Source organism: Thermothelomyces thermophilus, chromosome 4, assembly GCF_000226095.1.
Source record: "Thermothelomyces thermophilus ATCC 42464 chromosome 4, complete sequence".
Taxonomy (NCBI): Eukaryota; Fungi; Ascomycota; class Sordariomycetes; order Sordariales; family Chaetomiaceae; genus Thermothelomyces; species Thermothelomyces thermophilus.
Genome location: NC_016475.1, coordinates 572,172 through 642,819, shown reverse-complemented (window position 1 = coordinate 642,819; position 70,648 = coordinate 572,172). Strand labels below are relative to the sequence as shown.

Genomic DNA, 70,648 nt, shown 5'->3' with positions numbered 1-70,648 from the left:
TGGCCGTGCTCGCTTACGCGTTCTGAGAAATTAGCTTTATGTCGCCGGTTGAACTGGATTTTGGTTAATCAGATCTGATAGCCGGATTCGAAGTTTCATGAGTTGTGAACCAGAACGCAGAGAGTCCAAGTCGTCACCATGAACGGATTGGCAGAGTTAGTGATACTGGCCACCAGAAAGAGCCTGCTCTCACAATTCTTGATTCGCGAGGCCACCAGTGACCGGTGGAGCGTTGGTTCGAGCTGGTGTATACCTCTGATCACCTGGCACTCTCTGATATCCTTCGGCACAATCGTATTACCCCTATCCCTTAGTTGAGGAACCCATCTGTTTCTTGGAACCTTCTATTAGGAAACCTGTCCATCGATGTCTCACATGCAAGCCGCCCCGTCAATGCCAATGACTTTGCCGTTGACCCACTCGCCGTCCTGGGACGCCAGGAAGCAAACGACGCGGGCGATATCGATGGGCAAGCCGACACGATGAAGAGGAGACCACCCGGCAGCGTACTGGAGCGTTCAGTTAGTACTGACTCGGTAGCATCAGAGAAGAATCATTGATGTTTTGTCATACTTCATCGACACCCTCATCATCGAGCTTGTCGCCATTGGGGATGTACTCGCGGCAGACGGCGTGGTACATGTCGGTCTTGATGCCGCCAGGCGCGACCGCATTGACGGTGATCTTCTTGTCGCCAAAGTCTGGAGAATCGTCAGTCTCAGAGTGAGGAGAGCATCAGGTCCTTCATCAACGATGCCCGACTCACCAATGGCCATGCACCGCACAAACGTTTCGATGGCGCCCTTGCTAGCCGAGTAGACGGCGTGCCGGGGTACGCCTTTGGCCTGGCCGGTGATGGAACCCATGAGGATCAGGCGGCCGCCGACCTCGAGGTGCTTGTACGCCTCGCGGGCGACGAAGAACTGGCCGCGCGTGTTGACGTTGAAGACGCGGTCAAACTCCTCGGGAGTGACATCCTTGACGTGGCCAAAAGAGACGACGCCACTGTTGGAGCACACGATGTGCAGCTTGCCAAACTTCTTGACGGCCTCGTCAAACAAACGCACAATCTCGTTGACATGGGTCACGTTTGCCTTGATGCGGGCGGCGTCGGATCCATTCTTCTTGATGAGATTGACCACCTCCTGGGCAGCCGAATCGCTGTTGGCGTAGTTAACGATGACCTTGGCCCCGCGGCGTCCGAGTTCAAGGGCCATCTCTCTGCCGATGCCACGACCTACATTTCCATAAACGGCAACTGTCAGTCGTATTTTTCAGAGCGAAAGTGCTCAAAAGCCACTGGGATGCTATTCCGCCAATTGGATCATCGGAACCAATATGAATGGAGGTTGTGTGAGTGGGGAAGAAGTTTTGGAAGGGGAGTGTGGCTGCTGGCCGGACATGAGTTGGGGTAAACGGCCGACGAGTCCGATATGTTGAATCCCTCGTCGTTTTTCGTTGCATGCAGTGAACCAATGGCCCGCGACACCAATGAACAAGAGAAAAGGACCCGGGTTAATGGACTGACCAGCGCCGGTCACGAGAGCGACCTTGCCCTCTAACGAAGCCGATGCCAATCCGAGCGGACCCGGGATTTGGTCATATTTGCTGCTCGCTGAAGTCTTCGAAGTAACGCCAGGCATGATGACTGCTGCTGTGACTCTCTTTGTGAAGCTCTTGTTGGTTACTGGAGGGTTGGGAAGGATTGTGTCTGAAGAGGGACTAGAAGACGGTTGGCAATGCCTGTTTTGATATTGAGCCCCTTTTGTATCTGGGTTCTGGCGAGATGGGATAAAACAAGACACGAGGCGGCGGAAGATGTCAGAGAGCCTCATCTGGCAGGATACGAGGAAAGAACATGCTAGAGCGTTTCGGAACCAGCTTGTTGCCTGACGTGAAAAGCGGGTTACGATGGCACATGCTTCATCTTATACGTCTAGGCAAGACAGCCGGCGGACTCGCACTGCGTTGCTTAATAGTCAAGTGCCAGGGCTATGGTGCTCCTTTGGGCATGAGTTCCGCTAGTCGGACGACGTTGGAGGAAGGCCGACCTGGGAGGTGCGGACAGCAACGGACTGGGCGCAGGAAGGCGCGCGTGCGGACATGCTGGTGAAACAGAAGGAGCCGGAAGGAGTGTCGAGTCAAAGCACAAGGCGCAACTGCAGTACCTGAGCTGCAGTGCTTGGCTGAGAGCTTTTGCAGCTGAAAAGCTTTCCGGCAGCAGCTGGATGAGAAGGAGGAAAGCATTACCTGCGCACACGTTTCAAATATCAGGTGGGGTTTTGGAAGAAGTTCTTTCAAATTTCTCGGGTGGTCTTCATTCCATCTGGTTCTCATACTAATAATCGATGATCCTGACAGGAGCTCGAGTTCGATAGGCCGCTTGCCGAGGATTGTCGTAATACTCGCAGCACTTCAGGATTATCAATCTACCTAAGGTGAGGCGGAATAGCAGCACCCCATCAGGCTGTGGATGCAGCTAAGCGGCCGTTCAAGAAGAATATAGCGTAGGAACTTTACCATGGTTCTTGCGCCCTGTTCCCCTTTCCTCAAGTAGTTCAATATGCCAGACAAAAGCAAACTTCGCGAAGCGTGTGATCCTGTTTGCACAATCTCTGTTTTCCGAGGTGTGACACCCCTTGCAGTTGATGCAGCTCCATGCAGGTTGAACAGTGCTTCAGATTATTGTTGAAGGCTGCACCGAGACCCGAGGCTCGGGCTGACCTTGTGCCTGAAGGGAAAGTGGAGGTAGGAGGTTACGCAGCCTAGGGCAAAGCCTTCTTCTAATTCTCTTCCTCGCAGCTCTCTGCTAGCTACCTTCTACGAACATGTGGACACAGCTGAGAATCACAGCATGTCAAGGGGGCCTCAAGCTCAAGAGGGCAATAGCGGTCAATTCGGCGACACCTCTGGTCCAAGGTTAGTCAGTTTCACCTTCCAAATGCCAAATGACCTCCGACCTTCGTTGGACAGGCGAAAGATGCCATTCAAGAGGCGGAAAATAAACCCAAGTGTCCGCTTGGAGATTTCAGACCGCGTGGGAACGTGATACATAGTCCTGGATCGTCAGGTCCCAGAACACCCCCCCTCACCCAAAAAAAAAAAAAAAAAAAAAGTAAAGAACCAGGTGCCTAATTATCCACACGCAGCCTTGGAGCCTCGGCGCCACTTAGGGTCCGCTCCGAAACGGACCTCCGGCCGCCTTTTTACAAAAGACAGGGGATACCGTTGTATGTACTCTATCGTATGTACATACAAGCAGTTTATCGCTAGGGCGTTGAACTGCGATAAGGCTAGGTCGCCAAGAAAGACTGGACTGCACAGTTCAGACCATTAAGACGCCGCATTCGCAGGCAATGGCCGCGACTTGACCCTTGCCGATGTCGTAGTCGTCTCCTTGTAAGCCCCAGGTGGTTTCCGCTCCCTTTCTTGAACATGCCCAGACAGGGGGAGAGGAAAGGAGGTCCGCATGGTTAACGTCTGGTCCAGATACGGGGGCACAGCGATGCTGTCTCGCGACCCGAGAGATCTGCAACTCGTCAGCGACAGCGTCGATTTTCTGAAACGCCAACTCGAAGCCGGCAACGTCATCTATGGCGTCAACATCGGGTTCGGCGGCAGCGCGGACACCAGAACGCAGCACCTTGAGCAGCTCCAGAGCGCAGCCATTCAGCATTTGAACGTTGGTATCCTGCTCAAAGCCGACAAGACGGACGCGGAGGAGGCAGACCGGAGCCAGGACAATGGCCTGCTGCGGAGCCATACGCTCCCGACCCCCATCGTCAGTGCAACTCGCTTATGCGGGGCAATTCGGGCGTGCGGATCAGCGTCATAGAGTCCGTCATGAAGCTTCTGGCCCTCGACGTAATCCCCGTGGTGCCTCTACGCGGCAGCATCTCTGCGTCGGGAGACCTATCCACCCTTTCATATATCGCCGGCGCAATTGAGGGTAATTAATCCCGACATCTTTGTGAGGGTAGGTAGCAGCAGCAGCAGCAGCAGCGAAGACGGAAAGACGAGGATCCTGTCGGCAAGGGAGACGCTCAAGCTGGCCAAGCTCGAACCGTTGCGCCTCCAGGCCAAGGACGGGCTCGGCATCATCAACGGAACCGCCCCGCTTCTTACGGCCATGGGAACCGAAGCCCTGGGAGGGACGGCCAACAACTACCACCCCTTCATCTCCTCGGTCCGCCCGCACCCGGGCCAGGCCGAGGTGGCGGCGTGCGCGCACCCGGTCAGCGCGCACGTGCTGCCGGCCGAGATGGCCAACCAGAGCGTCAACTCGATGGCCCTCGTCGCCGCCCGCTGCGCCCTCGACGCCGCCTACGCCTACGTCCTCTGCCAGGCCCTCGGCCTGCGCTGTCTGCGCCTCGAGTTCGGTGCCCGCGTGGGCGCCGTCGTCAGGGACGTCGTGGAGCGCTGTTTCTTCGACGGCGGTGGCGAGAGCCGGGGGAGCCAAGATGAAGAGGGAAAGAAGGTGAAGGAGGACAAGGAGGCGATCGTGGAGGGGGTGAAAACGGCGGTGCTCGGGCGGTGGGACCGGCTGGCGCACCTGGACCGCGCGGACAGGTGCCGGACGGCCGTGGACGAGTCGCTCGGTGCGGTGCTGGGGGCGTCTGATCGCCGAGTGCGGCGCTTCGTCGGTGGAGGGGCTGCGCGAGTACCAGGCCCGGATGGCCGCGGCGCTGGGGGAGTGCTACGCGCGACGTGCGGGACGAGTTTGCGCGCCGCCGGACCACGGCCGACTAATTACATCAGCCTGGCGTCCAGGGTCGTGTACGACTTCATGCGCAAGGACCTGAGGATCCCGCTCAACCGGGGCGTCGAGGACCGCCCTCCGCTGCTGCTGCGCAAGGCCGAGGAGGCCAAGAAGCGAGGCTCCGACAGGTGCGCACCGAATGGCTCGGGAGCGGACGGAGAGGATGTTATTACCTCCTCCATCGAACAGGAGCTATTAGCGGTCCGGGATGGGACGATTGGGACAATGGCGGGGGAGATTTACGAGGCGTTGCGTAGGGGCGAACTTCACGATAGGATCATGAAGTTCGGGAAGGAGTCGGGCATCTAGGGGATTTAATTGGTAATTATTATTAATTAATTGATTATGCCTGGAATCACGAGGGGAGTAATTATTCAAACATTGTCATGATGGAATGAGCCACTATTAATTATTTATCCCCGCGAGATGAGCAATATAATCCCACGATGGGCAGACTACCTAATTATGATATGGCGACGTTCGCAGCTCAACAGAGGCGCCAGCACTGCCCCGGAGGGAACCTGTAATTAGGCATTCTGCCGGAAACGTCATGTGTACCTAGCCATCCTCCGTGTTTTCAGCGAGGGATGCCCTTTTTCTGCACATCCTGCCAGTTGGCGGGCCGTTATGTCGGAGCTGACCGTCCTTCTCTCACAATGACGATGAAGTACTGCTTTCCCCGCGTGGACCTGCCGCATCGACTATTATGCCGTAACTACCAACCAGTCGTCGTCCGTCTCAACTTCTATTCCCGCGCAAAACTCGTCGTCCACCGCTGCATGAATCCACCCCTCGACGCTGCTCCCCTCTTGCGGCTCGGTGCCCACGCTTTCAGAGTTAGGAACCATGACTGAATCTCCACACGTCAGCCCCGGGTGAATAACCCCTTGCGTAAAAGCCGACTCACCAAAACCGCCGTCATTGCTGGCCTTGGCTTCCAAAGCTAACATGACGTCTTCCTTGGAGGCACGATACTGCTCGGAAAGACGGCTCAGCTCCCCGGTGACACGTTCGGCGAGCTCCTTTCTCTCGGCAACATCCTGTTCAAGGACCCTCTTCCTCCGTTGAACAAGGTCTGTGACGGGAAAGGAGGGAGGGAAAGAAAAGAATAAAAACAAGCACGTCAGCAACTCTCCGGACTCTGCCATGTCTAGGCTATAGCACGGAATGCCGCGCCCAGTTGAACACTTACTCCTGGCCGCCGTAGCCACGAGGCGGTAAAAGTCGACCTCGAGCACGTCCATCCGCGTCACGGTGTACTTCGGCTCGCCGGCGGCCTCCTCCCGGGCCGTTATGACTCGGCGGGCGCGGTTGCCCCTCGCTTCGGCGTCGGCCATAATCTGCTCCGGTTTGAACTTTTGGACTGCGTGCTCGGCTGCCTCCGCCGCTATGGCGGCACAGTCGCGCTGGAGTTCATACCTCCCTCGCGACTCCAGGCTCGGGAACTTGTGGGCTGGAAACGCTCCGGGGTCAGTGTCACAGCCGCCCACCCAAACATCGAAGAGAAGAAGGGGAAAAAAAGAAAGAAAGAAAAGCGCGCCGAAGCAATGACGAGAGAAAAGGACTGGGATTAATTACTTACCATGATGGGCGAAATCAATGATAGGGTCGGCTACGTGGACGGGTGAGCGGGGAGAGAAGAAGTTGATTGAGTTACCGAGTTGTATTATTACGTACCCATTTTCCAAACATTGGCTGACTGTCAAGGAACGGGGGAAATGTCGGACGAATCAGCGGGAACGTAGTCACTCTGGTGCCCAGTGTGCTGTGTCGAAGCTCAGGGGAAGACCGGTTTCTGTGGTGGAAGAGGAAAATAAAAGGCCGTGCGGTCCAGCCGACCGTCAGGGAGCTGCTTTTGTTTCGACAGCGATGCATCATCGACCGCTGGACGCATCTTAAGGGCAGTGTTAGCAACTCGCTTCCCATCCGAGTTTGGGCCTCGGCTAGGACGTCGGAACTGCAGAAGATGTGGAGGAGGGGCGCAAGAATGATGATGTACGCGTATCTGAAGACTCGAGTCGCCCAAGTGTGCGCAGGTAATGTAGGTCGGTATCAATAAGGTAATCAGGTAATTAATATGTATGCACAAGTACGCGTGATTGTGTATTGTGTTCATTTAGATTTCATAGCCCACTTTAACCTAATGAGGACAGCGAGAGAAAGGTCCGAGGACTCTGAGCTGCGATCCTTTGGGAGCTGTGGCTGGATTTCCAACTCGTCTGATTGATTGCACTTCCAGCAACTCAACCAATCTCACCAGCGGATTTGGGAAGGGAATATATTAATTATTGCCTGCGGCACCACCACCACAGCAGCAGCGCCACCACAGCAGCAACAAACGCCACACATAATAGGAGCACTAATAACTTCTAGCCCTTGAAGCCCCTATGCCTAGCTCTTCCAGAGCCTCTGCTTGCATTTGTCTACCTAGCAAGAAAATCGGTCAATAGGGGATCACTTCTCTACCGAGCTCGTACTATAAATGCTACTGCTACAGCTTGGTGGCTGCAATCGCTACAGCTCAGAAGGCTACAATAATACGATACCATAGTGGTATTCGTGCCATATTGCGCACCGCAGAAAGCTTTCGACCAAATACCTTAAACTGACTCGGACTTCATTGACATCCTTCTTACATGACCAAGGACCGCCGCAACTTTTAGGAGGTATCTCCCTTCTCCCCAGGAAGTGGATCTCTTGTATCTTCCGACTCCTCGGTAAACCACTCATCCTGCAGAAGCTGCTCCGCCGTGGGCCTGTCGCGTGGATCCAGCTTCATGATCTTGCGTATGAACACGTTGTCCGCCGGCGGAATTTCCCTCTTGGTTACCAGGTGAAAGGGCTTTTCGGGTGGGCCCTGGCTGTTGAGGTGGTTCACAAATATCATGGTCTCTTCGTCGTTGAAGTCCTCGTACGATCGTGGAAAGGGGCCGAAGAACTTGTACATGCGCTTGAGCACAGTGAGTTCGTACAAGTCGTCTTCGGGACGGACCTTGTCGATGGCGGGGTTGAAGAGATGGTACTGTCAACATTGTCAGTTCAGCCATCTGTTTCCGAGACGTGTTGTGAGCAGTATGCCGGTCTCGGTTCTGGGGAACCTTTCAAGAAATTGAGTGATTCTGGGAACGTTGCTTACGTTGCCGCCATAGAGGAGACTCAGGATCTGGATGCACTGGTTAGAAAGACCTTGGGACACGAATCACACAGTGTACCGCCTTACAGCATTGCCAAATGACCATATATCTGTGGCGGTTCCCCATGGAATTTGGAATGTGGCCTCTGGGCTTCGAGTGAAGCCTGCGCCGATGAGGTGGCCCTTGGCGAACTCGGAGTCCTGGGACACCACGCCGCCACAATCACCTAATTGTATCTCGCTGAATCGCTGGTTTTTGCCGTAGTTGACAAAGATATTGTCCAGCTTGATATCTACATCCGAGTGTCAGGTTCAAGATATCTGCTTTGGTAGGCGATGCCCCCCGAAGGGAGTTTCACCAGAGAACACACGCACCTGTATGGACCATTCCGTCTTCGTGCAATACCTTAAGAGCCTGGAGAACGCATTTGGCAACCTGTTTGATTTCAGGGCGCGATAACCTCTTGCGATTGGACTCAGTCAGGAGGTCGGTATCTAAGTGCTTAAGGACAATTGAAGGCGGGTCTGAGGGCTCGACAATCTCGTCCAGGAGCGGACGAAGAAACGGGGTTCTGCCCTGGTAACGTTTGAGGATATCTGCCTCATTTTGTAGACGCCAGTGGCCCTTGATGCTTTTGACGATGCACTTCTTGCCGTCGTGATTCCTGGAAAGCCTCTTAGTCCGTATCGCCCTATCGAATCCCTGAAAGACTCACGTTGCGAGAAACACCGCGCCTTGGTCGGCAGCCCTGTGAAGCTCCTTTACGATTGAATAAGTCGAAAGGCGGCCTTTAAGGCGCTGTCCGATGCTGAGTAAGGACGTCATCGGTGGTTCACCAGGCAGTGCGGTTTGCTCAGTGTTTTCGTTGCCCGGAGGTATCATGGTTGTGCTCGTTGATCGAACCGCGTCACTGCACTGCACACTGGCAACTGACGGGTCTTTCACACCCTGGCTGGTGGCACGTGCGATGCAGCCTGGACTGGGGGAAACTGAGCCTCAAGCGAACGAAAGCAGTGCTCAGCTCACAAAGCCAAGATCGAAATCGACCATTTTACAAGCGAGCTGCTCTGATTTTAACTACCCGGTGGTTAGTGCTGACTCGGTAAGCAAATTGTTTCTCAGCTGAAGGCTTCCTTCGTGCAATTGGCCCAGGTTGTCTGACATACACCCTTCTTGTCCAGTGAAGCAGATCACACTAGCGAGTCCGATTCTCGCTCGCACATCACCGCCGTATGCCTTGACGACAAGGGGGAACATATCAAGACTGTGCACTTGGTAACGCAGAAGAAGTGATGTCTTTTCATTGGGGAGAATGGGGATCATCATGGGCTAGCATGTGGACGTAAAGAGGGATCAATGGATTTGGCTTAGGCAATGTATCTTTGGGATAACTAGTTGAGTGAGTTTAGGATTATATACTATAGTAGTGGTCATTTGCAAATGAATCCTGACCTACAATCAGGCAAGTATTGCCATAATCCTGGCTTTCCCTCTGCTCTTCCATCTGCGAAAGGTCTTCGACTAGTCCGACATACGCTGTGCTCCTTCAGAGCCAAGCTCGAGCCAGGGACCACCGTATGCTACTTGCCCCCGGGTAGCTTTGTTGCAAGATTAAAAGGAGAGCCGATCAGGCTAAGTACACTGCTATCAGATGCTAACTATTGGCTGAGGTGATTGGAGTCCCATCCAGTTTCAGCCCGTACAAGAATGCATGAACTTCGACGCCGAACCCCTGCTGGCAAAAGGGTATCATTTCTATCCCTCAGATCCTAAATACCTGAAATCCCATTCTTACTTATCCTCATCCGGACTCTCAGCATATGGACTCTTTCTCCTAAGCTTTAGCCCCAACTTCCAGAACACCAGGGGCGCGGGTGCCAGCAAAGCAGCGATGCAGCCGAGCAGGGTCAGCGTCCAATGCACTCCAATGCCGCTGTACATGGGCCTCGATGCCATGACCACTCCCCCCGCCACCATATACCGAACGCAGGTGATGCTCGACAGGGCCACGGCAGAGTGTTCGCCGTAGCTGTCGATGATGTACTCATAGCTGCTGACGTAGATGGCGAGCACGGCAATGCCAAAGAGGAAGCACGCCGCGAGACTGCACCAGATGGAGACGCTGCTGTAGTCTCCCCACCCGAGCCAGAACAGCGAGAGCGGCAAGAGCGGGCCGGCCACAATGCCCGACCAGAGGCGGAACTCGGGTTCCACGGGGGCGCCCTTAACATACTCCGTCTTCCTCCGCGACCAACTGTTAAGCCCCGGCGCTAAGAGGGTGTATGCGGTGGTCCCTGCCGCAATCGCCGCGAAGCATGAGCCGGTCATTCCGGTCGAGAGGCCGTAAGTGTCCTTGAAGATGTAGTCGAAGCCCGAGAGGAAGGTGAACAGGAGGATGTAAACCAGGATAAGATAGATGCCCAATACAGCAACAACGGGCTCGGTGAAGAAAAACCTGGCCGGCATTGTGGCCTGTTTCTTCAACCGTTCCTTGAAGGTGCTTGATTCCGCATGCTGCGATACGTAGCGGTCGTCACCGGTGGCCCGGCGAAGACCAGCAGCTTTCCAGTCGAGCAAGATGGGGAGGTACGTCTCGGGGAGAAAGAGGAGAGCCAGAATAAATGCAGGCGCCGAAATAATGAGCGTGGTCCATTCGGTCCAGCGCCATCCCAGACCGCGACTCTCGACTATCCAGCCACCTGCGACCGGCGCAATCATTGGGGCTGCAGACCAGTCAGCGCCAGGAGCAAAACTGAAATAATGCTTGTATTAAAGGACCTGCTTACCGGCCACATTCGCCCACGCAATAATCGGAAACACAAACGCCCTCTTGACCGGCCGGAACTGGTCTTTCACGCTCGAACCGTTGATCGCCAGCGTGGGGCTGGCAGAGAGGCCCATGAGGAATCGCCATGCGATCCGGCCGCCAAATGTCGGCGCCATGGCCGCCCCGAGAACAAAGAACAGGAAACAAAACGTCGAGACGAGATAGGTCGGGTTCCGGCCGACTGACTCCGACACAGGCCCGGCGAATAGCGAACCGATCCCGATGCCGAACAGGTACATGGCTATGGTCAGGTTCTCGGCCACCTTGCTGTGGCCCTGCTCCTGGCTCGCAGCGCTGTTGGCCATGGACTCTGCGGCGCCGGCCCATGCCTGGACGAAGATGAGATAGGCCAGGATGGCGATGTTCTTGGACCGGTCGAGCAGGGGCCAGTTACGCGGGTCGATGGGGTCATCGTCGCCGGTTGTCTTGACCCAGATCTTGTTGTCTTGACTATTAAATTGGCCAGGTTTCTCGGCATCGCCATCCGTCGCTTGCCCGGAGCTTGTTCGGCCGCCTTTCTCGGTCTGGCTGTCGTTGCGCTGAGACTCCGCTTGTCGTCGGAGCCGGCGTTGCTGAATGACCGACCACATGGCGAAGAACGAATATTAATACCTTAGGTATGGAAACAAGAGATTAAAAGGAACGAATGAATGAATGCACCATGCAATGTGCAGCTTAAAATCCATGATCCATCTCTTCCTTTTTTCACTTACACTATTGGGCCTTGGCAACTCGTGATAGAGAACCGGTTTTAGCAGGAGGTCGCGTGTCCTCCTAGCTTGCGGTGACGTAATGTGACATCGCAGCTGCTAACCCGCCGCTTATGACTTGGACTGTTCGCCTCATGTTCAGTCGCGCGGTTGGAACTTGAGACCAAAGGAGGCAACCAATAGCCGCTCTGGCCGGCAAGGGGGGTGTAATGGTCCAAGGATAGACTAGGATTCCAGGTGTTTACGAGGACGGTACTGCGTTTACGATGATCCTGCAAAGTCGCCTTATGGGGCTGTGAACTATGACCGTACTTCGTTAGACTTCGGTTCGCATGTCTATAAACTAAGTATGCATGTTCTGCAGGAAATGGCTTCCCAAAAATCGATATAGAGATCCATGGCACATATTTCCGTCGAGCCTCGAAGTGAACAGCTTACTGTGCTAAGTTGATGCGCTCTTCCCAAGTCGTCTTTCGCAAAGGAAACCGGGGGACTACAAAGCAAGAGCGGGGTTAGGGTTGAGCGCGTGTTTCTCAGAACCCCCGAAGCCTGCCCTGCGCGGAGAATTGGCCACCAGCGAATCACTGCTCACACAGCAGGTAGTGTAAGGCGCCTGGTAAGGCAGGGCCGCGTTTTTGCGCCAACAAATGCACGTGTTTCATGATCGGCCGGTGCCATGGCTGCCCCTCCCCCTCATATTATTATTCACTTGCGAAATTCCAGCCCGATTACCTTTTCATTCGAGTCGATTCTTTCCCCCCAACAAACATTCTGCATCTCCCTACCCAGCAAAGCGGTTCAAGAAATTTGTCCCTTCTTTTTTTTTTTTTTTAAACTTCACACAACATGGTACGTATCGGATCCACCCGCTCTCATGCGTGAGATAAGACCGCCTTGTAGCCCACCGGACTCGCTTCCCTGCTCCGAGCCTCAGGCAATGCCTTAACGACTGAAATTGATATTCGTGATCTTCGCCACCTTTTTACTGAGCAATCGATGGCTGACAACACGGCGGTTTCAGGGCGCCCACACACTCCAACCGGACCAAATTGCCCAGTACAAGCAAGTCTTTGAGATCTTTGTACGTCCTTAGTGCTGGCCCCCTAAAGCACGATTGAACCACTGCACCACGCGACCACAAGTTGCCCCCCCCCGCATGCACAAATAAAGATGGATATTGAAGCTTTGGACAAGCGACTGACCCCGCCTCTCTGGTAACTGTGTCTCCCAACTGTGCAGGACAAGGATGGCACAGGTGAGAATCAACCCCCCCCAACTTCCCCTTCTCACGTCGGCCTCGGGTATGTTTTCTCCGTTGGCGTCGCCGTACTGACTGACACGTCCGGGGCGCGGGCAACCAGGCGACATCACCGCCGATGAGCTCGGCCAGGTCATGCGCGAGCTGGGCCTGAACCCCAGCGAGGCCGAGCTGCGGGACCTCGTCAGCGAGGTCGACATCAACAACGACGGCGTCATCTCTTTCGACGGTAGGTATCGTCAGTCATTGATTGCCCGCCCTTTTCAGGTCCGCTTCGAGGAGATGAAGGACGGAGACAGAACAACCCAAGCAGGAAAACTAATTAAACAACTGGTTTGGAAAAACAGAGTTCCTCACCCTCATGTCTCAGACGGTCAAGGAGGTGGACACGGAGCAGGAGCTCCTCAACGCCTTCAAGGTCTTTGACAAGGACGGCAGCGGCACCATTTCGAGCGACGAGCTGCGCAACGTGCTCAAGTCCCTGGGCGAGAACCTGACCGACCAGGAGCTCGACGAGATGATCAAGCTCGCCGACCGCAACGGCGACGGCACCATCGACTGTGCGTTACGCGCTCCCTTTAATTGCCACCCCCCACGCTTCTCTTTTCTTCTTTTTTTTTATGATGCTTGGCCGACTGACATTTGTTTGCGTCTGTTATTTTATAATTTGATTAATTAGATCACGAATTCGCCAGCATTATGAAATAAATTGTCAGGCGAAGGATGGGCGAGACGAGTCTGTTTGGCCACGGGATGTTCTTGCACAGCGAGGGCAGCGTTTGGCTCTGCGTTTCTGATCGGGCCTTATCTTGTCGTTCGCCATCTTGTTTTGCTTATGGCTTGACGATTCCCCGATACTCTCGGTGGTAGCTGAGGTTGCAAATCATCCCCCCAATATCCGCAGTCCGGGACGGCCTTGTTCAGGCTGCTGTCACCTTTGGAAATTACAGAGACATGGATTTCCCCTTTTCGATTAGATTGTAGTGATGCGTCTGAGTCATCCAGATCATGTTGCTAAAAAAACATCTTACTGTCTAGAGTGTCTGCAAAGCGGTTGGCGAATCAGAGGAGGAACATGTACATAGAAGGCAGGGGGGAGGGGAGCTTAGGGCGAGGAGTAATTAAGCCGACAACAGCGTGTGGAGAGCAAGGACCAGTACCAATGTTGGATCCTATCCATTGCCAAAGCAATCGCCGCCATTTGGGGCTGGAAAGTTCGGATTAATATCGTCATAACCGACAATACCCTTGTTCGCAAAGGACTATTTATTATGACCATTGTATTTCTTTCTCCCATCACCTGTTCCGCCTGCAAGGTCATGCACAAACTATTAAGACACCAACGACAAGACCGTCCACCAGTCCTCCTCATTGTCCCTCCGAATCTCGAGCGGGTTCTTCTGGTCCTTGGCCAGGGCAAACAAGCTGTTACCCTTGAAGTAAACCAGGGCGCCCTTCTTCCCCTCCGGCCCGGTGATCCTGTACATGGGGCCCTCGGCATGCAGCTGGCTCCGGTCCGGCATGAACTGCAGATCATGCTCCTGACACCAGGCCTCCATAACGTCCCTGAAGCTGATCTCCTCGGGCTTGCGGCCCAACACCGCCGGCTGCTGCTGCTGCTGCTGCTGCTCCGGCGCGGGCTCCGCCCTCCCGCCGGAGTCCCTATCCCTCCGCGTCGTCTTGAGGGCGGGGCCCTTCTCGGGCGGGCGCAGGTCGGCGCGGACGCGGTCGCCGAGGTCGAGGGCCCGCTCGATCATGGCCGAGCCCTTCTCGAACTCGGCCACGATGGAGGGGAGGGCCTTGATGTCGTCCGGGAAGACCTCGTCCTGCCACCACTGGAACCAGGCGCCGATCTCGTTGTAGTCGGCCTCCTCGAGCAGCAGCCACTGGTACAGCGCGGCGTGCCAGGCCGGGAACACCTCGGCCACCAGCACCTCGCCCAGCATGCTCGGCCGCACCACGTCCGGCGACCACTCGAGGATCCGGTCGAGCACCTCCATGTAGGGCGCCTGGTCCTGGGGCTCGACGCGGAAGTGCGTGCGCAGGGACCGCGCCATGCCCGGCAGCAGGTGGTTCATGACGAGCGGCCGCCACATGTCCTTTGTTGTTGTTGTTGATGATGCTGACGGCGTGGCCGTGGAGTCGCGCCCGCCGGCGTCGGCCGGGCGGAGCACGTCCTTCCACTGCTTTAGGCCCGGGATCACGCCGCGCCGGAAGTCCCACGAGTCGATCAGCTGGCGGAACTTGCGGCGCACGTCGGCGACCAGGCCGGTGGAGCTCCTCGGATCGAGGTGGGAGGGCGGGAGATAGGGCAGCCAGGGGAAGATCCAGCGGTGGGGGAGGTTGTTGGTGTGCTTCTTGGGCTGCCACTTCTGCAGCGCGTCTTCGAGCTTGCGGATGATATCCCGCAAGAGCTGGGCGCGCACGAAAGGCGGAAGCAGGGGAGACCAGGCGTCAAGGACCGCGGTGAGCTGGTCCGGGTCGCGGACGTTCCACTCGCGCACGGTGGCCGAGAGGGTGCGGAGCCACTGCTCGTACATCATGGTCTCGTAGGGAGTGGCGGTGGGTTTGCGGTACGTCTTCTTGGTCTCGTTGTCGAGGCCCAACAAGCCGCGGATGGAGTTGAGGCCGTCGACAAAGGGGGGTTTTGGCTCCTCCAGAGGGTCCCATAGCTGGCGGTATTGGTTGAAGAGGGGGTGGATTGCTGCAACGGCAAGCGAGCTGAGTTCCGATTTGATCTGAGGAAGTATAGAGTCGGAAAGGGAGTTGCTCGCTTCCGCCAGACCGGCGATGACCTGGCTCAATCGGTGACAGATATCGGCTTTGGGTTCCGCCTCGCCGCTCTCGGCCGGTCTGGAGGCCGCCTCGGATGCTGCTGTGACGGATCTGTTGCCCTGCAAGCTCGCCGAGAGCTCTTCTAGCTCCTGCTGCTCTTGCTTTAGCTGCAAGTCGAGGTAGGCTTTCCGTTCCTGCAGACCCTGCCACTCCTCCACGATTGCCAGGAAGTCGTTCTGAGCACGCCTGACGAGTTTTCGGTTCTCTGCGGCCTCGACGGACTCGGCGGGAGCGGCACCGCCCGTCGGAGTCATCAACCCAGACGAAGAGGTGAGCAACTTCTTCCCGGGTCCGGTCATGTCGAGGATCGGCGTGAAGGCCTCTGGTATTTTGAGGCCCGGAGCGGCCTTCTTGATCTCGTCCAGGGTCATGTATTTTGGCTTTGGGCGCTTCGGGGTGCTGGTACCGCTTCCCGGTCTGCTGCCAATCCCACCTGCCACAGCCTTCTTCTTCCGGGCGGCCTTCTTCTTCTCCTCTTCTTCCGAGTCTATCACCTCCTCTCCACGGAGACGGGCCTGTCGCTTCTCCTCCTGCCTTTCCTGTTCGGTCTTCTCCTTGACCGCACCCAAACCGACCTTCTGAGGCCGGAGATTGGCTTCGATGATGACGTTCCGCCCTTGGCCCTCTTTTCCGAGACCCTGGCCCTCCACGTATCCCATCTTGGCCAGCATGCGTGCGCCAAAGGAGTTGGCATTGATCTTCGTCTTTCCCCCTTTTGTCTTGCTAAAGGCGCTCGGCAACACGGGGCGAGGCGTGGCCGGTTCTTCGTCTTTGACGAGAAGCGTGGGCCCCCGCGCTGACGTTGGCGTAAACCCATTGCCAAGGGGGTTGGCGCTATCGACCTTGGATTTGACGAACGGCTTTGGAGGTGCAGTCGGCCGCTTGTTGAACATTGCCTGCTGTGTTGGGGGGGTCCATCCCAAGCCTTGTCCTGCGGCGGCGGCGGCGGCAGAGGGACCCTTGAACCCCAAGCCCACGCCTGCCATCGCTTCGTCCTCGTCCTCGTCCTCATCCTCTTCACCCGCTGCTGCGGAAGCTGGTACGGCGCCCGGATTGGCGTCGTCGTATTCGTCGTCCACCTTTTGGTCATTTGCCTCGTCCTCCTCCTCCTCATCATCATCATCATTATCGTCATCGTCATCATCGAGCTCAACGTCATAGTCTTCATCAGCCTTCGCCGATGAGACGAAGCTGACGGCCTTGTCCCGCAAACGCTTGTGCTTCCATCTCCCTCCCGGGCCCTCGTCCTCGCTTTCGGATCCGAATATCCCCAGTGCTGCGCGCTCCTTGGCGTCGCCTCCGGTGCGGCGTCGCTTGCGCGGGTTCAAATCGGCGAACTCGCTGTCGTGCGGATTGCGCGAGGGCATCAAGTACTCGTCTTCCTCGTCGCCGTCGGATTCGGAGGACGAGTAGTCCTCAACGCTCGCCTTTTTGAGGCGAGCGGGGTCGAATTGCAACTCATCGAGACGCGCCATGGCGGGGTCGGCGGTGCGTGAGTGGCCCCGGGCTGATGGTGAGGAGTTGGTTTGGTCGGAACAAAAACGCTGATTTGCGACGGGCACCTTGAAGGGAAGCTGCCGTTTGGTGGCGTCGCCCGCAACCACTGCAGCACTGTTTCCAATGCTTACCTTATCTTATCATTGGGGGTGGGGCTGCTGGGAATATCCTTAGCGCCTCGCGCTGTGGGGCACGTTTGGAAGGGAATATTAATCCGCGGAATTACTCCGTACAACAGCAGTGTTTTGAGAACCGGATTGCCGAACGCAGTGATGAGCTTCCGGGAGCGTTGAAAGCAGTTTGAAGTAGGTGGCTATACGAAGGAAAAGAGTGCCTTGTTGAACTATCTACAAAGGAGACAAAACGACTGATATTTATAGACAAAGGAACTGGCCAAAGCGTTAAACAGCCTTATACAGCTGTGGCATATATATGGCTAATACTCTCAGAAGCTCTATAGCTTCTGACACACCCCCTAGTTAAAGGCGATAGTCGTTTAACTACACTTTATAGTAATACTATTCTTGGTGTTATATCTTTTGTTACTCTTACCTTGATAGCTCTTTTAGGGGCCTGCCTTCTGTATTTAGAAGTCTAAAAGAGTCGAGTATAGTAGAGCGATTCCTTTGAAGCTATAGATTAAATATAGCTATTATAACTATAGTAGTAATAGTATTACTAGTTTTAATTATAGTAATAATAGGATGATACCTCCTATGCTTGAATTAATAGATGACTTATTAGGTATACCTATTATAAATACTATAACTACTAGTAGGTCGACTCTTACTCTTGTAATACCTCGAAAGTATAAGTGTATTAAAGCTTCTATATTGTAAGTGTTCTAGTTATATTAAGATTGTTCGAGCTAACTAAATATAGTAATATTAAAGCTAGCAAGCTTTGTAAGGTACCCTATAGAATGTATATATAGTCGGCTTTAATAGGACGTTCTTTTAGTAAATGTCGTGATCATTCTAGCGCTAGCTCTTACTATTACTATTATACCTATAGTTCCTATAAGTATAAGGATATATATACTAATTACCTATATATCTAATAGCTCTTACGATGCTTATATTAACTATAATAGTAGTCCTACTTCTTATATTAGGTTAGTAAAGAATTTAATAAAGGCTTTACTAGATAGAGCTAAGGCTTTTATAAGTCCCTAGATTCTAAACCTCTACCCCTAATATATAGGCAAATCGCTAATAGTTACGTATAGGATCTTAAAAAGTTACGTATAGTTCTTCGGAATGACCTTAAACGTATTAGTGTAGACGATACAGAGGATTATAAGCTTGATAAGGCTAAACTCGCGCGTTTTACGAAGATCGCCTACTCCATATATAATATCTTCTACTAGTTAGGCAAGATTAAAGAGGCTTATAATGCTCGCGTTAGCGCGTCTGATGACGTATTAGGTGCTATATCGTCACCTGGCTAGGATAAAGGCAAGGGTAAGGCTATTAATCCTAGCAATGGCTAATAGCAATAGATAAGGAGTATTAGGTAGTATTTTATTTGGCGAATTTGACTAATTTTCTACCCCCTAGTTATATAAGCCTGTAATTAATATCTTAAAGATTAAGGAGAGCCCTCTAACGCTCGAAAGCTTATTAGCTAAGTCATTTAATAAGCCTATTTACTAGTATCTAACTAGTTAGTAGATATATAGCTTTAAACGTTCCTTTTACTACTTCCTAGTATAACTATATATTATAGATATCTATATGCCGTAAGTAAGTATTTATATGTTCGTTCTTAGCTATTACTAGTTTTATTATTTGCTAATTATCGTAGTAGATATTCTAGGGTTCCCTAAGCTTAAGATTGATATCCGTAAATAGCCTTTTAAGTGCTATAGCCTCTCTTGCTGTAAGGGAGAGCGTCAAAAGTTCTACTTTAGTGCTTGATGTTATAATAGTATCCTAGCGTGACGCCTTCTACGTAATAGGACCTCCAAATAGGAAGAAGATATATCCCTATAATAAATACTATATATCTAGATCATCTACGTACAAAGCGTCCCTAGCGATTATAAGCGTCGGACTTCCTAGCGCTTGCTTACCTCTATACTAGATTGATAGGTAAGAGCTCCTAAATAGATATCTTACTACTTGCCGTACCTCTGACAAGTAGTCTAGTCTTAGGTTAGTTAGGTATCAAGAGAGTACTAAATAGGTATATATAACATCTAGATAGAGTATAACTATATAGTATAGGATTAATCTAATAAGCTTCTAATACTCTTTAATCTATATACTAGTAGTGCTCCCTTTGAACTTCTTAAGTTCTTTATAGCTTAAGGGAGTTAGCTTATACATACTAGGTATATCTAGCTTATATCTTCTTGCTACCTTTCCAATATATTAGTTATAGACTAACTATATCTTATATATAGGTTAGTCTCGAATCACTCTAATACTAAGGAACTAACTAATATTACCTTGCTTATAGACATCATATCGAGCTTTGATTCCTTTTATTACGTGCTTAGCTACTATAATATTACTTTTATAGAAGAAGACTAAGAAGTCGTTAATATGGAGGATTAGGATAATATATTTATTATAGCTTAGGAAGAGGCACTTCTCTTCGCTCGATAGTTCTATACCTAGTTCTAATAGCATTTTATAGAACTCCTTATACTATAAGAGTAATAAGTCTCTCAAGCTATATAGAGCTCTTTGTAACTCTATATATTTCCCTAGCTATTTAAATCCTTCTAGTAATTTGTGGATAATAGGATCGTCTTCCGGTCGTTTAACGTTAAGGAACGCTTACACTACATCGAACTACTTAACTTCCAAGTCAAAGTATATAATAATCGCTATTATTATATAGAACGACTATACTACCAGAGTAGCTATATATATACTTTCTACTAAGCTAATATCCTATAGATCTCCTTATATATAAATCCTTACCTTGTATTTCTCTAAGAAACCGTCCTTATCAAACTTATATACGAAGACCTATTTTAACAGGATAGGTCGCGCTTTCGCCTACTTACGTAGTACAATCTTCCACATTCCCCTACTTTCCAAGTTACGTATCTCCTCGTGAGCTACGTCTTTAAACTGTTGTTCTAATAGGTGGTTATATAGGTCTCGCCAGTTAGTAGGAACGCGAGCAAGATCATTAATATACTAACGTGACTTATTTAGGGCTACTCTAGGGCGTATAGTATCCTTCTATCATATAGCGGCAGCGAACACTATATATATCGTTTTTATACCCTGGTCCTCTAGGTAAGCTTCCTATTAATTAGGTAGGTAAGTCTTATAGAACTATCGTTAGAGTTCCTTTATTATATAGATAAAGGAGTAGTAGTAATTGACCCTCTCTTTATTTTATAGCCTTTCGCTTGACCGTATAGGGTCCTTAGGTATATAAGCCCTCCTCCTACCTCTGCCTCTCCTTATAGAAGGTTATTAAATAGCTTCTCCTTTGCTTCTACCTTCTAGAGGATATATTAGCCAATCTGGACTTTGCTTAATGCTCCACTCCTATACCCTAGCTAGGTACGATATATTAGTAATACCGTCCCTAGCTTCTAGCTCTTCTATTAATATACTATATATACTAGATTCTTCTATAGAAGGTATCCTTCTACTAGATTTGGCAGCTCCCCTACTCTCCCTAGTGTCTGGTTAGCTAGCTAGCAACTAGGAAGGCCTTAATTTAAACCTTCTTACTTCCTAGTAGACATCCCCTTTTCTGGCCGGCGTAGGGCAAGTCACCAAGGGCTTAGGCATATATTTAGGGGTTAAAAGTCCTCTAAAGCTCTCTATCTATTCGGTAAGTTCGTCTATTACTTATATCTCTGCTATAAGAGTCTCTAGAACTGATTACTCGCTTATAGGCTACGTATTAGAGAGCTCCTTTACCCCTAAGTCTTGACCTTATTAGAGAGGTTAGTCTACCGCTAAACTCTCTTACAATAAAGGTAGCCAAGGCATTATAATAGAGTCTTCTACTAGTTACTAGGTCTATTATAACGCTTTCTAGAGAAAATTAGTATCCTAGGAATCTTTACTAAGATTAAATTAATTAACTTCCTAGCTTACTACTACTAGTAATAACTCTATCGGCTGCTCTTTACCTAGTGTCACGAGCTAACCATATACCGCGACCCGGTGGGGTGCAGCAGGCTAAATGAGCCACCAATCAAGAAAGGCACAAAGCGAGGCTGACATAGGATTGCTAGGGAGCGCAGGCTACCACGGGCAAACAATTGCCAAAAGGGAAAGATAGTAGAGGATAGCTAACTACCAAAGGCGATCCAAGGACAGGATAGAAGGGGACTATAAGCGATCAACAGAAGTATATATACATATAAATAGTCACTTGTCATAGTAGACTCTAGGAGTTCACTAGTAATAGCAACCTACAATCACAGTACTTATACCAGGCATTGCTAATTACTGTAAGAGACAACTCTAGTGTTGTTATAAACCCTTTGGCTTCACCAAATCCCTTAGACGACCTACCTATTTGTCCTGCTCAATCTACCTTCGTCTAAACCCTTTTAGAAGTAGTCTAAGCTAGGTTCGTCATACGTTGCTATCACTCCCTTTATTCTGTTATAGTTTAGAATGGAGGTGACTTTAACCTCGATATTGACATAGCTACTAACGTTACGGCCGAATAGCTGCTCGCTTAGCTTAGTTAACTCTAGTAGCAGATCTAGGAGTTGGACTAGAGAGATAAGGCTACTTAAGCCTAAATCAAGGAACTCGAGCACGGCGAAAAGTACTTATAGAAACTAGTCAATAAGGCCTATACTAAAATCGAGGCGCTTAAGACCGCCAAAGCGAGCCGTATTAAGATCGAACTACCTAGCAAATACGGAGGAACTAAGAAAGATCTTATAGGATTTCTAATAAACCTCCGATCTTACTTCTAGCTTAATGATAACAAGTTTCTAGATAATAAAGCTAAAGTCCTCTATATAGCTATAAGACTAGAGGGCAAGGCACTTAGATAGTTTGAGCCTATATAGATGACTATCTTACTAAGGAAGACGAAGATAACTAAGACACGTTTATATAGGCAGTCTTCCGATCTTATAACCGTTTCGAAGAAGAGCTTTGGAAGGTTTTTAGCGATAAAGACAAGAAGATTTATATATAAAAAAGACTTGCTAATCTCTAATGGACTAAGTTAGTAACCTCCTACGCTATATAGTTTAAATAGGACATGCTTAAGTCTTAGTTTAATAACAAGGCGTTAATATAACTATTTTATAATAGCTTAAAGGAAAAGGTTAAAGACAAGCTATATAAGTACGATCGGCCTAAGACCCTAGACAAATATATCGTATAGGCTATTAGAATCGATAATCGACTCTATATATAAGAGTAGTAAAAACAAGGTCAAATAAACGGAACTACGGTTAAGGCTAACAACAAGAAAAAGCGAGCGTATATTAGTACCTCGTATAGAATATACCCCAGAGCTATAGATATAGATATAGCATAGAAGCAGGACTAGAAGAAGACGACCAAAGACAAGTCTAATGTTACCTACTACAACTACAGAAAGAAAGGGCACTACAAACAAGAATGTCGAAGCCCGAAGAAAGAGTAGAAGATAGTCCCTAGAAAGGAAATTATAGCTATCGACGAAACCACTAAGGACGTTATCGAAGTAGCGGCTACGAGCTATAAAGATAGGGGTAGTAATATAGATAGTCTCGGACATGACGATAATGGTAAAGACGAACAAGCACTATACTCCAAACTAGTCACTATAGACCTAGAGATAGGTCTTACTAAATAAAATATAGTAGGAGAATATACACTACTAGTTTCGATTCTCCTAGCCTTAAGGCAGTAGGGTTTTATAGTTATATAGAGGCAGGATAGATTATAGACAACCGATATACAAGGAATCGAAAGACCTGGACCTAATGTTCTATTTCTCTAGGAACGAATCGAATAGTACCGTAATGAAGTTTTTCGGCTTAATACGGAACTATATAAACGGGATAGACGCTTGATTTGACTTACCTAGTAGAGTGATAGAATGAGGGACGAAATGAGGGAACTCTAACGTATCGTAAAAACCATTAAAGGAGAATAGCCTATGATATATAATAGGCCTAATAGCTATACCAAGTATCTTAACGGCTAGTAACTTAGTAACGATATACAGAACCTAGAATACTAGTTTATACACGTAAACCGTAGAAAAGACGAGCGTATATGGGAAAGCTATTAGAAGAAATACTCCTATATTAGTACTAGAGTACCTACAGTCTATATATAATAAGAAGGATTTAGGAAAGAATTCCAATACCTCCTAGGCAACGCTATACGACTATACCCTTAATATAAGGTATATACGCAAGTGCCCTAGTTTTAGTATATAATATATAAATGCCGATACTACTTTTATAATAAATTCGAAAACAATCACTAGCCGACCTAACAAGGAAATGAGGATGGAAGCTTACGCCCTATAGAATAGGTCTATAATGTAGGAAATAGAGCGGCCAAATTGCTCTAGAAGATCGAAGCCTACAATCTAGAAGGCATTATGATAGTTCTAAGACGAGCCTAGCCTAGGTACTACGGAACCGGACGAGACACGTAGGACTTATACTAGAGTAACGATTGCCTCTATTATACGGACGAAAAGAAATTGCGAATTCGGGAGCTTTAGACGAAGCTATAGCACGTATGATAGAAAGTAGAACGGACCTAATGGTAGGAAGCCATAAGTACTTAATAGCTTATAGAAATGAGTACAATTGATAAAGCCGCTATTAGCCGAATAACCGAAGAGGTTAGCACTAACCTAGGAAACAGGTTAGGGCCCTTTAAGGGGCCTAGAAGCCATTAACACCTATATAGCGGCGGGTAGTAGCGTAGTATAGGAGGAACTGGCGTAAGAGACCACTATATCGAGACCTCCCGGCAGAAACATAGAAAATCGCCGTAATCTTTGGGTAACGGCGGCAAGATAAGCGATTATAGATAACAGCATAGTAGAAATAGCATGAAATGCTCGTACTAGTAGATAGTAGAGCAGAGATGAACCTAATTTTACTAATACTTGTAAATTAGCTACAGATACCCTAGAGAATGAAGCAGAAGCATGGCATAGTCAAAGGGCCATTTCTAATGTAATAGGTATATAGGGAGACCGAACTAATCGATATTACTATAGTAAGGAAGACTATAGTAGTCGTATTTAGCATCGTAGACATAGGTAACAATAAAGATATAATATTAGGGTTACTATAGTATAAAGACTATGACCCGGACATTAGCTAGAAGAATAGTAGCTACCTATAACCCCGAATAGAGTTATATTTGACTAGTGAGATAGGGAGCATATAAGGATTGCGAGTAGACAATGCTTAAGGAAAGGCATATCCTATAGATCTACCGCAAGAGACGGATAGTGGCAGGCAGACCACTACAGACTCTAGAAGAGGCAGTATAACGACATCAATATTACAATAGGAGGAACGAGCTAAACCACCGATAGCTATTCTCTCTATTAACAAATGCGGAGCATTGTAATTAGAATAGTAGGTTAAGATAGGAGAAATCGCTAGTATTGCTATAGACAGAACCAAGTTTGTATACTATTAGAAAACCGAAAGACGAGACAAGACTAGGGAAATATTAAAGGAATACAAAGAATACCTAGCATTCGAACCAAAATATCTAGAAGGATTACTAGAATACGGCCTATAGGATTATAAGATTAAGCTTAAGGAAGGAGTACGACTAAAGTTCTTTAAGATTTACTATACGAACTAGATATAGAACGAAGAACTTAAGCGATATTTAGAGGAGAACCTTCGAAGAGGATATATCTACCTGTCGACATTGCTAGCAGGCTACCTAATCCTATTTATGCCTAAGAAAGACGGAAAGCTATAGTTATATATCGACTATTGGTAACTTAACGAATAGACTATAAAAAAACCGATACCTACCACCGCTAATCTTACGGCTCTAAGATTAGTTAGTAAGAGCCTAATATTTTATATATTTTGACTTGCTATCGGCCTATAACTATATATAGATTAAAGAAGGCAACGAGTAGAAAACGGCCTTTAGGACATCCTATAGCTACTACAAGTACCTTATTATGCTATTCAGACTTACGAACGCGCTAGCAACATTCTAAGCCCTGATTGATCAAGCTATCTAACCCTTTCTCGACAAATTTACGGTATATTATCTCGACGATATACTTATCTTCTCTAAGACGATAGACGAACACCGGAAGTACATAAAAGTAGTGCTAGACATGCTATATATATATAAGCTATTAGTTAACAAGGAAAAGAGTGAATTCTATATTAGGAAGATAGTCTTTTTGGGATATAAAATATCCTTAGGACAAATCCGGATAGAACCTTCAAAGGTTAAAGCTATTAAGAATTAGCCCTAACCAACGTTAGTTACGGAAGTACAAAGTTTCATCAGATTTATGAACTTCTACCAAATGTTTATTAGGAACTTTAGAGCGATTATACGACCTTTATACGAATTTACTAAGAAGAATGCTAAATTCTAATAGGAAGAGCAATACAAGCAAGCATTTATATAAATCTGTAACGCCATTACCGAAGATCTAGTACTAGTACTACCGGACCCTAAGAAGCTATTTAAGGTAGAAACGGACGCTTTAGACCATGCTATCGGAGGATAATTAGGATAATGAGACAGACAAGGAAAGCTACATCCTATAGCCTTCTTTTCAAAGAAGCTCGATAGACCACGTCTCAATTATCTAATCTATGACAAGGAACTACTTACGATTATCGAAGCTTTTAAGGAATGGCGACTATACCTTAGCGGCATAATTAAACCAGTATAAGTATATACGGATCATAAGAATTTACGATACTTTACGACAATAAAGGAGCTTAACGGATGACAAATATAATAGGCAGAATTCCTCGTGGAATTTAACTTTAAGATCTGCTATAAGAAGGGCAAAGAGAACGTACAAGCGGATATCTTAAGCTAATAAACGGATTATATAGAAGGACGAACGGAAATAATACTACTATTATTTAAGGAACGAATAGACAGAACACTATATCATAAAACATAGACACCTATAGAAGATGATCTACTTAACTCGTTCCTAGAATGTTACGTAATCTTTCGAGAAGAAAGGATTAACGAGACATAGTATTAAGTAGCACCTGGACTACTAGTACCTAATAAAGTAGAAGAAAGAGATAGGAAACTTTGGTACTAAGGCAAAGCGTATATCTATAACAAAGATTAATAGCTATGGATGATTTAAGAACTCTACGAGTCGAAACTCAGAGGATATAAAGGAGTTACGAAGACTGTCGTATAAGTCAAGAAACATTACGACTTTCTATAGTTAACGGTATAAGTTAAGGAAGTTATATAGAACTACGACATTTGCAATCGAAGCAAAACGGCACGATATAAGCTATATAGGCTACTTTAGCCACTACTAACAGCTGACAAACTATAGAGCTCGGTTATGATAGACTTTATTATAAAGCTGCTAGAATCTAAGGATACGGCTATAGGAGTGATCTATAATAGTATCCTCACTATAGTAGATTGCCTGACTAAACAGGTATACTTCTTTCCCTATGAAGAATCCTAGATAGCTAAATAGCTAGTAGACGTGATCTATTAGCAAGTTACATTAGTGTATACTTAGCCGTAAGAATGGATCACTAATAAAGATACTAAGTTTGTATTAAAGTTCTAGCAAGCGTTAATATAACGATTAGGCGTTAATAGTAAGCTATTAACGGCATATTACCTATAGACTGACAGATAAATAGAGCGACTAAACTAAGTTATCGAGCAGTATCTCCATTCTTACGTTAACTACTAGTAAAACGATTAGGTCATACTATTACCAATAGTATAACTCGCTTATAATACAATACTAACGGAAACAACTAAAGTTATACCATTCTTTATAAACTATAGATATAAAGCAGACCTTAGGCAAGGACTAGAGGTTACGGTACTAAGAGCAGCGGTTAAAGTAGAACAAATGTACATACTATACGAGAAACTCAAAAAGGAACTCGAGTTTATCAAGACCAGAATGAAAAATTACTACGACAAACATAGGCTTAAGGGACCTTGCCTAGAGAGGGGAGACAAAGTCTACCTAATCGTATAAAACTTACAAACTAAACGACTAAGCACGAAGCTAGACTTTAAGAAGGTTAGACCCTTCGTTATCGAAGAACGAATTTCGATATCTAACTATTGACTATCGTTACTATCATCTATACGACTATAGACGGATGTTTTTCATATTTCACTTCTCGAACTAGTACCGAAAAACGCCAAGGTTATTATATATATCGAAGTAGAGGACGAAGAGAAAGAATAGGATATCGAAGAAATTCTAGATTTACGTATTATTAATAGAGAACTATAGTACCTAGTCAAATAGCTTGATTTCGGACTAGAAGATAACTTATAGGAACCCGTTAAGAACCTAAATTGCCCTAAGAAACTAAAGCAATTCTACCAGCAGAATCCTAACCGGCTATAAGAACCGGCTCTAAAGCCTATTTCCTAATAGAAAAAGAGGGGAACCTACCAGAATTAAGACTAGGATCTAACCTAATCGACTCCTAATCAAGCATATCAAAAGTACCCAATGCCTAAGCCTAACCTGTAAGGGTCTGCGTCTCCGACATCGGCAGAGGAGTATCTAGTTCTTCCTCCTCTTCTAGATAAGCTACGCTACAACGAAAAACTTCGGCACCATGATCGCGCAGGGATTGCTATAAATGACGTAATCGACTTAAACGGCTTAGCGTCTAAGCAAGTAATGCCTTGGTCTTAGCAATCCCCCTTGAAACCTTCTCCTACTCTGACAAATTCGAAAGAACTAAGACAGTTAGTAACCTAAGACTATAAAGGAAAATAACGAGGAACCTATAAGCATCTATAACGATCAAACTACTATACTTCTTACCTATATAAATATAGTTTTAACACTTGTTTAAACCTTCTATTATTATATAATGCTTTTATAGCTTCGTATTCTAATAACGCTTATAAGGTATAGCAACCTTATAACCCTCTTACTTAATCTTAATAGCAATAGTATATCGTTTACATTCAAGATTATAACGATTCCTAGGAATACGATTAGCTATAGCAAAAGGAAGCTAGCGGAAGAAGGATATTACCTACTAGGGAAAAGGGGGTATTAGTGGTATTTGAAACAAGTCATAAGAAGCTTTCGGGTCGAAAGCCCTAAAGAGGGGGCATTATGTCACAAGCTAACTATATACCACGACCCGGTAGGGTATAGCAGGCTAAATAAGCTACTAATCAAGAAGGGCACGAAGCGAAGCTAATATAGGATCGCTAGGGAGTACAGGCTACTACAGGCAAACAATTGCCAAAAGGGAAAGATAGCAAAGGATAGCTAGCTACTAAAGGCGATCCAAGGATAGGATAGAAGGGGACTATAAGCGATCGACAGAAGTATATATACATGTAAATAGTCACTCGTTATAGTAGACTCTAGGAGTTCACTAGTGATAGCAACCTATAATTACAGTACTTATACCAGGCATTACTAATTACTATGAGAGATAACTCTAGTGTTGTTGTAAACCCTTTGGCTTTACCGAATCCCTCAGACGACCTGCCTGTTTGTCCCGCTCAATCTACCTTCGTCTGAACCCTTTTAGAAGCAGTCTAAGCTGGGTTTGTTATACCTAGATAGTAGAAAGTCTTCTTATCGAAGCAAACGTTATAAGTTATAATGACCTTATTAAGCTTAGGTATCTAAATATAATAGATATTAAATATATAATATCCTATAAGATACCTTGTTAGCCTATATAGTAGTATCTTAAAGTCCTTTATATATTACTTAGCTTCCCTATCTTTATAGAGGATATATACCTAGTATCTATATATAAAGGTACTATTCTAGTCTAGGTATAAGTTGCTAGTTAATGTAATTATTAAGCTAGGTTTATACTAATAAAAATACCATTCAAACTAGCTATAAAGTACTTCGTTAAGAGTCTTAAACGAGTAAGTATAGCTTAGGCTTATTATATATAAGTACGCTACCACTTATACGCTTTCTAACTAGAGCTTTATAAGGAGATTTATACTATTAAGTATCTTAATTAAATATAAGATCAGTTCTTGCCCTACTTACTCTACTAGTCTATTAGGCTTATAGGTGTTATAGGCCCGGGCTGCACCCGGGCTAGACAATGCCCGGGCTTTACCCGGGCACAGAACAGACCCACCCTGCCCCACTTACCCACGCCCCACGGGTCTACAGAGCGTTCGTTACTCGTTCGTAACTCGTCTGGTGGATACGCGGCCAAGGCCCGGTTAAGGCCTGACCTAGAGCCTAACCAGGCCCTACCTAGGTCACAACGTATACACTTAAAAGGCGCCCCTCTATATAACTCTTATATTCTTTCTCTTTTTCCTCTCTAAGGTAATCGAATGGAATATTATACGCTTATCTGTAGTTGCTATAAGGCTAGTATATTACATTTCGACTACCTTCCTTACTAGTAGTAACTCCCTAAGGGAGTTATCGATAACGTAATTATGATAGATCCGATGGCATATAGGCCCTCGGGCTTAGCGGAATTATAGGAGCTCGTCCGCTCCCTTCAAGCAGCAGTGGAACAGTAGAACACGACGATCGACACTCTCCGAGTATCCTAAACCTAACCTGTCCTGACCCCTAAGTTGGCTAGGGTGCCCCTTGAAGCTTAGCGGCCGTAGCGAAAGCGTCTCCTAACCGGACAACCTTTCGACGGTAAAAAGGAACTCTTTGTAATATGGAAGAGTACAATAGAACACGTCTTTATAGCTAACAGAGATTTTATCGGCTCTAATTACGACTAATAGGTCTTTATCTAGGGAAACCTTATACGCTAGGTATAGACTTAGGTTACGGCCTACTATAAATCTATAGGCCTAAAAGTTAGGTATAACCTAACCGAGTTCCTTTAATATCTCGAGAGTATCTTCTCTAACCTTTATAAGAAGACGGTAGCCCTATTAGAACTAGAATTCCTTCGATAGAGAGATGACAAACCATTTACCGCCTTTATTATTTGGTTTAAGGCTAAGCTATCGAAGGTAGGTAGTCTCTTTTGGAGCGATAAGCTATACCTGATTAAATTATAATAATGCCTCTCTCCGAAACTTAAATATATGGCGGTTAGACGAGGAATTCCCCGGGATAATTATATAATAGTAGTTAAGAAATACCGTAAGATTGTTATAGATCTCGAGGCTCTTTAGCTTGGTAACAAGTATTAGTAGATATAAAGGTAGCAGGCAGCACCCGAACCGTAGAGAGAGAAGGACGCGGAAGGAGATATACCGATAACTAGAATTAACTTGTCATATACTAACCTATAGAGGAAGGGACCTAACAAGGATAGGGCAGGAAAATGTAGGGGTAACGCCCTATAGGCAAAATAGGTTAGTCCGGAAGTACGTATAGCCCGATAGGTGGCCGGAGCGTACATCTAATGTAGGTAGAAGGGTTACTTTATTACTAAGTGTCACTTCGCCCTTGCTTTAAGGCCGGTATAGCAGAACTAGCTAAGAACCGACATTAATACCTTAGAGGCTAAGGATTAAAAGGAAGACGACGACCTATCTAACGAAGAAGACAGCGAGTAGGAAAAAGAGTAGCCCCCGAGCAAAGTCTCGCGAGGGGGCTAGAAGACTATAACTACCTAGAAGACGAGTTTATGGAGATTAGCAAAAGAATAGATAGACCTCCTTTTTTTATTCTAATCTTCATTAACTTTATTAGCTTTATAAACGCTTAATTAGATAATAAATATTCTAGCTATAGTATTATTAGTGAAAAAATATACTAGAAGTTTGGAATTAAGTAGATTAGTTTGCCTACTATATATACCCTTAGGATAGTGACTAGGCTATAACGGGACTAGAAGATTACTCGGATAGCCTATATTATGATGGATATTAATAGCTAAAAGAGTTAGGCTATATTTTATATAGTCCCAGGACTTATATATAATATTATACTAGGTCTTCTATAGATAAAATACTAGGAGGTTAAACTAGATACGTATATAGGTGTCCTTAAAATCAGGACGTAACTAGGATTACTTGTCTATAAGATCTCTTTATAGTCAAGATAGATAGGAATCTCCTGAATTATAGGCATAGTCTTTATAAGCATAGTTTAGAGGGTATAAAAGAAGAAGACTTCTAACACCTTCCTAGTCACTAGTATCCAGGAAATGATAACTATCCTAGAATTAAGACGCCAATTTAACAGAGAAAGCACAGGGAACGGGGGCACCTAACTAGGGCCTAGTATAGAGTTGGAGGTTACCTTACTAGACGAACTTCGCGACTTTACTAACCTCTTTAATAAGGAGAAAGCTAATAGACTTCCCCTATATTATAGCGTAGCCGATCATTATATCAAATTAAAGGAAGGCCTAGATAGAAAGATCTCCGAACTTCCTTAGGGGCCTCTCTATAATATACCATAGGATCATTTATTAGAAGTCCGAAAGCAAGTCGTTGATTTGCTAGATAAGGGATAGATCCGAGCCAGCTCCTCTTTAGCCGCTACCCCTGTCCTCTTAGTAAAGAAAGCGGACGGAGGTTAGAGGTTCTATGTTGACTATCGAGCGCTAAATAAGATTATGAAGCAAGATCGATACCCCCTCCTGCTTATTAAGGAAACGCTTTGCTTCCTAGCCGGAGCTAAGTAGTTTATAAAGTTAGATGTCCGGGCGGCCTTCTACCGTATCTAGATCGTAGAGGGCTACGAACATTTAATAGCATTCTAGACCCGGTTCGGCCTCTTCAAGTGGCTTATCTGTCCCTTTAGACTTATAGGCGTATCTATAACCTTCTAATGATATATTAATAACGCTCTCGGCCTAACGTTTAGAGACTTTGTAACGGTATACCTTAATAATATCTTAGTTTATACTTTAGGTAGTAAGAAAGATTATATAAGGTAAGTAAGGGACGTGCTCCAAAGGTTATAGAAAGTAGGACTTACATTAGATTTTAAGAAGTACGTGTTTACTATAAAAGAAGTCAAGTACCTTAGCTATATCGTAGAGGCAAGGGCCTAGGTCTGCCTAGACCCTAAAAAGCTAGCTACCATCTACGAGTAGGAGGTACTATAGAAGGTTTGGAGAGTACGAAGCTTCCTAGGGTTTGCTAATTTAGACTTTATCCTTAACTTTTCCGGGCTAATAGAACCCTTAATATGGTTAACCTATAAGAATACCCCGTTCTAGTAGGGGACTAAGACATAGAAGGCTTTTAACGCCCTTAAGATGGCCTTTATATTAGAACCTATCCTTATATAATAGGACCCTAAATAGGAGACGGTACTTAAGGTAGATTGCTCTAGGATGGCGCTAAGAGGGTGCCTATCCTAATAGGGAGAAGATAAGGTCCTATACCCTATAGCCTACTACTCTATGAAACTAACCCTAGCCAAATAGAACTATATAATCTATAATAAGGAGTTACTTACGATTATCTTATACCTAAAGGCCTAGTTAGCCGAGCTTTATAATATTATAGCTCCCTTTTAGATCTTAACTAACTATAAAAACCTCAAATACTTTTCCTAGCCTTATTTAATTAGTAAGCGGTAAGCTTGATAGGCCAAGATACTCTCCCTCTTTAACTTTAAGCTCCGTTACCGACCTAGGTCGTAAGCGTCCTACCCTAACGCCCTGTCCCATCACGAACAAGACTTTCCCGAAGACGTATAGCGTATAGTATAACTTCTCCCTACTATCCGGATAGATACGATAGATTCCTTGACGTCATCTAAAGCATCCTACCTACCAAAGGGGAGTACTAATTTTATGGACGAATAGCTAGTAGCCTTATAGGATAAGGGAGTTGTCAAGGACAAACATTATATATACCGGCTCTAGGCTATCTAAGACAGGGCCTAAAAATTTCCAAAGGAAGCAAATATAATATAGACCTAGATTATAGACTGCTCTCTTAATATATAAGGTACTCTCCAGTTCTAGGATAGACTTTAGCTCCTTATATAGGAACTACTTACTACTACTATCCTTTAACGTATCTATAACTCCCCTATGTCAGGTTACCTAGGGAGGAACGGGCTATTTAAAATGCTCTAACGGGACTACTATTAGGATTTTATATCCCTAGATATAAAGAGGTTTATAAGGAACTATTATATATGTCAAAGGGCTAAGGTTTTATATTAACTACGACAAGGACTCCTCTAGCCCCTACCTATCGCCGACCGCTTCTGGAAATAGATTTCTATCGATTTTATAGTCGATCTCCCTGCACGAGACGAGAATTTACCCCGGTACCTTATAGTGATCATCGACCAGCTATCAAAGTACGTCTAGCTCGAAGCTATATCCTCGATAGGAGCCGAGGCGTATATGCTCTGGTTCCGGGACGTATAGTGGCGGTTTTACGGATTTCTGATATGAATTATTACTAATTATGGTTTGGACTAGCTTAGCTAGTTTTAGACTACTCCCTATAAGACTATCGGGATCGAGTAACTACTATTAATAGCCTATTATCTATAGATAGATAGAGGTACGGAATGTATAAATTAAGAGGTATGGACTATTTTATAGACTATAGTTTCCTTTGCCTAATATAACTAGCCTAAATATCTACCTATATACTAGCTTACGATTAATAACTATAATTTAATAGTAACTAGGATAAGCGCGAGCTACCTCCTCTATAATTATAATATAAGCCTAATATAGTTTGCTAACCTGTTAGACGCTCCTACCTCGACCTTATAAGGAAAAGCTACTAATTTCTTATACTACCCAAGAGAAGGTATAGAATAGACCTAGGCCGCCATTGTATATATATAATAGCGTTAGTAAGAAAATGCTAATCGTTTTTAATGCCTAGCTAAAAGATTTAAAGTAAGGGATAAAGTATAGCTATCCTTATATAATATTAAGACTAACCGCCCTAGCTATAAACTTAACTAGGTTAACGCTAAGTATGAAGTGATTATAGTACTAACGCTACTAATAGTAACTCTAGATATTCCTTATAGCCTCTACCCTACCTTCCATATTAACCTTATTAAGTATACTACATCTAACCTACTACCTTTATAATATATATTAGATTTTTAACTAGACCCGGTATTAGAACTCTCCTAGAAAGGACTACCGTAAGAAGAATATAAAGTAAAAGCGATCCTCGTAGCTAGGAATACGAAGGGGAGAGGAAATTAACACGATATACTAGTAAAATGGAAAGGATATAACACCCTAACTTAGGAACCGTTAGAAAATCTAGAAAACATTAAGGCGTTCGACGCGTTCGAGCAGGAATAGAGAGACATATATCACTATAATAGACCGATTACGAATAGGAGGCAGGGGAGAGTACAAAAGCAAACGATATAAATTTTTCGTACAGGTAGGCGAACCCGGGGCGAACAAGCGGCAGGCGCGTCGCGGTCGTGTCGCAGACGCGTCGCGACTACGTTACAGACGTGCCTATAGAGATAGTCTAATTACAAAAACAAAACAAATATACTAACTAGCGCGCGACGCGCTTACTCTACGACCTCCTCTTCCTTATCCTCCCCCTTTAAAATAATGGTTATGGTGGCGAGGGTAGGGTTATTGCGGATATAGACTAGGTATACCGCGCGCTTGACGGGCGAGGAAGAGCGGTAGGCGCGGGAACGGCCGAAGTTAATTGGCATAGGTATAGGGCGCGTAGAGGCGCTCGAGTAGGCGCGGTAGGTAGGCGACGGCGTGCCTAGGACGTAAGCGACGAGGGTAGCATTAATATTGACTAAAGTTAATATATTCTCGTTCGTATATTATATCTAGTATAGTATACTATCGTTCTATACTATAGTATAGTATATAAGCTGCCTAGTAGCTTATAGGGTAGGGTTAGGGCCGGTAGTAGGCTAGACGATATTACTATAATAAGTAGGGGTATTAGGGGTGGCGATAATAGCGATTAAGGCGAAGTCGTTATTAGAACGATAAGAACTTACGGCTAGGGCAGGGGCAAAGGCGGCCTATCTAGGCAAATAGTTAGACTAGGCAGCCTCGAAGAGCGTAAAGAACTTAGGCATTAGGATAACACGACAGGCGCCCTAATTAGCAGTCTTATAGCAGGCAGGGGAGGTAAGGGCAGTGCCGGCATTATAACAACCTATAATTTTCTTAATATCTATATATAGGTAAGGGTTATTAGCCTAGATGTCACAGAAATATACATGCAGCTACCGCCTGGGCCACCGATACAAACGGGCCAATCAAGCCAAAGAATGATAGACCAATCAGGACAGGATCACACTTAGCAAGAATGATCCCAGCAGAGGATCACTAGCTCACGTCGTAAGCCAGGTAAGCTAGTACAGAGGATCACCACGACCGCTAGTGATCCCAGGATTATATATACATATAGATAGTCACTTGTTATAGTGGACTCTAGGAGTTCACCAGTGGTAATAATCACAATCACAGTACTCATACTAAGCATTACTAACTACTATAAGAGACAACTCTAGTGTTATTATAAACCCTTTAGCTTCACCAAATCCCTCAGATGACTTACGCCCTTGTCTGCTTTACCTACCTCTATCTAGACCCTTTTAGAAGAAGTCTAAGTTAGGTTCGTCATACATTATTACTACTCCCTTTGTTCTGTTATAGTTTAGAATGGAGGTGACTTTGACCTCGATACCGATATAGCTATCGACGTCATAGCCAAATAACTGCTTACCTAGCTTAGTCAACTCTAACAGCAGATCTAGGAGTTAGACCAAAGAGACAAGGCTACTCAAGCTCGAATTAAGGAACTCGAGAACGGCGAAAAGTATTTATAGAAATTGATTAACGAGGCCTACGCCAAAATCGAGACACTCGAGACCGTCAAAGTAAGCCGTATCAAGATCGAACTACCCGGCAAATATAGAGGAACTAAGGAGGATCTTATAGGATTCCTAACAAACCTCTGATCCTACTTCCGGCTTAATAATGACAAGTTTCCGGACGAAAAAGCCAAAGTCCTTTATATAGCTATGAGACTAGAGGGCAAGGCACTTAGATAGTTTGAGCCTATATAGAACGACTATCTCACTAAGGAAGACAAAGACGACCGAGACGTGTTTATATAGGTAGTCTTCTAATCTTATAACTATTTCGAAGAAGAGCTTCGGAAGGTTTTTAGTAACAAAGACAAGAAAATTTATATATAAGAAAGACTTGCTAATCTCCGATAGACTAAGTTAGTAACCTCCTACACTATATAGTTTAGATGGGACATATTTAAGTCTTAGCTTAACGACGAGGCATTAATATAATTATTCTATAATAGCCTAAAGGAAAAGGTTAAAGATGAGCTATATAAGTACGATCGGCCTAAGACTCTAGACGAATATATTATATAGGCTATTAGAATCGATAATCGGCTCTATATATAAGAGTAGCAGAAACGAGGTCGAACGAACAGAACTATAGTCAAGGCTAACAATAGGAAAAAACGGACATACGCCAGTACCTCGTATAGGATATACCCTAGAGCTATAGATATAGATATAATATAGAAGCAGGACTAGAAGAAGACGACCAAAGACAAGTCTAATATTACCTACTATAACTATAGAAAGAAAGGGCACTATAAGCAAGAATGTCGAAGCCCGAAGAAAGAGTAGAAGCTAGTCCCTAGAAAAGAAATTGTAGATATTAATGAAACTACTAAGAACGTTACCAAAGTAATAGCCACGAGCTACAAAGATAAGGATAGTAATATAGACAGTTTTGGACACGACGGCAATAGAGAAGATAGACAAGTATTATACTCCGAACTAGTCACTATAAACCTAGAGACAAGTCTCGCTAAATAGGACACGGCAAGAGAGTACGTACTACTAATTTCGACTCTCCTAGCCTTGAGACAGTGGGGTTTCACGATCATACAAAGGCAGGATAGATCGTAGACGACCGACACCTAAGGAACCGAAAGACCTAGACCTAATGTTCTATTCCTCTAGGAACGAATCGAAGGGTACTATAACGAAGTTTTCCGGCTTAATACGGAATTATACAAACAGGATAAATGTTTGACTTAACTCGCCTAGTAAAGCGATAAGATAAGGGACGAGACAAGGGAACTCTAATATATCGTAGAAACTATCAAAGGAGAATAGCTTATAATATATAATAGACCTAATAGCTATACCGAGTACCTTGACAATTAGCAACTTAGTAACAACGTACGGAACCTAGAATATTAGTTTATACGCGCGAACCGTAGAAAAGACAAGCATATATAGGAAAGCTACTAGAAGAAACACTCCTACCTTAGCATTAGAGTACCTATAGTCTACGTACAGTAGGAAGGATTTAGGAGAGAATTCTAATACCTCCCAGGCAACGCTATATAACTACACCCTCGATACGAAGCATATACACAAGTGCCCTGGTTCTAGTATATAGCATACGAATGCCGATACCACTTCCGCGACAAATTCGAAAACAATCACTGGCTAACCTGACAAGGAAATGAGGACAGGAGCTTACGCCCTATAGAGTAGGTCTACGATATAGAAAACAGAGCGGCCGAATTGCTCTGGAAGATTGAAGACTAGAGTCTAGAAGGCATTACGATAGTTCCAAAGCAGGCCTAGCCTAGGTACTACGGAATAGGACGAGACATATAGGACTTATGCTAGAGCAACGATTACCTCTACCATACGGACGAAAAGAAGTTACGAATTCGGGAGCTTCAGATAAAGCTATAGTATATATAACAGAAAGCGGAACAGACCTAATGGTAGGAAGCCGCAAGCACTTAATGGCTTATAGAAATAAGCACGATAGATAAAGCTACTATTAGCTAAATAACCGAAGAGGTCAACACTGACCTAGGAAACAGGTCAGGGCCCTTCGAGGGGCCTAAAAACCATTAACGCCTATATAGCGGCAAGTGGTAGCACAGTACAAGAGGAACTACTACAAGAGACTACTATATCGAGACCTCCTGGCAGAAACATAGGAAATCGCCGCAATCTTTAGACGACGACGGCACGACAAACGACTATAGATAATAGCACAATAGGAATAGCACGAAATGCTCGTACTAGTAGATAGTAGAGCAGAGATAAACCTGATTTTGCCGACGCTTATAAACTAGCTATAGATACCCTAGAGAATAAAGCGGAAGTATAGCATAGTCAAAGGACCATTTCTAACGTAATAGGTATATAAGGAGACCAAACCAATTGATATTACTATAGTAAGGAAGACTATAGCAGTCGTATTTAGTATTATAGATATAGACAATGACAAAGATATAATATTAGGGTTACTATAGTATAAAGATTATAACCCGGACATTAGCTAGAAGAATGGTAGCCACTTACGACCCTAAATAGAGTCGTATTTGACTAGCGAGATAGGGAGTACACAAGGATCACAAGAGGACAATGCTCGAGGAAAGGCATATCCCACGGATCTACCATAAAAGACAGGCAATAATAGACTGACTACTATAGACTCTAGAAGAAGCGGTAAAACGATAACGACGATATAATAGGAGGAACGAGCTAAACCGCCGATAGCTGTTCTCTCCGTTGACGAATATAGAGCACTATAACTAGAGTAGTAGGTCGAGACAGGAGAAATCGCTAGCATCGCTATAGATAGAACCAAGTTCGCATACTATTAGAAAACCGAGAGACAAGACAAGACTAGGGAAGTACTAAAGGAATACGAAGGACACCTAGCATTCGAACCGAAACATCTAGAAGGGCTACTAGAACATGGCCTATAGGATTACGAGATCAAGCTTAAGGAAGGAGCATAACTAAAGTTCTTTAAGATTTACTACACGAGCTAGACGTAGAATAAAGAACTTAAACAATATTTAGAGGAGAACCTTTAAAGAGGATATATCTGCCTATCGACATCGCTAGCAGGCTACCTAATCCTATTTATACCTAAGAAAGATGGAAAGCTATAGTTATATGTCGACTATTAGTAACTTAACGAATAGACCGTGAAAAACCGATACCCATTACCACTAATCTCACGGCTCCGAGATCAGTTAGCAGGAGCCTAATATTTCACGCGTCTTGACTTGCTATTAGCCTATAACTATATACAGATCAAAGAAGGCAACGAGTGGAAAATGGCCTTTAGGATATCCTATAGCTACTATAAGTACCTTGTTATGCTATTCGGACTTATAAACGCGCTAGTAACGTTCTAAGCCCTGATTAATCAAGCTATCCGACCCTTTCTCGACAAATTTACAGTATATTATCTCGACGATATACTCATCTTCTCTAAGACAATAGATAAATACTAGAAACACGTAAGAGTAGTACTAGACATGCTATATATATATAAGCTATCAGTTAACAAGGAAAAGAGCGAATTCTACGTTAGGAAAACGGTATTTTTAGGGTACAAAATATCCCTAAGACAAATCTAGATAAAACCTTCAAAGGTTAAAGCCATCAAGAATTAGCTACGACTAACGATAGTCATAGAAGTACAAAGCTTTATCAGATTTACAAACTTCTACCGAATGTTCATTAGGAACTTTAGAGTGATCGCACGACCTTTACACGAACTTACTAAGAAGAATGCTAAATTCCAATGGGAAAGACAATACGAGCAAGCATTTATATAGATCTATAATACCATCACTAAAGACCTAGTACTAGTACTACCGGACCCTAAGAGGCTATTTGAGGTAGAAACGGACGCTTTAGACTATACTATCGGAGGACAATTAGGACAACGAGATAGACAAGGAAAGCTATATCCTATAGCCTTCTTTTTAAAAAAGCTCGACAGACTACGTCTTAATTATCCGATCTACAATAAGGAACTACTTACAATTGTTAAAGCTTTCAAGGAATGGCAACTATACCTTAGCGGTACAATTAAACTAGTATAAGTATATATAGATCACAAGAATTTGCAATACTTTATAATGATAAAGGAGCTTAACGGACGACAAATACGATAGGCAGAATTCCTTATAGAATTCAATTTTAAGATCTGCTACAAGAAGGGCAAAGAAAACGTACAAACGGACATCTTAAGCCGACAAACAGATCACATGAAAGGACAAACAGAAATAACACCACTATTGTTTAAGGAACAAGCAGACGGAACGCTATATCACGAAACGCAGACACCTATAAAAGATGATCTACTCGACTTATTCCTAGAATGTTACGTAATCTTTCGAGAAAAAAGGATTAACAAGATATAGTATTAAGTAATACCTAGACTACCGGTACCTAACGGAGTAGAAGAAAGAGATAGGAAACTCCAGTACCGAGGCAAAGTATATATCTACAACGGGGATCAATAGCTGCGAATGATTTGAGAACTCTACAAGTCGAAACTCGGAGGATATAAAGGAGTCACGAAAACTATTACACAAGTCAAGAAATACTACGACTTTCTACAGTTAACGGCACGAGTCAAGGAAGTCGTACAAAGCTATAACATCTATAACCAAAGCAAAACGGCACAACATAAGCCATATAGGCTACTTTAGCTACTGCCAACACCTGACAAACTATAGAGTTTGGTCATAATAGACTTTATTACGAAGCTGCCAGAATCTAAGGATATAGCTATAGGAGTGATCTATGATAGTATCCTTACTATAGTAGATTACCTGACTAAATAGGTATACTTCTTCCCTTATAAGGAATCCTAGATAGCTAAACAGCTAGCAGACGTAATCTATTAGCAAGTTGCATTAGTATATACTTGGCCGCGTGAATGGATCACCGATAGAGATACCAAATTCGCATTAAAGTTCTAACAAGCGTTAATACAACGATTAAGCATTAATAGCAAACTGTTAATAGTATATCACCTATAGACTGATAGACAAACGGAGCGACTAAACCAAATCGTCAAACAGTATCTCCATTCTTACATCAACTACTAACAAAACGACTAGGTCATACTATTACCAATAGCATAGCTCGCTTATAACACGACGCTAACGGAAACGACTAAGGCCATACCATTCTTCGCAAACTATAGATATAAAGCAGACCTTAGACAAGGACTAGAGATCACGGTGCCAAGAGCAGCAGTCAAAGCAGAACAAATGTACACACTATATAAAAAGCTCAAAAAGGAACTCGAGTTTGTCAAAACGAGGATAAAGAACTACTATAACAAACATAGGCTCGAGGGACCTTACCTAAAGAGGGGAGACAAAGTTTACCTAATCTTACGACACCTATAAACCAAACGACTAAGCAAGAAGCTAGACTTTAAGAAATTAGGACTATTCGTTATTAAAGAGCGAATCTTGACATCTAACTATTGACTATCGTTACTATTATCTATACGACTATAGACAGACGTTTTTTATATTTCACTCTTAGAACCAGCGCCAAAGGATGCCAAGATTACTATAAATATCGAAGCAAAGGACGAAGAGGAAGAATAGGACATTAAAGAAATTCTAAATTCACGCATTGTTAACAGAGAACTACAATATCTAGTCAAATAGCTTGATTTTAGACTAGAAGACAACTTATAGGAACCTATTAAGAACCTAAATTGCCCTAAGAAACTTTAGCAGTTCCACCGCTAAAACCTAGATCGACCATAGGCACTAGCTCAGACAAAACGGCCAAGTCGGCCTCTGACAAATCTAGGCCTAAAGAGGACTAGTCAAACAAAACATTAGCACCCTAGGACCGTACGTCACTGATGACACGTGCCTCGGAATCCTACACCCTCCGTTCTTCCGCCTCCATTTCCTCTAGAGACTATATACCTTGACAAAACAGCTTGGAACCCCGCTCCTTCAAGAAATGTTTCTAGTGACGAAGACGAGCCAATCGACCGATAGCCGTCTAAAGTTAAGTTTAAAGAACGAAAAGGGCCTCTTTAGCATTAGCCTCTTCTTATTCTACGCGTTTTTGTTTAAATATAATCTTCATTACTATAAAAGATTAGCTATAAACATTAAGGCAATAACCAGGCTATAAATAAATAGATGCTATATTAGAACCATCGTAAGAACGACCCTAATATATATACTTGCTATAGCAAGAAGAGCCTAATACCATACGATAAGCCAAGTTCTGCTTGAAACACTACGAACACGGTATGACGTCTATACCAGAGGAGTTAATAAAAGAAGCAAGCGCGGCACGCTATTAGGATTTCGAAGATCGGCGCTTAGAGATATGATCTGCCATCTTGTTAGCTACTAGCAGTACGGAAAAAGGGAAAAATTATAAGGCATATATAGAAAAGGATATTAGCGCTATTTAAAACGACCTAAAGAGGGCTTTTAGGTCGAAAGCCTTAGAAGGAAGGCATCATATTACGGAAATATATATATAGCTACTGCCTAGGCCACCGACACAAACGGGCCAATCAAGCCAAAGAATGATAGACCAATTAGGACAGGATCACACTTGGCAAGAAATGATCCTAGCAGAGGATCACTAGCTCACGTCATGAGCCAGGTAAGCTAGTACGGAGGATCACCACGACTACTAGTGATCCTAGGATTATATATACATGTAGATAGTCACTCGTTATAGTGGACTCTAGGAGTTTACCAGTGGTAATAATCATAATCATAGTACTTATACTAAGCACTGCCGACTACTGTAAGAGACAACTCTAGTGTTGTTGTAAACCCTTTGGCTTCACCGAATCCCTTAGACGACTTGCGCCCTTGTCCGCTTCACCTACCTCTGTCTGGACCCTTTTAGAAGAAGTCTGAGTTAGGTTCGTCACACTAGAGCTATAGATCCTAAACGTAACTCCTATAGCTCTTATAGTACATTATATAGAAAGCGCCCTAACCCTAGATATACTTGACCTTATCGCCTTTTAGAAGTTAGTTAACATACGATAGGTAGTATTACTACTTCTTAGGTTATAGCTTAAACTCCTTATTAGAGGAGTCGCCCTTAATGGTATACCTACTAAGGGAAAGGTTAGCATTCTTATGCTATAAAATAAGGAGTTAGTCCGTGCCTTATATATATATATAATAGCTAAAATTAGTACAGGTAAGGGAAAAACTTATATAGCAATCTTCATTCTTATTACTACCAAGGTAGTAACTACTACTACTATTACCAAGCAAACTAGTAGCTATCGATATACTAGATAGATACTAATTAAAAAAAAAAAAAAAAAAACTTAAGAGTGTAATAGGGGCGTAGGTAGCGAGTGTAGTTATAGGAGGCAGGGGCGGTTAGAGGGTATAGAGGAAGAGAGTTAGTTATAGGTAAGAAAAAATTAAGAGGAGGAGGGAAAAGGAGGGGGTATTTATAGGTATAGGAAGAGGGCGATAGGGGAGCGCGCCAGGCCTAGGCAGACTACTTATTACACGTATAACTTACTATTACGTGTACAGGTCGCGTTATTCCAATAACAAAGGGAAAGAGGTACGGGTTTCATCCGAACTCGAACAGCTACCTATTCGCGTATGATATGCCATTATACATATGGGTCATATTATTATAGCAACAAAGAAAGGAAGGCACGGAACCCGCTCATAGGACCGATATGTAGGGCGCGATACAGGGCAGGTTAGCCTAGCGACCGCGAAAAAAAAAAAAAAAGAGGGGGGGTATATTATAGGCCCGGGCTACACCCGGGCTAGACAATGCCCGGGCTTTACCTAGGCACGGAACAGACCCACCCTGCCCTACTCACCCACGCCCTACGGGTCCGCGGAGCGTTCGTTGCTCGTTCGTAACTCGTCCGGTGGACACGCGGCCAAGGCCTAGTTAGGGCCCGACCTAGAGCCTAACCGGGCCCTACCTAGGTCATAACGTATATACTTAAAAGGCGCCCCTCTATATAACTCTTGTATTCTTTCTCATTTTCCTCTCTAAGGTAGTCGAATAGAATATTGTACGCTTATCTGTAGTTGCTATAAGGCTAGTACATTATAATAGGTATATGAAGGTAAGAGTTTAAGATTAATACTACTTTCTATAGCTTAAGTCTAGTGGTATGTCGGTATATACCTTGCTAAACTGATTATTGTAGTATCGTTATCCTACTTTATCTTATAAATGGTAAGCCTATATTAGTATCTTACCTAGCTCTTGAAATTCTAGATAACTCCTATAATCTAGTCTAGCGACTTTATTATTAGGAAGAAAGGGAAGAGCTTCCTACTATACTTATTAATAATTATAAGTAGCTATTATAATCTATTAATTACTTTAGGATAGTTAAATAGATCCTAGGCTACTTGCTAGAATAGGCGTATAGACTTCTGCTTAGGTAGTGTTTTCCTAGAGATAACCTTGCTTATATAAGTATAAGCGTAGCTCTTATACTTAATACGTGCTATCCCCTTAATATAGACGTTTCTAGCATTGTTAATAAGTGCTTTTAACGCTTCTAGTCCGAGATAGCTAGCTCTTAAGTACCAAAGATCCTCGGTATCTTCTCTTACGGTAGGTAATACTTATATCTAGGACCTTCTACTGTATATAGTAAACACGTTCTATAAGGATATATAAATGTTTATAGTACCTGCTTTACTAATTTGAACGTAGTCTAGGAGGCTTAAGTAGTAGAAAAGTAGCTTATATTCGAGGAAGGTAAAATTATACTTATATTCTAATTTACAAAGTATAATATTATTTTCTAGTATTCCGAAACGTAATAAGTAATCTAAGCTATAGTACCAAGCGCCTGCCTTAAGTAATAGAGCTTCTAGGATAATATTAATATAGAATCCTTTAATAAAAGCGATATCCTTAAGTGTCAAGCTCTTAATATATAGTCTATATAGTCTATTTAGAACGTTCTTAATCACCTAAGTACCCTTCCTACTAATAGGAAAGGTCGTTATACCTGCTTTAACGAACTTAGGATCTTCTACCTTAACAAATGTCCTAGGTAAAAGGAACTTCTTATCATTAACTAAGTAGGTCGCGTTATATAAGTCTAGTAAAGTGCTTTCCAAAAGAGGATAACGTTATAGAGCGACTATATTAAATGCCTTATAATAAGTCAAGAGCTTGCTAAGTAGCTAAGGGCTAATAATTAACGTATTAAGGGAACTAGGGTATCCTGCCCCTAACTACCTAGAATAGGATAGCTCCCCCTACTTGGTAATAAGTTGATTTTTTAGTCTAGCCTACTTCGGCTCATCAAGCTCCTAGCAAATCCTCTTACATTCCTTGTTGGAAAGGTATAAGCGTTACTCGTTACTATAGACGGCTTGCTTAAATATATAGTAATCTACTAGATCCTATAAATATCTTAGACGCTTATAAGGATATCTCGTATTATACTACTAAGCGCGTAAGTCTCTGCCTCTCTCCTTACCACTCTTTTAAGCTATAGGAAGTGTTAGTATATAAGTTATCAAGAAGATTCTATACTTCCGAGAGACTCTAGGTTATATATCGTTATTAATTAGGATCTCGGCCATTGTAACAAGGGTACTAAGCTCCGGAAGTGGCTATCCTATACTATTAGCGAGCTCGATTTCTATCCTCTTGTTTACTATCTAAGTTAGTAAAATACGTATAGTAATAGTATTAAGAAAGGTGTAAAGTCCTTATATACCCTATACTTTTAGGATGTTATATTAGATAGCTTATTAGAAGGTAATATTAAAGTTATGGATCTAATGCTATAGATTAACTCCTAAACGCTTAGCTACGTTGAGACTAGCTATATATTATACCATAACTATCGTATAGAGCGTTATGACAGATAGTATAAGTATAGAGCAAAGTGCCTAGATAATCCCCCTAATAAGATTAATATCCTTCTTCCTATATACTTTTATAGCTTTGTAAAGTTTAAAATCTATAGTATATACTAGCTAGCGTTATAGCTATTCTATCTGCTTACTAACATCTATAATATATATAATATCTTTATAAAAGGAGTCTTATAGTTATATAAATTTGGCTATAATAGCTATATTAGAAGGTATTAAATCTATAGATATTAAAGGTAATAATCCTTCTAAAAATTACTCTTAAGAAGCTAGGATAAGGTTATCTCTAGCTTACTTATAGGTTAGGCACTATAGAACTTCTAGATCTAGCTCGTAGTCACCGTTAGGGTTGACAAATCCCTATATATTAGCAAATTTAGCCTATAATTATAGTTCGATATACTATAAGTTCTAGGAACTAGGCCTTATTAGGTATATAGAAGTCTTAACTAGGATCTCAGATATAATAGACATATCGTCAAAAGTATATTAAAGTAAGGTAAGAGAGTTTATAATAGAAGAAGCTACCACTAATATTAAAGATACGTCGGTAGAGGAGTAGTTAAGGCGCCGGGCTTATAACTGCCAAATGTAGTAATAAGCTTCCGGGAGCGTTAAAAGCAGTTTGAAGTAGGTGGCTATACGAAGGAAAAGAGTGCCTTGTTGAACTATCTACAAAGGGGATAAAACGACTGATATTTATAGACAAAGGAACTGGCTAAAGCGTTAAACAGCCTTATATAGCTGTGGCATATATGTGGCTAATACTCTCAGAAGCTCTACAGCTTCTGACACGGATCAAATAAACCAGGTTAGGCTTCTGAATTCTTTCGTCGCCAATTTTTTAGAGTATTGGTTATGGGTATCTTAGCATTCTCCCAACCTCGGATATGTCTGGCAGTCTTGTAACAACAGTATTCCACCGCGTCAAGTTCTAGATATTACATTTCCCTTTCCCATTTCCCATTTCCCGTAACCTTCCCGCAACCAGATCGAGAATCACCAGCCTAGGTATCTCTCCCTAAACAGCAGAACATATTTTGGGAGACATTCAAGCACCTCCATTTCTCAACGAAACCCGCCGTCAGAAAGTGACGAGGACGGGCCTCGCGATTGTTTATTTGAGGCAAAATTAGCGACCACAAACAAAGAAAGGGACAAAGGAGGGAAGAAAAGAAGGAAGAAAAGAAGGAAGAAAAGAAGAAAGGAAAGAAGGAAGGAAAAACGGAAAGAAGGAAAGAAGAAAAGAAGGAAGAAAAGAAGGAAGGACGGAACGAGTAATTAAATAAACCAGCTTTGGCTCTTGGTCCATCACCTCTCACTCGTTTTTCCCCCAAGGGTTGACCCAGGGCCTGCACTTGTTGGCAGCGCAGTAGCCGGCGCAGCAGGGGCCGACCCACTGGCCGTCGCGGTAACAGTCGCCGTAGGTGGGCACGCACATGCCCTGGCAGCTGACGCTGATGATGGGGGTGGGGGGTCCGACCATGATCTGGTTGACGCCCTCGGGCGAGATGCTGCTGGCCAGGGTCGCGTCGTTCTGCGTCTCGAACTTGCACTGATAGAAGGCGTTGTAGTCGGGCGCGTCAATGATGTTGACCGAGAGGTCGCTGTCTGTTTCCCCCCCCCCGGCGCAGCAGGTCATGGTTAGTATGAATGATAGGCCGTGTCGGGTAAGATAGCTGAGGATGGCTCTTATATATGAGGGGTATAAACTTACTGGTCTTGTGGACGCTGCCGTCGGCGGGAATGGCGAGGGAGTACTCTGCCGGACCGGCGTGGAAGATGAGGTGCACTGTCTGGACCTCGTCCCGCTCCTCGATGACGGGCATGGCAGAGGCCATAGCCAAGAGGCCGAAGGCCGTGGCGAGCATGCTGAGGCACTTCATGGTGTTGTAAGTGTAAGAGGTAGGCCTTTGGCTGTCAAGGTGTTGTTGTTGGTATCGTTGTTGCAATCAGCAGGATGAATGGCAACAGGCAGGTTATACTTGTCTCTTGAGTATAATTAAGTAGAGTAATGCCAGCCTTGAACCAGAACTGGGCACACACCTGGGCGCGGTCATTGACACTTATACCAGTTTGGTCCCCTTACAGAAACTTAATTGTACTGCGCGGGTATAGGCGGCTAGAACGCACCACGATTGCCCTGCTGCCTAGGTATCCAACCACCTATTAATTAACTATCCAACAGTCTCCTCTCGCCGCTGCTACCTGAACAGGGGCGGAACTAGTCAGGCGGGATCCGTTCGTCGTGTATTAACTAGTGTAAGCCTGGTCAAGTCCAAGACGGCATGCATACATCACCATCGGCTTTCGAACGAGCCAAACAACACAAGTCAATGTCACGTTGTCTTCGGGAGCGACGGTGGCAATACGAAGCAACGGCTTGGCATCCCGGGCGTGGCGTCGGGAAACAACTCAGCAGCTGATCCTCGATTCGCGGCAGAGGTCAGGCCATGGTCCGTCATGATTTGATAGGACCCTTTGTCCTCCCCACCGGATGCGGGATACGACCCAAGCTACTGCCAGCCAAGTGGCCCAACTCTCGGTTACCTTTCCGCACGCACACTAGTGCAGTGTCGTTAGTATAGAATATGTATGTTTGTTCCAGAGTATCTTCTCTGTCGTGTCGAGCGGTGTTGGGTTGTGAATGTCCTTGTATTGATCATACTCCACTACCTATTTACACTAGTTTAACTTCCACTAACCAGATAGTGTATGTATGTGCTATAATTATATATCCACATGCTTGGCACGGGAGACTGCGTGGACTGTGGCGGCCGACATCGAGTGCCTGTCGTGGGTGAGGGCATCGAGCCTGCGCGCACTGTAGGAAAAAAAAAAAAAAAAACGGAATCAACGGATGACGATCTGTTTGTACTTCCATGGATGTCGTGTGCGTTGGTACCTTATGTCAGCCAAGTTTGTCGTGTCGAGGATATGCTTGCTGGGGGATGTCGATCACCTAGTCTCGGTCTGGCAGGAACATTTGGTTTAGGTCGAAAACACGAGCCGTGGGCGAGAGTAAGACGGAGCAATCAGCATGCGGTGCAGTTCCCAGCTCCGCCATCAAACCATCTTTTCGCAAAATCTTGCTCCAACGCTGATTCGCCAGCGGCTGTTTGCTGTGGCAGGGCTTGAAGGCCGCAACGGGTAAGGAGAAGGACGCGCGGATTAAGGAGAAGAAGGAAAGCTCGTCGGGCGAATCGCTCTACTACAGGATCCTCCCCGAAGAATTCGCGACGTACATCAACTACACCCGGCGCCTGCATTTCGATGAGAAGCCGGACTACTCGTACCTTCGTAGGCTGCTCCGTCGTCGATTTGCAGCGGAGGGGTTCAAACACGATAACGTCTTCGACTGGACGGAGAAAAGGTTCCACGAGATGTAGAGAAAAGTCAGTCCCACGGTGCCTCTAATACAGGAACCGCAGAGACAAGCTCCGACACCGAAGAGACCCAGGAAAAACCTACGGCGGAGGGGAACTCCAAATCCAAAGAGGCCGACGAAAGGTTGTAGGGTAATCCGGTTATGGGGTCACGCCGTCTAGTACGTAACTGAGGTATTACCTTAGGCACGCTATCGAACACGAGACCAGAACCACACGCTGCTATTCCTTTGAGTAGTCCATCATATCATCTCCACCGCTTGCGATAAACTTCAGGATTCGTTCAAGGGCTTGCAGATCCCCATCCACTGTTCCCGCCTTGCCAGAATCAACCCATCCTTCAGTTCGGCCACCTCCAAAATCAACGATCCATGCATCGCCATGAACATCGATGAGAACATTGTCGGGCTTGGCATCTCCCCAAGTAATGCCAGCCCGGTGCAAGGCAGCCAGTGTATCTTGGATTTGCTGCGCCCACCGATCCTTCAAGGCATCAGGCGTCTCAGGTCCGACAGCAAACGTGAGAAGAGTGTCTTCCTCGATAGGATACAGCAGCAAGCCGATCAGCTGGTTCCTCTCGTTCCGAACAACTCCGTAGAGGCGGGACGTTCGCACGCCGGCTCCAAGATTAGCGCTGTCAATCCTTTCGTACGTCTCGACTTCCTTCTTTGCCACCACGTCATCCGGCTCCGAACTCTCTTTGAAATAGAGATGTTGCTGGCCGATGCGGACTCGTGTTGGGTTCGAGTCAAAGGGATGCTCCGGGTCGTCACAGATAACCACAATCTCTGCAGGGCTAAAGGACGGAAAGGAAGTCGTCCAAGCGTCCCCGGAACTTAGGGTGGGCCAGCAATCTTCGTCCATTTCAACACGCTCAATCTCCCCAGGAGCCAGAATCTCGTCGGCTGCGGTGAGATTGCACTCAAAAGAAGCGGTGACAAGAAAGTGACTCAGAGTGAGCTGTCCGCTCCCGAGCGGCGGCGGAGCGGGTGAGAGACGCTCAAAATCGGCAAGAAATGGGGTAACTGCCCAGTCGAAGCAGTCAAGCAGAGCGGTACGGCCGGGTGCGTCTCCTTCTTCATCCGTCTCCTCGAAGGAGTCATTGTGGTTGTCGTTTTCGGAGAGCAAAAGTGCAAAATACTTTTGGAACTCCTCGGACCGAATGGGCGAGTTGCGAAAGTTTGACAACGAAACAGAAATTCTGAAGCGACTGGTGTGAAGCTGGATCTCAAGACTGAACCATTGACGCTTGTCGCCCTCGTGGGAGGTTGTGAAGCTGAGAATGCGATATCTTGGCCTCTTCTTCTCCATGGTCGTCGTTAGAGTCGAGTAAGTTGGGAGAGGCAATCGTTTTCTCTTTCGTGGAGGCAGCGCACAACGCGAGTGACTGGATTTGGGCTGGAAATGGACGAATGTGAGGAACGGCGAAAGCAGCGAGCGAGCCTTGAACTACCAAGTCGGTCCAGGATGGATTTGTTTACGTACGACCTTGGTCCATCTTAGACTGCTGTATCTTTTCACGACAGTTCTTCAAATGAGCAATGGAAGACCGTGCTCCGCCGAGGTGGTCTTATCGATAGATCAGGCGCGTACCTGCACCCCGACACCCGCGCCTCCCTTGCCTTGGACCTTACCTGCACCGGACCCCACGCCCGCGACCTTGATGGTCGGCACGGTAGTGATCGGCTTCGGCGTTTTGTGGTTATAATGATCCGCGAACAGGGAAGCTAGAAACACGCCATCGCCACCGGGGTGCTCAAAGAACTTGTTCAGTCCGTCAACGGTCCGCGGAAACTTGTTGAGATCGGCGGCAGCCTTGAGCTTCATCGACGCCCTGAGAAATGCGGTCGCGGCGGCGGTACACTTCAGGAAGTCACTCATCGTCCTGCACGCAGCGCCCGGGCAGAAGTCGACCGTCGTGGGATTCGGCATCAAAAAGTTGAAGCCGAAGTACCGGGCTCCCTTCGGATTCATCAGGGCCACTAATTATATCTTGTTCTCTTGTGGGTGGATGCGCGGATAGAACTGACGATCTTCGTATCTCTGCTACTCTGGTGGTTGGCGATGGTTCTTGAGGAAGAAGGACGGAGGCGTCCAGAGCCAACCTGCAGGAAGATGTGGGTGGCTGCAACCTCGGTAGGGCTGGAGCCCTGGTGGGCCCAGTCCACCACATGTTCACTCTTGCAGGCCTCGATGGCTGCTGCCGTCTGGTCCGTAGCCGGCTTTCTGACGGCCTTCTTCTCCCCCACGTGGTCGAGGGGCAAAAGAACCCTCAGAGTGCGCTCAAAGTGGCCAACGGCCTGAGCGAGGCGTTTCAGCTGCGGAAGGATGCATCGACTCACGTGATGACGTTTGTCACTACCCAGGCCCAGGTTCTTGGAACAAATTCCCCACCAAACCCCACCAGCAGCTCCAGCCTTCGGGTTCGCTTCAAATGCATCGACTAACTTACATACACCCTGTCAAACTCAAATCAATCCATCCTCCAATCTCCATCACCATGCCTCCCGCCGACAGTTTACCGCGTATGCCCTCTCAAGAGGTCAAAGAAATCAAGCAGCAGATGGCCCATCTCAAAGGCCAGCTCTCCCTACTCTTCGAAGAGGGGGCCCAGGCTCGCGAGATAACACCCCTCTGGCTTGAGTTCAAAACTTTGCGAAAGGAACTCAAACAACTCGAGGCGGCCAAAACCAACAAGACAACTAGCCCAAAACCTGACGCTGAGTCTACCTAGGTAGGTCCCGTGTTCCCATATTAGGAGTTCCAGGTTACACATTTGTCTAATGAAAAAGAAGATAGAGGAGGAGGAGGAGAAGAAGAAGAAAGCCAAATACGAACAAAGGCAGAAGGAATCTGTTAGAACAAGGGGTGGAAATTACCCTATAATTAGCGTCTTATAGCGTTAATACCTGACGGTGTCCAACTAGGCAGTTCTTCTACCTAACAACAACTCAATTAGTCAAGCAATTCTACCAATTAGTTTGATTGCCTTTTAAGCTCTATTATATAGTTATATTTGATATCTATCTTTATAATCTTCTAGACTATAGTTCTAACAATTAAGAGTCTTATTTACCTTAAATCTATTAAGATCTAGCTATATATAATACGTATAATGGAACTATACCGCTTGTTAACACCTACCGAAATGGAAAACCTATAATATTATCTATTATTAAAAATTTAAAGATAAAGATTATCCTTAATGGCCTAGCCGACTAGATAGCTTAGAACTACAAGTTCATTATCAAGATAAAGACCTTCTTACTCCTTGATTATTTCTAAGGTAAATAGGAACTCTTAGTAGAGCCTGGTAGCTAGTTTGACTTGATGAGGGTACTTAATAAGCTCTATAAGAAGAAGATTATCGACATACTTAATAGAAAGGATCTTAACTATATTATCTTAATCCTAGAAGATAAAGCTAAGTTAATAATATTATTAATGATTATAGAAGAACTAGTTAGCCTGACCTAATATATAAAATAATAAAAGGAAGTAATTAAAGAGGTAGAAGAATACTTTAAGATCTTTAGAATAACTATTGTCCAAGATCTTATTTATAACTATAAAGCTAAATAGAAGGATTAGTAAGTATAAAATATATAATTTAACTAGATATATTAATTCCTTATTACTATTATATTATTAGTTCTTTATAATACCTACTTTATAATAAATATTAATATATAAGAGTAGTATAATAACCTTAAGGTAGTTACCTAATAACTATTTAAGATTAAAGAAGCTACTTAAATAAAGCTATATAATTATATTAAAGTATTAAAGAACCTTAGATATAAGATAATAAAGCTAGATAATTTTAAACGCTAGTTAACTAAATAAGAGACTCTAATTGAAAAAGCTATACTTTTAAACTTAGTAGAAATAACTATTCTAGGACTATAGTTTAATGACCTTATCTAAGCTATCCAAAATTTACTTTTATAATTTATAATAATATATTAGATTTAAGTATACTAGAAGGGGAAAGATCTAATATACTATAATATTATTACTAATCTATATTAAGCTACTTTATTATTACTAGAGACTATTTAGGGTTATATCGCTAAAGGTACGTTCTTAATATTTAGATTATAGGAAGAATAATTAGAGCTCTTTATAACTACCTTACAAATAAGAGGACTATAATACTTAAGATTATAATCTACTAAATGAAAGTTAAGCTTAGCTAGTAGTATGAACTAGACTAAATAGTCTATTCGCTATTATATATATAAGTTACCTTATATTATAAAATAATACTTTTATATAAAGCTAGAACTAGCCTTAGAAGGCTAGGAACCTAGAGACTATATTAGAGAATGTATAGAAGCAAATCTTAAAGTAGATTTCTCTCTAAGAATAGAGACTAATCGACTTTAGTTAAAGAGACTAAAGTCTACCTTTAGAGAAGGGACTAATAATACTAATAAGATAGCTAAATCGTTATATTAACCAACTATCGCCTTAAAGATAGGTAGTTATAAAGTCGACTTTATAGCGTTAATATAGTTTTAATATACTATAGGCAAATGCTTAAGAAGCTTTATAACTATATAGTTAGCAATTTGAATAGGGGAGAGATACCTACTAGTTAATTTAGCTATACTTAACTCTAGATTAACTATCCATATCTTTGATAATATTACTTATTTTAAATAACTAATATATATAATAAGCCTTACTAACTATATTTAGGTAAGTAAATATCTAGTCTAAATTAAGGGATATAGAGAAGTCAATATTAAGATTAATAGCCTAGATAAGATAAGGATCATTACATTTATAGATATAGTATTTTACCTAACATTTATATATAACCTTATATCGTTAAGAGAGCTTAAGAAACAAGGTATCTAGTAAGATAATAGTCTAGGTAATAACTACCTTTATAGGTAGGATTACTTGAAACTAGGAGATCTTAGCAACCATTATAGCTAATTTGTTATCAAATATCTATTAAAAGACCTCTTATAGGTAGCATTTACCACCTATAAGAAGAAGCTTAATAGCTAGACTATACGAGCCATTAGTATAAGAGACGTTAAAACCTAGTATTTACGACTTAGACATCCTAGTCCTAGAGTTCTAGAACACTTTGTTAACTACTCTAGAGGAACAAAGATCAAAGGAATCCCTACTATCAAATATAATAGGTATAGACTAGCAAAGGTATATAGATAACTATATTATAAACTATATATTAAGGAAGATATTAGACTAGGAGACAAGATTACCCTAGACCTTTATTAATTTAAACATAGCCATAGTAACTACTACTATCTATTATTAGTAATAGACCACTACTTAGGAATAATATAGAATTATTATCTTTAGAGCTAAGATATAATATAATAATCAATAGCTATTAAATAGCTTATAAAAACTTATACCGCCTAGCACACTAGCATCTTTATAAACACCCTACCAAAACCTACGAAACTACCATCGCTAGAGAGCTCTCGAAAAACGCTATCTAACGGTACCACTTTCAACCGCGCGCGAGCCGTTACAGGTATATAACAGGCATTACAAGCGTTAGAGCCGGACCTAACCGCAATCCGACCGCACCTCGCACGCCTGTCAAAATTTTTTACCGTACAGACCACCTAGCGCCTCTAAACGTAACGTCGATTTAAAGCCTACCGCCAAGCCACTAAGTAGGGAGGCCTAGGGCTTAAGGATTTTTATGCCACCTGGTATACTAGCATCTCTGCGAATACCTTATTAAAACCTATACCTGACCATAATCTGACCGTACCTTATATACCTGTCAAATTTTTCATTATACAGATTACCTAGCACCCCTAGATATAATGTCAATTTAAAGCCTATTACTAAGCTACTAAGTAAGGAGGCCTATAGCTTTAAACTAATTAAAGGGAGGCTTATTATAAGCTAATCTTACCTTAGATATTAAAGAGCTAAAGGGTCTTACTATATAACTAGTTAATCTTATACTAAGCCTTAAATAGGGTAAGGTATAAGACCTTACTAATAGGCTCTTATAGGGCCTTATAACTATTATAATAGGCCTAGTTCTAAACCTATAGAAACTTATAGCTAAGGAAGTCAAAAAGGGGCTTAAAGAAGCCCTTAAGGCCATCCCCTGCCCTACCTAGGTATAGGTAGCTATAGGATCGTAACAGGGGGTAATAGCCCCTTAAGGGGGCCTACCGTTAGCTAAGGTAGTACCGTTATAGGCCTTATAAGAGGTTATAATACAGAACGTAAGCCTATAGGAAGACCTTAAAGCCTAAACCCTAGCTAAGATAGTCTAAGTAATTAATAGGGCTTTGTCACGGAAATATACATGCAGATGCCACCTAGGCTACCGGCACAGACAGGCCAATCAAGCCAAAGGAACAAAAGGACCAATCACAATATAGGGAAGCACAGTGATCACTACGCTCACCAGTGATCAGGGTAATCACCACTATACAATCACTCACAATCACTATAATCACGAGTAATCACTAGGATTATATATATACGTAGATAGTCACTCGTTATAGTAGACTCTAGAGTTTACTAGTAGTAATAATTACAATTATAGTACTTACCAAGAATCGCTAATTACTATAAGAGACAACTTTAGTATTATTATAAACCCTTTAGCTTTACCAAATCCCTTAGACAACCTGCTTACTAGTTCCGCTTAATCTACCTTCGTCTAAACCCTTTTAGAAGAAGTCTAAGTTAGGTTCGTTATACATTATTACTACTCCCTTTATTCTATTATAGTTTAGAACGAAGGTGACCTTGACCTCGATACCGACATAGCTACTAACGTCACGGCCGAATAACTACTCGCTTAACTTAGTCAACTCTAGCAGTAGATCTAGGAGTTAGACTAGAGGGACAAGGCTACTTAAGCTCGAATCAAGGAACTCGAGAATGGCGAAAAGTACTTGTAGAAACTGATTAATAAGGCCTATACCAAAATCGAGATGCTCAAGACTGTTAAAACGAGCCGTATTAAGATCGAACTACCTGGTAAATACAGAGGAACTAAGGAAGATCTCGTAGGATTCCTAATAAACCTTTGATCCTATTTCTGGCTTAATAATGACAAGTTTCCAGATGATAAAGCCAAAGTCCTTTACATAGCTATAAGACTAGAGGGCAAGGTACTTAGATAGTTCGAGCCTATATAGAATGACTATCTTAATAAGGAAGACGAAGACGACCGAGATACGTTTATATAGGTAGTCTTCCGATCTTATAACCGCTTCGAAGAAGAGCTTTGAAAGGTTTTTAGTGATAAAGACAAGAAAATTTATATATAAGAAAGACTCGCCAATCTCCGATAGACTAAGTCAGTAGCCTCCTACGCTATATAGTTTAGATAGGATATATTTAAGTCTTAGCTTAACGACAAGGCATTAATATAATTGTTCCATAATAGCTTAAAGGAAAAGGTTAAAGACAAGCTATATGAATATAATTGGCCTAAAACCCTAGACAAATATATTATATAGGCTATTAAAATCGATAATTAACTTCATATATAAGAGCAATAAAAACGAGGTTAAATAAACAGAACTATAGTTAAGGCTAACGATAAGAAAAAACGAACGTATGCTAGCACCTTATATAGGATATACCCTAGAGCTATAGATATAGATATAGTATAGAAGTAAGACCGGAAGAAGACGACTAAAGACAAGTCTAATGTTACCTACTATAACTACGGAAAGAAAGGGCACTATAAGTAAGAATGTCGAAGCCCGAAGAAAGAGTAGAAGCTAGTTCCTAGGAAAGAAATCGTAGACATTGACGAAACTACTAAGAATGTTATTAAAGTAGTAGCTACGAGCTATAAAGACAAGGACAGTGATATAGACAGCCTTAGATATAATGGCGATAGGGAAGATAGATAAGCATTATACTCCGAACTAGTCACTATAGACCTAGAGACAGGTCTCGCCGAATGGGATACGGCAGGAGAATACGTACCGCTAATTTCGATTTTCCTAGCCTTAAGGTAGTAGGGTTTTATAGTCATATAGAGGTAGGATGGATTATAGACAACCGATACCTAAGGAATTGAAAGACCTGGACCTAATATTCTATTCCTCTAGGAATAAATCAAATAGTACTATAATGAAGTTTTCCGGCTTAATATGGAACTATACGACTGAGATAGACGCTTAACTTAACTTGCCTAGCAGAGTAATAAAATGAGGAACAAGACAAGGGAACTCTAATATATTATAGAGACTATCAAAGGAGAATAACCTATAACATATAATAGGCCTGATAGCTACGCTAGGTATCTTAACGACTAGTAACTTAATAACGACGTATAGAACCTAAAATACTAGTTTATATACGTAAACTATAGAAAAGACAAGCGTATATAGGAAAGCTACTAGAAAAAACACTCCTACTATAGTATTAGAGTATCTATAGTCTACGTATGATAGGAAGGATTTAAGAGAGAATTCTAATACCTTCCAGGCAACGCTATATAACTATACCCTTGATACAAAGTATATACGTAAGTGCCCTAGTTCTAGTGTATAGTATATAAATGCTAATACCACTTCCGTGACAAATTCGAAAACAATCACTAGCCGACCTAACAAGAAAATGAGAACAGAAGCCTCTACCCTGTGGAATGGGTCTATGATATAGGAAATAGAGCGGCCGAACTGCTTTAGAAGATCGAAGACCGGAGTCTAGAAGGCATCACAATAGTTCTAAAACGAGCCTAGCCTAGGCACTGCGGAACGGGACGAGATATATAGGATTTGTGCTAGAGTAATGATTACCTCTACTATACGGACGAAAAGAAATCGCGAATTTGGGAGCTTTAGATGAAGCTATAGTATGTATGATGGAAAGTGGAGCAGACCTAATAGTAGGAAACTATAAGTACTTAATAGCTTATGGAAATGAGTATAATCGACGAAGCTATTACTAGCCGAACGATTAAAGAGGTTAGCACTGATTTGGGAAACGGGTTAAGGCCCTTCGAGGGGCCCGAAAACCATTAACGCCTGCGTAGTAGTAAGTAGTAGCATAGTATAGGAGGAACTAGCACAAGAGACTACTATATCGAGATCTCCTAGTAGAAACATAGGAAATTGCCGTAATCTTTAGACGACGACGGCAGGACAAGCAACTATAGATAATAGTATAATAGAAATAGTACAAAATGCTTATATTAGTAGACAATAGAGCAGAGATAAACCTAATTTTACCAACACTTATAAATTAGCTATAGATACCCTAGAAAATAAAGCAGAAGTATAGCATAGTCAAAGGGCTATTTCTAATACAATAGGTATATAAGGAGACCAAACCGATTAATATCATTATAATAGGAAAGACTATAGCAATTGTATTTAGCATTATAGATATAGGTAACGACAAAGACATAATATTAGGGTTACCATAGCATGAAGATTACGACCCAGACATTAGCTAGAAGAATGGTAGCTACCTATAACCCTAAACAGAGTCATATTCGACTAGCAAGATAGGGAGTATATAAGGATCACAAGCGGACGATGCTTAGGGGAAGGCATATCCTATAGATCTACCGCAAGAGATAGACAGTAGTAGGCAGATTACTATAGACTCTAGAAGAGGCGGCATAATAACATCAATATCGCGACAGGAAGAACAAGCTAAACCGCTAATAGCTATTCTCTCTATTAATGAATACAGAGCACTATAATTAGAGTAGTAGGTTAAGACAGGAGAAATCGCTAGCATTGCTATAGATAGAACTAAGTTCGTATATTATTAGAAAACCAAGAGACGAGACAAGACTAGGGAAGTGCCGAAGGAATATAAAGGACACCTAGCATTCGAACCAAAACATTTGGAAGGATTACTAGAACATAGCCTATAGGATTATAAGATCAAGCTTAAGGAAGGAGCATGACTAAAGTTCTTTAAGATTTACTATACGAGCTAGACGTAGAATGAAGAACTTAAGTAATATTTAGAGGAGAACCTTTAAAGAGGATATATCTGCCTATTAATATCGCTAGCAGGTTATCTAATCCTATTTATACCTAAGAAAGATAGAAAGCTATAGTTATATGTTAACTATCGGCAACTTAACGAATAGACTGTAAAAAATCGATACCTATTACCGCTGATCTTATAGCTCCGAGATTAGTTAGCAGGAGCCTAATATTTCACGCGTCTTGACTTGCTATCAGCTTATAACTATATATAGATCAAGGAAAGTAACGAGTAGAAAACGGCCTTTAGGACACCCTATAGCTACTATAAATACCTCGTTATACCATTCGGACTTACAAATGCGCTAGCAACGTTCTAAGCCCTGATTAATCAAGCTATCTACCCCTTTCTCGACAAATTTACGATATATTATCTCGACAATATACTTATCTTCTCTAAGACAATAGACAAACACCGGAAGCACGTAAAAGTAGTACTAGACACGCTATACACGTACAAGCTATTAGTTAACAAGGAAAAGAGCGAATTCTATATTAGGAAGATAGTCTTTTTAGGATACAAAATATCTCTAGGACAAATCCGGATAGAACCCTTAAAGGTTAAAGCTATTAAGAATTAGTTACGACCGACGTCAGTCACGGAAGTATAAAGTTTTATCGGATTTACAAACTTCTACCAAATGTTTATTAGGAACTTTAGAGTGATTATACGACCTTTATACGAACTTACTAAGAAGAACGCTAGATTCTAATGAGAAGAATAGCATAAGCAAGTATTTATATAGATCTATAATGCCATTACTAAAGATCTAGTACTAGTACTACTAGATCCTAAGAAGCTATTTAAGGTAGAAACGGACGCTTCAGACTATGCTATCAGAGGATAATTAGGATAACAAGACGGACAAGGAAAGCTATATCCTATAGCCTTCTTTTTAAAGAAGCTCGATAGACCACGTCTTAACTATCTAATCTATAACAAGGAACTACTTACGATTATTAAAGCTTTTAAAGAATAGCAACTATACCTTAGTAGTATAACTAAACTAGTATAGGTATATATAGATTATAAGAACCTACGATACTTTATAATAACAAAGGAGCTTAACAGACGATAAATACAATAGGTAGAATTCCTTATAGAATTTAATTTTAAGATCCACTACAAGAAGGGCAAAGAGAACGTATAAGCAGATACTTTAAGTCGACAAACAGATTATATAGAAGGACAAACGGAAACAACGCCACCGTTATTCAAGGAACGAATAGACAGGACGCTACATCACGAAACGTAAACACCCGTAGAAGATAATCTACTCAACTTATTCCTAGAATGTTATACAATCTTCTAAGAAGAAAGGATCGATAAGACATAGTATCAAGCGGCACCTAGACTAGTAATACCTAACGGAGTAGAAGAAAGAGATAGGAAACTCTAATACCGAGGCAAAATATATATCTATAACTAGGATCAACAGCTATAGATAATTTAAAAACTCTATAAATCGAAACTCGGAGGACACAAAGGAGTCACGAAGACTGTCGTACAAGTCAAGAAACACTACAACTTTCCACAGTTAACGGCACGAGTTAAGGAAGTCGTATAGAACTACGATATCTGCAACCGAAGCAAAACGGCATGACACAAGCCGTATAGGCTACTTTAGCTATTACTAATAGCTAACAAACTATAGAGCTTGGTCACAATGGACTTTATTATAAAGCTACTAGAATCTAAGGACATAGCCATAGGAATAACCTACAATAGTATTCTTACTATAGTAGATCGCCTAACTAAGTGGGTATATTTCTTTCCCTATAAGGAGTCCTAGATAGTAGAATAGTTAGCAGACATGATCTATCGGCAAGTTACACTAATGCACGCTTGGCTGTAAGAATGGATTACTAACAGAGACACTAAGTTCGCATCGAAGTTCTAGCAAGCATTAATGTAACGATTAGGCGTTAATAGCAAACTATTAACAGTATATCACCTACAGACCGATAGACAAACGGAGCGACTAAACCAAGTCGTTAAACAATACCTCCGTTCTTACGTCAACTACTAATAAGACGACTAGGTCATGCTATTGCTAATAGTATAACTCGCTTATAATACAATACCAATAGAAATAACCAAGGTTATACTATTCTTTATGAACTACGGATATAAAGCAGACCTTAGATAAGGACTAGAGGTTATAGTGCTAAGAGTAGTAGTCAAAGTAAAACAAATATATATACTATATAAAAAGCTTAAAAAGGAACTCAAGTTTATCAAGACTAGAATAAAGAACTACTACGACAAATATAGGCTCGAGGGACCTTGCCTAGAGAGGGGAGACAAAGTCTACCTAATTGTACGAAACTTACAAACCAAACGACTAAACACAAAGCTAGACTTTAAAAAGGTTAGACCCTTTGTTATTAAAGAATGAATTTCGACATCTAACTACCGACTATCGTTACTATCATCTATATAACTATAGATAGATGTTTTTCATATTTCGCTTCTCGAACTAGTACTAAAAAACGCCAAAATCGCTATAAACATCGAAGTAGAAGATAAGGAGGAAGAATAGGACATCGAAGAAATCTTAAATTTATAAATTATCAATAGGGAACTATGGTACCTAGTCAAATAGCTTGATTTTAGACTAGAAGATAACTTATAGGAACTAATCAAGAACTTAAACTACCTTAAGAAACTAAAACAGTTCCATCGACAGAACCCAGATTAGCCAAAGGCAAACCTAGGACAGAACCAAAAATAGCGCCCTAGTCAATAATATTAATGCTACCGTTAAGTTACACGACGGCCCCCGATTCCTACTATTCTACTACCTCCAATTTGTCTAGATTCGACAAACCCTATATAACCATATCTGCCCCCTTCTCTACTAGGAACTCTCATTATTTACGAACCTAAGTTAGATAGGCCAACGCCTCAGACGCTTTACGCTAATATTCCTATAGCAAGGCTTCGGCCTCTTTCTCTTTAGCCTTTAAACGACGTTACTCGTGTATAATACGATCTACTACGTGGCAATTAGAAGCGTGCCCTTATAAGGAAATAGGAACTTACAAGAAGAAACTAAAACGCCGGAACCATTATAAGCATGACCCTGACACACGTAAGTCTTATAGCGACGAGATTTTTTAATTATCTTATATACTTGGTTATACTCTACACAATAGAAATATACTATCACTACGAACCTATAATCGGAAATAAACGAAGCTAACCGCTTATGACGAATAGACGCTAGGGATCTACGCGCGTTAGATGGCATGATTAACAATACAAAGGGCAACAAGGGCTAAGGAGAAAAAACACATATAGGGAACGTAAGGGATATTAGTACTATTTGAAACGGCCTAAAAAAGAAGGCTTTCGGGTCGAAAGCCTCGGAGGGAGGACATCGTGTCACAGAAATATGCATGCAGATGCCACCTAGGCCACCGGCATAGACAGGCCAATCAAGCCGAAGGAACGAAAGGACCAATCACAACATAGGGAAGCATAGTAATTACTACGCTCACCAGTGATCAGGGTAATCATCACTATACAATTACTTATAATCACCGTAATTACAAGTGATCACTAGGATTATATATATACGTGGATAGTTACTCGTTATAGTGGACTCTGGAGTTTACTAGTGGTAACAGTTACAATTATAGTACTTACCAAGAATCGCTAATTACTATGAGAGACAACTTTAGTGTTGTTATGAACCCTTTGGCTTTACCGAATCCCTTAGACGACCTGCTTACTGGTTCCGCTCAATCTACCTTTGTCTGAACCCTTTTAGAAGAAGTCTGAGTTGGGTTCGTTATAGGCTTCTAGCTGCTAGGGAGCTATCGTAGCTAGGAAGCTCCTAAGTAGGAATATAGTAGTAGTCTTTAAGGATAAGGTAACTAAGGATTGGTATTTGGCTAACAAGTAATAGGTGGCTATAGCCTTTAGAGAAGAGGCTAGGGAGGTCGGCAGGGCCTATATGGTCCTAGCCAAAGGAGTCCGGAAGGAAGAGCTATAGGGGGTTAGTAAATAAGACTTCAAGGGGGCTATAAGCCTACACTCGATTGAAACGGTCAAGTTCCGGTTGCCAAAGAGCCTGCAAAGAAAGTAGGCCATAGTACTCCTTGGTCTATAGGACCTTAAAGAGGCCTGGAAGGCCTGTAACGAGGGCGTAGTCTAGGATGCCTAGGTATTAGATTATAAGCCTTACTAGGAAGCCCTTAAGCTAAGGCAGTGCTATAAGTGCTAGAGCTTTAGCTATACCTAGTGGTATTACTAGTAGCTGGCCCGTTATAGCCATTACGATATAAAGGCTATCACGGAAATATACATGCAGCTGCCGCCTAGGCCACCGACACAAACGGGCCAATCAAGCCAAAGAATGATAAACCAATCAGGATAGGATCACACTTGGCAAGAAATGATCCTAGCAGAGGATCACTAGCTCACGACGTAAGCCAGGTAAGCTAGTACAGAGGATCACCATAACCGCTAGTAATCCCAGGATTATATATATATATAGATAGTCACTCGTTATAATGGACTCTAGGAGTTCACCAGTAATAGTAATCACAATTACAGTACTTATACCAAGTATTGCTAATTACTATAAGAGATAACTTTAAGTATTGTTATAAACCCCTTAGCTTCACTAAATCCCTTAGACGACCTGCCTACTTGTCCCGCTCAATCTACCTTTGTCTAAACCCTTTTAGAAGAAGTCTAAGTTAGGTTCATTACACGTTGCTATCACTCCCTTTGTTCTATTATAGTTTAGAATAGAGGTAACCTCAACCTCGACACCGACATAGCTACTAACGTCATAGCCGAATAACTGCTTACCTAGCTTAGTTAACTCTAGCAACAGATCTAGGAGTTAGACTAGAGAGATAAGGCTACCTAAGCTCGAATCAAGGAACTCGAGAACGGCGAAAAGTACTTGTAGAAATTGATTAACGAGGCCTATACCAAAATCGAGACGCTCGAGACCGTCAAAGCGAGCCGTATCAAGATTAAACTACCTAGCAAATATAGAGGAACTAAGGAGGATCTTGTAGGATTCCTAACAAACTTCTAATCCTACTTCTAGCTTAATAATGACAAGTTTCTAGACAAAAAAGCTAAAGTCCTTTATATAGCTACGAGACTAGAGGGCAAGGCACTTAGATAGTTCAAGCCTACGTAGAATGACTATCTTACCGAGGAAGACGAAGACGACCGAGACGTGTTTATATAGGCAGTCTTCTAATCTTACGACCGCTTCGAAGAAGAGCTTTAGAAGGTTTTTAGTGACAAAGACGAGAAAATTCATACGTAAGAAAGACTCGCTAATCTCCGACAGACCAAGTTAGTAGCCTCTTACACCGTACAGTTTAGATAGGACATATTTAAGTCCTAACTTAACGATAAGGTATTAATGTAATTGTTCTATAACAGCCTAAAGGAAAAGGTCAAAGACAAGCTATATAAGTACGATCGGCCTAAGACTTTAGATAAATATATTATATAGGCCATTAGAATTAATAATCGGCTCTATATACAAGAGTAGCAAAAACGAGGTCAAACAAATAGAACTATAGTTAAGGCTAACGACAAGAAAAAGCGAACGTACGTTAGTACTTTGTATAGGACGTACCCTAGAGCTATAGATATAGATATAGCGTAGAAGCAGGACTAGAAGAAGACAACCAAAGACAAGTCCTATATTACCTACTATAACTATAGAAAGAAAGGGCACTATAAGCGAGAATATTAAAGCCTGAAGAAAGAATAGAAGCTAGTCCCTAGAAAAGAAATCACGGATATTGACGAAACTACTAAAAACGTTACCAAAGTAGTAGCTACGAGCTATAAAGATAAGGATAGCGACACGGACAGTTTCGGACATAACGGCAATAGAGAAGACAGACAAGTACTATACTCCGAACTAGTCACTATAAACCCAGAGATAGGTCTCGCTAAATAGGACATGGCAGGAGAGTACATACCACTAATTTCGACTCTCCTAGCCTTGAGGCAGTGGGGTTTTATAGTCACCTAGAGGTAGGATAGATCGTAGACGACCGACACCTAAGGAATCGAAAGACCTAGACCTAATATTCTATTCCTCTAGGAACGAATCGAATAGTATCGTAATAAAGTTTTCCGGCTTAACATGGAACTGTATAAATGGGATGAACGCTTGATTTGACTTACCTAGTAGAGCAATAGAATAAGGGACGAGATAAGGGAACTCTGACGTATCGTGGAAACCATCAAAGGGGAATAGCCTATGACGTACGATAGGCCTGACAGCTACGCCGAGCATTTTGACGATTAGCAACTTAGCCACGACGTACGGAACCCCGAGTACCAGTTTATACGCGCGAACCGCGGAAAAGATAAGCGTATATAGGAAAGCTACTAGAAGAAACACTCCTACCTTAGCATTAGAGTACCTATAGCCTATATATAGTAGGAAGGATTCAGGAGAGAATTCTAATACTTCCTAGGCGACGCTACGCGATTGTACCCTCGATACGAGGCATATACGCAAGTGCCTTAGTTCTAATGTGTGGTATACAAATGCTAATACCACTTTCGTAACAAATTCAAAAACAATTACTAGCCGACCTGATAAGGAAATAAGGACGGAAGCCTCCGCCCTATAGAATAGGTCTATAATACAAGAAACAGAGCGGCCGAATTGCTCTAGAAGATCGAAGCCTACGATCTAGAAGGCATTATAGTAGTACTAAAACGAGCCTGGCCTAGGTACTGTGGAATAGGACAAGATATATAAGACTCGTACCGGAGTAACGACTGCCTCTACCACGCGGACGAAAAGAAATCGCGGATCCAGGAGCTTTAGATAAAGCTATAGCATATACAATAAAAAGTAGAACAGACCTAATAATAGGAAGCTATAAGTACCTAATAGCTTATAGAAATGAGCACAATAGACAAAGCCGCTATTAGCCAAACGATTAAAGAGGTTAGTACTAACCTAAGAAACGGGTTAGGGCCCTTCGAGGGGCCTAAAAACCATTAACGCCTATATAGCGGCGAGTAGTAACGTAGTACAGGAGGAACTAGCGCAAGAAACCACTATATCGAGACCTCCTGGCAGAAACATAGGAAATCGCCGCAATCTTTAGACGACGGCGGCAAGACAAGCGATTATAGACGACAGCACAATGGAAACAGCACGGAATGCTCGTACTAGTAGATAGTAGAGCAGAGATAAACCTAATTTCACCGACGCTTATAAATTAGCTACAGATACCCTAGAGAATGAAGCGGAAGCATAGTATAGTCAAAGGGCCATTTCCGACATAATAGGTATATAGGGAGACTAAACCGATTGATATTACTATAGTAGGGAAAACTATAGCAGTTATATTTAGTATTATAGACATAGGCAACGATAAAGATATAATATTAAGGTTACTATAGTATAAAGATTACAACCTAGACATTAGCTAGAGGAATGGTAGCTACCTACGACCCTAGATAGAGTTATATTTAACTAGCAAGATAAGGAGTACGCAAGGATCGTAAGCAGACGATGCTTAGAGGAAGGTATATTCCACGGATCTACCGCAAGAGATAGATAGTAGCAGGCAGACCACTACGGACTCTAGAAGAAGCGGCATAATGATACTGACGTTACGACAGGAAGAACAAGCTAAACCACCGATAGCTGTTCTCTCCGTTGACGAATGCGGAGCACTGTAACTAGAGCAGTAGGTTAAGATAGGAGAAATCGCTAGCATCGCCATAGACAGAACCAAGTTCGTATACTATTAGAAAATCGAGAAACGAGACGAGACTAGGAAAGTACCAAAGGAATACAAAGGATACCTAGCATTCGAACCGAAGTATCTAGAAGGATTACTAGAATACGGCCTATAGGATCACAAGATCAAGCTTAAAGAAGGAGCACGACTAAAGTTCTTCAAGATTTACTATACGAGCTAGACATAGAACAAAGAACTTAAGCGATATTTAGAGGAGAACCTTCGAAGAGGACATATCCGCCCGTCGACATCGCTAGTAGGCTATCTAATCTTGTTTATGCCTAAGAAAGATAGAAAGCTATAGTTATATGTCGACTATTGGCAACTTAACGAACAGACCGTGAAAAACCGATACCCGTTACCGCTAATCTTACGGCTCTAAGATTAGTTAGCAGGAGCCTAATATTTTACGTGTCTTGACTTACCATTAGCCTATAACTATATATAGATCAAAGAAGGCGACAAGTAGAAAACGGCCTTTAGGATACCCTATAGCTACTACAAGTACCTCGTCATGCCATTTAGACTTACAAATACGCTAGTAACGTTCTAAGCCCTAATTAATCAAGCTATCTAATCCTTTCTCGACAAATTTGCGGTATATTATCTCGACAATATACTTATCTTCTCTAAAACCATAGACAAACACCGGAAGCATATAAGAGCAGTATTAGATACATTATACACGTATAAGCTATTAGTTAACAAGGAAAAGAGCAAATTCCACGTTAGGAAAACGGTGTTTTTAGAATACGAGATATCCCTAGGACAAATCTAGATAGAACCTTTAAAAGTCAAAGCCATCAAGGATTAGCTACGACCGACGTCAGTTACGGAAGTACGAAGTTTCATCAGGTTTGCGAACTTCTACTAGATGTTCATCAGGAACTTTAGAGCGATCGTACAACCTTTGTACAAACTTACCAAGAAGAACGCTAAATTCTAATAGGAAGAGCAATACGAGCAAGCATTTACGTAGATCCGTAACACTATTACTAAAGATCTAGTACTAGTGCTACTAGACCCTAAGAAGCTATTTAAGGTAGAAACAGACACTTTAGACTACGCTATCGGAGGATAATTAGGATAATAAGACAAACAAGGGAAGCTATATCCTGTAGCCTTCTTTTTAAGGAAGCTCGATAGACTACATCTTAATTATCTAATCTACGACAAGGAACTACTTGCGATTGTCGAAGCTTTTAAGGAATAGCGACTATACTTTAGTAGTACGATCGAACTAGTATAAGTATATACGGATTATAAGAATTTGCAATACTTCACGACAACAAAGGAGCTTAATAGATGACAAATATAATAGGTAGAATTCCTTACGGAATTTAATTTTGAGATCCGCTATAAGAAGGGCAAAGAGAACGTACAAGCAGACGCCTTAAGCCGACAAACGGATCATATAGAAGAACGAACAGAAACAACGCTACCGTTATTCAAGGAACGAATAGACAGAACGCTATATTACGAAACGTAGACACCCGTAGAAGACGATCTACTTGACTCGTTCCTAGAATGTTATATAATCTTTCAAGAAGAAAGGATCGACGAAGCATAGTATCAAGCAACACCTGGACTAGCGATACCTAATGAAGTAGAAGAAAAAGATAGGAAACTCTGGTACCGAGGCAAAGCGTACATCTACGATAAAGACTAATAGCTGTAAATGATTCGAAAACTCTACGAGTCGAAACTTAGAGGACATAAAGGAGTTACAAAGACTGTCGTACAAGTCAAGAAACACTATGACTTTCTACAGTTAACGACACGAGTTAAGGAAGTCGTACAGAGCTATAACATCTATAATCGAAGCAAAACGGCATGATATAAGCTATATAGGCTACTTTAGCTACTACTAATAGCCGACAAACTATGGAGTTTAGTTATAATAGACTTTATTACGAAGCTACTAGAATCTAAAGATACGGCTACAGGGGTAATCTATAATAGTATTCTCACTATAGTAGACCGCCTAACTAAATAGGCATACTTCTTTCCCTATAAGGAGTCCTAGATAGCTAAACAGTTAGCAGACATGATCTATCGGCAAGTCACATTAGTACACGCTTAGCTATAGGAATAGATTACCGATAGAGATACTAAGTTCGTATCGAAGTTCTAGCAAGCGTTAATATAACAATTAGGCGTCAATAGTAAGCTATCAATGGCATATCACCTACAGACCGACGGACAAACGGAGCGACTAAACTAAATTATCGAATAGTATCTCCGTTCTTACATTAACTACTAACAAGACGACTAGGTCATACTATTGCCAATAGCATAACTCGCTTACAATATAACGCTAACGGAAACGACTAAAGTTATACCGTTCTTCGCGAACTACAGATATAAAGTAGACCTTAGGCAAGGACTAGAAGTCATAGTGCCGAGAGCAGCAGTCAAAGCGGAACAAATGTATGCACTATATAAAAAGCTTAAAAAGGAACTCGAGTTTGTCAAGACTAGAATAAAGAATTACTATGACAAATATAGGCTCGAGGGACCTTACCTAGAGAGGGGAGACAAAGTCTACTTAATTATACGGAACTTACGAACCAAACGACCAAGTATAAAGCTAGACTTTAAGAAGGTTAGACCCTTCGTTATCAAAGAACAAATTTCGACATCTAACTACCGACTATCGTTACCGTCATCTATATAACTACAGACAGATGTTTTTCATATTTCACTTCTTAAACCAGTACCAAAAAACGCTAAGGTTACTATATATATTAAAGTAAAAGACAAGGAAGAAGAATAGGACGTCAAAGAAATTCTAGATTTATATATTATTAATAGGGAACTATAATACCTAGTTAAGTAGCTCGATTTCGGACCAGAAGACAACTCATAGGAACTAGTCAAGAATTTAAACTGCTTTAAGAAACTAAAACAGTTCTACCGCCAGAACCCGGATCAACTATAGGCACTAGCTCGGACAAAACGGCTAAGTCGGCCTCCGACAAATCTAGGCCCAAAGAGGACTAGTCAAACGGGATATCAGCACCCTAGGATCGTATATCACTAATAATACGTGCCTCGGAATCCTACACCCTCCGTTCTTCTACCTCTATTTCCTCTAGAGACTGTATACCTCGACGAAACAGCTTAGAACCCTGCTCCTTCAAGAAACGTTTCTGGCGACGAAGACGAGCCAATCGACCGATAGCCGTCTGAAGTTAAGTTTAAAGAACAAAAAGGGCCTCTTTAGCATTAGCCTCTTCTTATTCTATATGTTTTTATTCAGATATAATCTTTATTACTATAAAAGATTAGCTATAAACATTAAGGTAATAACTAGGCTATAAATAAGCAGATACTATATCGGAACTATCGCAAGAACGACCCTGACGTATACACTTGTTATAGCAAGAAGAGCCTAATGCTATATGACAAGCTAAGTTCTGCTTAAAACACCACGAACACGGCATAACATCTACGCCAGAGGAGTCAATAAAAGAAGCAAGTGTGGCGTGCTATTAGGATTTTAAAGATCGGCGCTTAGAGATACGATCTACCATCTTGTCAGCCACTAGCAGTATAGAAAAAGGGAAAAATTGCAAGGTATACGTAGGAAAAGGATATTAGCGCTATTTAAAACGATCTAAAGAGGGCTTTCGGGTTAAAAGCCTTAGAGGGAAGGCATCGTGTCACAGAAATATGTATATAGCTACCGCCTAGGCCACCGACACAAAC

At 43.1% G+C, this 70,648-nt stretch overlaps 12 protein-coding genes across 12 annotated transcripts; 3 read left to right on the top strand and 9 right to left on the bottom strand.

The window, feature by feature from the left end:
* Window positions 1-371: 371 nt before the first annotated feature.
* MYCTH_2064803 (uncharacterized protein) lies at window positions 372-1,643 on the bottom strand (the record flags this gene model as incomplete). The annotated part of the gene is made up of 4 exons (XM_003663744.1): window positions 372-509; window positions 574-701; window positions 767-1,237; window positions 1,529-1,643. 4 exons carry the CDS (start codon window positions 1,641-1,643, stop codon window positions 372-374), a joined length of 852 nt encoding a protein of 283 aa, XP_003663792.1.
* Window positions 1,644-3,454: 1,811 nt separating this feature from the next.
* MYCTH_2305964 (uncharacterized protein) lies at window positions 3,455-3,879 on the top strand. Its single transcript, XM_003663743.1, has one exon. It carries the CDS (start codon window positions 3,470-3,472, stop codon window positions 3,833-3,835), a length of 366 nt encoding a protein of 121 aa, XP_003663791.1. The 5' UTR covers window positions 3,455-3,469; the 3' UTR covers window positions 3,836-3,879.
* Window positions 3,880-5,336: 1,457 nt separating this feature from the next.
* On the bottom strand, window positions 5,337-6,440 carry MYCTH_2110839 (uncharacterized protein; the record flags this gene model as incomplete). The annotated part of the gene is made up of 7 exons (XM_003663742.1): window positions 5,337-5,357; window positions 5,415-5,448; window positions 5,483-5,609; window positions 5,667-5,834; window positions 5,952-6,212; window positions 6,342-6,371; window positions 6,437-6,440. 7 exons carry the CDS (start codon window positions 6,438-6,440, stop codon window positions 5,337-5,339), a joined length of 645 nt encoding a protein of 214 aa, XP_003663790.1.
* A 978-nt stretch (window positions 6,441-7,418) lies between these two features.
* Window positions 7,419-8,718, bottom strand: MYCTH_2065690 (uncharacterized protein; the record flags this gene model as incomplete). The annotated part of the gene is made up of 5 exons (XM_003663741.1): window positions 7,419-7,781; window positions 7,896-7,922; window positions 7,980-8,185; window positions 8,268-8,557; window positions 8,609-8,718. The coding sequence occupies 5 exons, from the start codon at window positions 8,716-8,718 to the stop codon at window positions 7,419-7,421; spliced, it is 996 nt and encodes a 331-aa protein (XP_003663789.1).
* Window positions 8,719-9,625: 907 nt separating this feature from the next.
* MYCTH_2305962 (uncharacterized protein) lies at window positions 9,626-11,397 on the bottom strand. The gene is made up of 2 exons (XM_003663740.1): window positions 10,680-11,397; window positions 9,626-10,616 (listed from the first exon to the last, which is right to left on the bottom strand). Exons 1-2 carry the CDS (start codon window positions 11,308-11,310, stop codon window positions 9,685-9,687), a joined length of 1,563 nt encoding a protein of 520 aa, XP_003663788.1. The 5' UTR covers window positions 11,311-11,397; the 3' UTR covers window positions 9,626-9,684.
* Window positions 11,398-12,276: 879 nt separating this feature from the next.
* On the top strand, window positions 12,277-13,396 carry MYCTH_2110837 (uncharacterized protein; the record flags this gene model as incomplete). The annotated part of the gene is made up of 6 exons (XM_003663739.1): window positions 12,277-12,279; window positions 12,452-12,511; window positions 12,670-12,685; window positions 12,792-12,917; window positions 13,036-13,248; window positions 13,368-13,396. 6 exons carry the CDS (start codon window positions 12,277-12,279, stop codon window positions 13,394-13,396), a joined length of 447 nt encoding a protein of 148 aa, XP_003663787.1.
* A 312-nt stretch (window positions 13,397-13,708) lies between these two features.
* MYCTH_2305956 (uncharacterized protein) lies at window positions 13,709-17,102 on the bottom strand. Its single transcript, XM_003663738.1, has one exon. The coding sequence runs from the start codon at window positions 16,996-16,998 to the stop codon at window positions 14,020-14,022; it is 2,979 nt and encodes a 992-aa protein (XP_003663786.1). The 5' UTR covers window positions 16,999-17,102; the 3' UTR covers window positions 13,709-14,019.
* A 17,519-nt stretch (window positions 17,103-34,621) lies between these two features.
* MYCTH_2127585 (uncharacterized protein) lies at window positions 34,622-40,139 on the bottom strand (the record flags this gene model as incomplete). The annotated part of the gene is made up of 2 exons (XM_003663737.1): window positions 34,622-34,830; window positions 40,130-40,139. The coding sequence occupies 2 exons, from the start codon at window positions 40,137-40,139 to the stop codon at window positions 34,622-34,624; spliced, it is 219 nt and encodes a 72-aa protein (XP_003663785.1).
* A 6,385-nt stretch (window positions 40,140-46,524) lies between these two features.
* Window positions 46,525-47,967, bottom strand: MYCTH_2305952 (uncharacterized protein). Its single transcript, XM_003663736.1, has 3 exons — window positions 47,848-47,967; window positions 47,519-47,718; window positions 46,525-47,412 (listed from the first exon to the last, which is right to left on the bottom strand). The coding sequence occupies exons 2-3, from the start codon at window positions 47,685-47,687 to the stop codon at window positions 47,120-47,122; spliced, it is 462 nt and encodes a 153-aa protein (XP_003663784.1). The 5' UTR covers window positions 47,688-47,718; window positions 47,848-47,967; the 3' UTR covers window positions 46,525-47,119.
* Window positions 47,968-48,905: 938 nt separating this feature from the next.
* On the top strand, window positions 48,906-49,190 carry MYCTH_52807 (uncharacterized protein; the record flags this gene model as incomplete). The annotated part of the gene is made up of 1 exon (XM_003663735.1): window positions 48,906-49,190. A coding segment is annotated over one exon (285 nt), but the record flags the coding sequence as incomplete, so codon positions are not given.
* Window positions 49,191-49,265: 75 nt separating this feature from the next.
* MYCTH_2305950 (uncharacterized protein) lies at window positions 49,266-50,633 on the bottom strand. The gene has a single exon (XM_003663734.1). The coding sequence runs from the start codon at window positions 50,496-50,498 to the stop codon at window positions 49,410-49,412; it is 1,089 nt and encodes a 362-aa protein (XP_003663782.1). The 5' UTR covers window positions 50,499-50,633; the 3' UTR covers window positions 49,266-49,409.
* MYCTH_2305949 (uncharacterized protein) lies at window positions 50,634-51,296 on the bottom strand. The gene has a single exon (XM_003663733.1). It carries the CDS (start codon window positions 51,159-51,161, stop codon window positions 50,769-50,771), a length of 393 nt encoding a protein of 130 aa, XP_003663781.1. The 5' UTR covers window positions 51,162-51,296; the 3' UTR covers window positions 50,634-50,768.
* Window positions 51,297-70,648: the final 19,352 nt, after the last annotated feature.

Bases quoted from the DNA above. Each gene is read 5' to 3' on its own strand.
- MYCTH_2305964 (XM_003663743.1), top strand. From the start codon at position 3,470: ATGGTTAACGTCTGGTCCAGATACGGGGGCACAGCGATGCTGTCTCGC.
- MYCTH_2305962 (XM_003663740.1), bottom strand. From the start codon at position 11,310: ATGTGGTCGGTCATTCAGCAACGCCGGCTCCGACGACAAGCGGAGTCT. The intron at 10,617-10,679 runs GTAAGCAGGTCC...ACTGGTCTGCAG, and splicing joins TGCGTGGGCGAATGTGGCCG to CCCCAATGATTGCGCCGGTC.
- MYCTH_2305956 (XM_003663738.1), bottom strand. From the start codon at position 16,998: ATGGCGCGTCTCGATGAGTTGCAATTCGACCCCGCTCGCCTCAAAAAG.
- MYCTH_2305952 (XM_003663736.1), bottom strand. From the start codon at position 47,687: ATGAAGTGCCTCAGCATGCTCGCCACGGCCTTCGGCCTCTTGGCTATG. The intron at 47,413-47,518 runs GTAAGTTTATAC...GGGGGGAAACAG, and splicing joins CGGCAGCGTCCACAAGACCA to ACAGCGACCTCTCGGTCAAC.
- MYCTH_2305950 (XM_003663734.1), bottom strand. From the start codon at position 50,498: ATGGAGAAGAAGAGGCCAAGATATCGCATTCTCAGCTTCACAACCTCC.
- MYCTH_2305949 (XM_003663733.1), bottom strand. From the start codon at position 51,161: ATGAATCCGAAGGGAGCCCGGTACTTCGGCTTCAACTTTTTGATGCCG.